The sequence below is a fragment of the Mytilus edulis genome, chromosome 3 (assembly GCF_963676685.1).
Source record: "Mytilus edulis chromosome 3, xbMytEdul2.2, whole genome shotgun sequence".
NCBI classification, from domain to species: domain Eukaryota; kingdom Metazoa; phylum Mollusca; class Bivalvia; order Mytilida; family Mytilidae; genus Mytilus; species Mytilus edulis.
This window is the reverse complement of record NC_092346.1, coordinates 68,059,258-68,131,346: the sequence shown is the minus strand read 5'-3', so window position 1 is coordinate 68,131,346 and position 72,089 is coordinate 68,059,258. Positions and strand designations below refer to the sequence as shown.

At 31.4% G+C, this 72,089-nt stretch overlaps 1 long non-coding RNA gene across 1 annotated transcript; it reads right to left on the bottom strand.

Annotated features, from left to right (window-relative positions):
- Positions 1–27,254: 27,254 nt before the first annotated feature.
- On the bottom strand, positions 27,255–70,791 carry LOC139517228 (uncharacterized). The gene is made up of 3 exons (XR_011663113.1): positions 70,474–70,791; positions 35,205–35,234; positions 27,255–29,778 (listed from the first exon to the last, which is right to left on the bottom strand). It is a non-coding gene; the product is annotated as an uncharacterized lncRNA (long non-coding RNA).
- Between the last annotated feature and the right edge of the window lie 1,298 nt (positions 70,792–72,089).

The window sequence follows — 72,089 nt, the reverse complement described above, 5'->3', positions numbered from 1 at the left end:
GAAGGATGTTAACTTTTTAGGTCATGTTTTCCTAAAAACCTTATTGCTATTTGGTTTGAGAACACAATTAATTTGTAGTGCATTTCTTTTAGAACATATATGAAAATTAAAAAAATCCCACCCGCGCTTCCTCAATGAAACTTTTACAGTGTGTTGTACTACTTTTGGGACAAATTATATCAAAATTAAAGAAAACTTCATTGTCTCTAACTCAAAATATGAACAATTTTATCTTTAGGGCGTCTTGAAATCTTTTGACAGCTTCCAAAGTCCTATATTTCAACCTTTTCCACCTGGACTAAATCACTACTTTCCTTTTAAATTCGGGACCCAAATTTCTTTACAGTGTAATTTCACCCCCCTACTTACAATTTGAGGCATTAAACATGGATAAATTAATTTGGAAGGGGTATTAAAATTAATGGCAAGTAACCCACTATTAACACTAGGGACTTTATTCGTGAACAACGAAAATCAAGGGACGACAATTGTGGTCTCGAACCATTTGTCTGTCTGGATTGTTAAAACCACAAAATCAGATAGTGATGAATATGCAAGTTTTCAACAATCCTGGAAAATACGAAAAATACACCTTATCGCTATTTAATCCAATCTGGGAAAGACAGTCAAATGTACAACTCCCTGTTTGGGTTATGTGGCTAAAAATAGAGGTTTTTTAGTAGAGAGCTGAGGGAGTAAAAACTTAAGAAAGCGATCATCAAGAAACTTTAAGGGGGTGGCGGGTCTAAATCATTAATATAGGATTTCTCTATATTTTTCTATAAATGAACTTTATATTATAGTAAACAGTGGCGGATCCAGAGGGGGGGTTCCGGGGGTCCGCACCCCCCCTTTATTTTGGCCGATCAATGCATTTGAATCGGGACATATGTTTGCACCCCCCCTGCACCCCCCCTTTGCCCTGGGCTAGCACCCCCCCTTTCGAAAATTCCTGCATCCGCCACTGGTAAATAGAAAAATAAAATAAAAAAAGTGGGGTCACCCTTCATTTGCGCTCATAATCAGTCTTCCAAAGAAGCATACATTTATGTAAAAGTGTTTTTTTTTTCTGTTGAAGTAATAGGAGAAATAAAGTTAATATCGAAATACATTGAAATAAAAAAAGAAATTTATTACAGAAATCGCTCAAATTTTCACAATAATTTAGTTTAAGTACAGCTTACATATGGAAATGATAACCAAACATGACATATAACCGACAAATCTGACAGGAAGTGCAAAAAAGCAGGAAACAGACATATATTTTTTTTGGTCTAAAAGTCATATGGGGCCAACACAAATTTATTGTTTTGAATGATTTTTGTACCATATGATAAAGTAACAACTACAAAAGGTAACAAATAAAATTTGTAATGAAAAACAAATGTTTATTTTTTTTCTGAAAATTTTGTACCCTCGAGGCTCCTTAATATAGTATGATCCACTTTTTTCGAAATTAAAATTGAAGTTTAAAGTTTTTACGGTAAGGGACGACATCAAAAGATCAATGTAAGATAAAAAAACTTAATTCAAATAGTTTGGGGGTTGAACTGCTGCAAAATTTGGTTATCTGACATTGATTTTGATACATATCCATATGGGTCAATCAGTTTTTCCCAAATTAAGTTAAGAAGGGGGTAGGGGGGTCAGTGAAAAAAATATGTGAATTAAGTTTTTTATCCTTCATTGAACTTTTGGTGTCGTCCTTAAGTTAAAACAGGTCTCATAAAAAAGTATTGTGCATCAGTGTAAATTTCATGAATTCTTAAATCACATGTATATAAATCATGGACTATAATTCTTTATAGCAATATCTGTTAGCCATTTAGGGGTCTTTTGCATTTAAAGTTCAGATTAAGTGGGTTCATTTTGCGAAAAATGACCTCAATATAAAGGACAATATATAGACTCAAAAAATGGTATATCAAACAGAAGACAAAAAAGGGAAAATATAGTGAATTTTGGAGAATTTATATTATTAAATGTACATGCATTTGAAATATTTAAGATCCATGGTGATCTAGCTACCAGTTTAGAAAACAGTGATTTAAATGCTAGTCTATTAGAGGGATATTTCATTTTCATTGGAAGTAGATATAGAATCTTATTTTATCATGAAGTCCAATTTGAAAATGACTTTGGGGGACGGTTGGGATCACGCTAACATGTTTAACCCCGCCACATTATTTATGTATGTGCCTGTCCCAAGTCAGAAGCCTGTAATTCAGTGGTTGTCGTTTGTTTATGTGTTACATATTTTTTTTTACATATATAAGGCCGTTAGTTTTCTAGCTTGAATTGTTTTACATTGTCTTATCAGGGCCTTTTATAGCTGACTATATATGTGGTATGGGTTTTGCTCATTGTTGAAGGCCGTATGGTGACCTATAATTGTTAATGTTTGTGTCATTTTGGTCTTTTGTGGATAGTTGTCTCATTGGCAATCATACCACATCTTCTTTTTTATATTTGGGAATGAAGATGTAGTAAAGGCTGAATGCCAGTTTTAGTCTTATATATGTTCTTTAGTCTTACATGTATATAATTACATATATGTATGTGTACATATATCACTGATATAGTGGCAATGATAAATAGACACTGACAAGTCTTCAATGGTGGATCCAGAACTTTTCGGGGGGGGGGGGGGGGGCAGTCATGCTTCAGTGAGTGATTCCCTATATAATCAACCAAATTTTTCCCATAAAAAAGGGGGGGGCCCTGGATCCACCTATGGTCTTACAGTAGATAACATTTTATAGTTATGAATATTTTGTCAGTTGACTAAAACTAGATGGAGGTGTGTGTTCTTATTTCCAACAGAAGGACACTAAACCTATATCAATATGTGCATGAAGCAAATTGATAGTTGCTAGATACTGAATGATTATACCACAAGAAAGTTTTAACCTGTGCATTTATATACTTAAAATACGATAAAAAAATCATGTCTTTTTCAGGACTTCTGAATCCAACCATGTAGTATGGAATGTTCTTGAGATATGGTTTTGGTCGATGGATGATCACGAAGGACCTGTAGTACAAAGTATATCACTGGATTTAGCTCTTTGTCTAAGTGTATTATTAAATTACTTTGCTTTGAGCTCAGTTCATTGTTATGCAATTCTTTCTTTGTAAAATAAAGATTTGACAGACAACTCTCATGTACAAGGATTTGTCAAAGTAGTATCACCTCTTATGTACAATGTAAGTAATAGGGAGATAAAAGCATTCTATTTTAATTTGAACCAAACATATTATGTTTGTTCAATTATGTTAAAAAAATGATAAGCTCTATCTAGGCTTTTCGATTTCTTAAACTATATTTCATTGTTCATGCTTGAAATTTTTATACAACCACAGAAATTTTTGCGGTCCTAAATAGGTATCCTGTCGTCGTCGTCCGAAGACAGATAGTTTCCATATAATAACTTAACTATAAGCAAAAAGAAATAAATAAAATTATAACACAATGTTTTTAACCACAAAAGGAAGCTTGGGATTGATTTTGGGGGTTATAGTCCATAAGGTTTAGGTTCCAAAGGTGCCCAAAACAAGCATTAATTTAGTGTCAGTACAAAAAGTTGTGTGCAACATGTACAAGTATTTCAATTGCTCTGAAATTGTATCATAATGTTTAATACCATAAGTAGAAGGTTGGGATATATTTTAAGGGTTATTGGGGCAAACAGTTGAGGAATTGAGGGCCAAAAACAAGCATGTTTGTAGAGTCGAGACCACAAATTATCCAGAATGGTTGTTGAATTACCTAAAACCAATGCTTTATGAAATCTATTTTGAAAATTAGAGTTGTCTTTCTCTGTCCAGAATAGTAGTTTAATCAACTTAAATTAATGCTTTATACAATATACAATGCAAAATTCACTTTACTACCAACTGATAAATTAAAGCAGTCTTTAATAACCATTCAGTGATTACAAGCACTTTGATTATCATTCTAGGGTTATGCCCTTTTACAAATGGAAACATTGTAGACTTATTTAGTCTTAACTTAAGTTTGTTTTAACTAAATCTAGTGAACCATACCAATAGTAAGCAAATACATATGAAAAAGATGTGGTATGCTTTCCAATGAGACAGTTCTCCACAAGAGACCAAATGACACAGAAGTTAACAACTATAGGACATAAACAATAAGCAAAGCCAATACCGCATAATCAGCTATAAAAGGCACCGAAATGACAATATAAAACAATTCAAACGAGAAAACTAATGGCCTTATTTATGTTAAAAAAAAAATGAACAAAAAACTTATATGTAACACATAAATAAACAACAATCACCGAGTTACAGGCTCCTTATATCATGTTCTCAAATCTAGATATCATCTCCCATATAGAAAAAAAACGTGTGAAAAAATAATCTATTATGTGTTGCTCTCCTAGATACAAAATGTATCCAAAATCAAAGATGTAGAACATATTCTATCATAATCATTCGGTAACTAGTGTTATTACTGTCTCCTCTATGCCTGTCTTGAACATAAAAAAAGATATTAAATAAATAACAGTTCTTAGACTAATGCTCAGGTTGGTTGTCACCGTGCAACACAGTTAATAATATAAAAAAGATGGTGTGGTATGATTGCAAATGAGACAACTATCCACAAAAGACCAAAATGACACAAACATTAACAATTATAGGTCACCGTACGGCCTTCAACAATGAGCAAAGCCCATACCGCATGAATAGTCAACTATAAAAGGCCCCGATAAGACAATGTAAAACAATTCAAGCGAGAAAACTAATGGCCTCATTTATGTAAAAAAATGAACGAAAAACAAATATGTAACACATAAACAAACGACAACCACTGAATTACAGGCTCCTGACTTGGGACAGGCACATACAAAAATAATGTGGCAGGGTTAAACATGTTAGTGGGATCCCAATCCTCCCCCTAACCTGGGGCAGTGGTATAACAGTACAACATAAGAACAAACTATAAAAATCAGTTAAAAAAGGCTTAACTCATCAGATAGACAAAAAAATAACACCATAAAGGAAAAACATAGTAGAACTCCTTTTGTCATAAGACACTGTCAAACATCCAATCATACTATCCACACTCATCTGTGTCCACACTTGTTTATATTTATAAAAAAATCACATCGTGTCCATGTTGTTAGTCAAAAAGGAGTTATTCGGCTTTGTACACAGTCATATCGATATCTAAGTTTTCAATCAAAATACCATAACACTGACATGTTACGTTAAGCCCCAGTCCCACTGGACAACGATCGCAAGTACGCTCACCGCGATCTAAAATAAATTCAGATCGTGGTGAGGTCGCGTTATGAGCGGCATGAAAAATTGAAATTTTTGCTGCTTTCACGATGCTACTACGTCCTCATTACGCTTCTACAACGATCCCGCTATGATTATACCACGTTCTCACCGCGCTTATTCTGCGACCTCACTACGCTTATCAAGATTTTTCTATGCTCATCACGTTCTCACTACGACCATACCACGAGTTATCCGATAGCAACCCGTTCTTATACCACGCTTTTACTGCGATTATAGTACGTTCTAACCACGATCTTACTAGGTTATCAGTAATAACGTCAACATCGTGTTCCATATCAATACAATTCCATTCCTTCTATGTTTGATTAAAACATAGATTTCTCAGAAACAAGATAGTCATGCCACCAAAATCTTCTAGAACACGTGGGCGTAGTGGTAGGGTTGATGTAGATCTAGAGGCAAAGGGAGCTCTGGTAGTAACGAATCCTGATCAAGCAGAGATTTCGGACCGCCAATCCAACCTAAATTACAACCTTTTGCTGGTCCATAAAACTCAAATGACGATATTTTAGTGAACGATAGCATAGATGTCACAGATGTGTCATAGATATAGGAAGATGTGGTATGAGTGCCAATGAGACAACTCTTCATCCAAGTAAAAATTTATATTAGTAAACCATTATAGGCCAAGGTACGACCTCCAACACGGAGCCTTGGCTCACACTGAACAGCAAGCTATAAAGGGCACACAAATTACTTGTGTAAAACCATTCAAAAGGGGGAAACCAACGGTCTAATCCAGATAAACGAGAAGCATGCATGGTTGAGCCTTCAGAAAAAATGGACAAGAACTACATATAGGCAAACAAAACCTGGAGATATATAATATATTTTATGTGAAAATGACAATGAGAATGATGGTCGTAGTTACGGGGCGCCGAATGGGACTCTTGTGGTTTTGTACAAAATTCAATTCTGTCATAACAAAATCATTTTTGTCTTACAAAACTATGTGATACAGACTTGTTTTATGAGACCTTCAATTTTGTGATGACAAAATTCATGATGACAAAATTCATTTTTGTCATGACAAAAGTCAATTTTGTCAAAAAGGAATGAACTTATTTGCATACAAAATTGACTTTTGTTGCCTGACATGGAAATTAAAACACAAAAGTCAATTGTGTGAGACAAGATTCAATTTTGAGAGACAAAATTGACTTTTGTGAGACATTTTGTCAATTTTGTCTCACAAAAGTCAATTTTGTCACACAAAAGTCAATTTTGTCACACAAAAGTCAATTTTGTCACACAAAAGTCCATTTTGTCTCACAAAAGTCAATTTTGTGTCACAAAAGTCCATTTTGTATGCAATTAGTTCACAGAATCCAAACTAAACGAATTTGCATACAAAATTGACTTTTGTCGCCCAATTTTCAAATTAGGTAACAAAAGTCAAGTCTGTGATACAAAAATGAATTTTGTTATGACAAAAGTAACTTTTGTCCACTGAAAGATAATTTTGTATGACAAAATTTAAATTTGTAGTATACTACAAATTTTGTTAAACTGAACTCATTTTTGTTGAACAAAACTCACTTTTGTCCGTACAAAATTGAATTTCGAGTACAAAACCACAAGAGTCACCGTTCGGCGCCTCGTGGTACGTAGTATGCACGTAATCAGGTCGTAAGAAGAGCGTGATGATGACGGCAAGAGCGTGCTAGAATCGTACTATGGTCTTGAACAGCGTGGTGTTAACGTGGTATTGTCGTAGTGGAAGCGTAGTTTGGTCGCGGTGAGAACGTGATGATCGTAGTGATGTCGTAATAACGTCGCTGTGAAATCGTAGTGCAGTCTCTCCGATTACAATCACGCTTTCGCTACGTCCTCGCTACGATGGTATAGCGACCTTTGCGAACTTACTACGACCTTAGTACGCTCTCACTACGCTTCTACTATGACCTGATTTCGCCACGACCGCGCCACGATTATTTTAAACATGTTCAAAGTTGGCCACGCTCATCACGATCTTGAAGACCTCACCACGACCGTGATATAACCTAACTGCGATATACACGAGCGTACTACGATCATCAACATTTGCATTTTTTTCACAGATCGTAGTGCGATTGTGGCATAGTGGGACTGCGGTATAATACCGCAGATTGCACTACGATCTCACAGCGACGTTATTACGATCTCACTTCGACGATCACGTTTTCACCGCGACCCGACTACGCTTCCGCTACGACTATACCACGTTTACACCACTCTTTTAAAGACCATAGTACGATTCTAGCACGCCCATGCCGTCCTCATCACGCTCTTTTTACGACCTGACTCCGTCCATACTTCGACCATCATACTCATTTCCACATAAAATATATAAATCCTCTCCAGATTGTGTTTGTCTGTATGTAATTTGGACCTCTTGTCCTTTTTCTCTAACGGCTCAACATTGCTTGACACATCTATGTCATTCCTGCTATCGTTCACTAAAACATCGTTATTTGAGCTTGATGGACCTGCAATATATTGTGATTCAGGTTGGATTGGCCGGTCCGACATCTCTGCTGGATAATTAGTTACTGTGAGAGCTCCCTTTGTCTCTTCATCTACTCCTTCCACCACGCCTACGTGTTCTGGTAGATTTTGGTGGCATAACTGTGTTGTTTCCCGAGAAATCTACGTATTAATCAGAAATAGACGGCATTCAAGAAATCCGAACAGTATTGATATGGAACAGGAACACGATGTTGACGTTATTTGCTAAGAGCCTATAAAATCGCAGTGTGAACGTGGTTTGGTCGTGGTTAGAGCGTACTATACTCTCAGAAGAAGCGTGGTAAGATCGTGTTGCAATCGGATAAATCGGGGTATTGTCGTAGCGAGGAGGACGTGGTGAGCGTAGAAAGATCTTGTTAATCGTAGTGAGGTCGCAGAATAAGCGTCGTGAGAATGTGGTATAATCGTAGAGAGATCGTTGAAGAAGCGTAATATAAGAGCTTTCTTACAAATTGACGAAAGGTACGTATGCTTGACGAATCATACGTAAGACTCGTTTTGAGGATCCTTTATTTCTACATATTTAAATAATAGTTGTAAAACTTCGAACAATTATCGTACATGCAACGACACTTATTAAATTGGATTTTTCTTGAGATATATTTAGGATTTCGAGACGTACGATAGGTTAGAATATGATTATTGATACCACCAGGTTGGAGGAGATAACGCTACAAAATATTCTAAATATAGATTAGTCATACGAAAAAAATGCCCCTTGAAGACTAAAAACCGGTCCCTCCCCCACTCTTCAATATTACATTGTTGCACTGCTTAACCTAAGAAAATGTTAAAGCAAATAAATTGCCTTCTTCCCTAACAGAAACATAAATACTTCCTTGATTCAAAATTTGAAACGCTCAAAATAATAAAATGAAAATGAAGAAAAAAAGATGATCTTCATACTATGCCATATGCTGGTGCTCGTTTCATAACTATTGAATCATCGCCTCTCCCCTGGTAAAATTCATTGCCCCCCTAAATGTGTGTATATGATACACCGGAGCAACGGAACGGTTATTTTAGCGAATAACTGCGTTTTGCCTATAGTCCTGGACATTCGTGAAATATTAGCCACTGGACGATAAATGACAACTTCGCGTCTATCTTCCAAACATCGTCATTATAAAATCCACAATATATATGGTGCAAAATTGTAGATTTATTTTCTTGATATACAAAGTCTTTTTTTTCTAGATTTATCCAACATTACTTTTTAAAAACATTGTAGCATCAGTTTTTAGCAAATCCCGATATTCCACTTTGACAACTTGCTGAAAGTGTATTGTAACAAATAAAAATAAATGTGAATCTTGTCGTTAAACTTAGACTAACGATATCCAATAATGTCATTGAAATGTTAATCGTGAAACTCGTGCTTGAAAAATTCCCGCGGAAATGTGTGTACTCGTGGTTTACGAAAGTAACGTATCGGACGTAAGTGTATTTGACACTATTTTTCGCTGTTTGATTATATTAAAATTGTGTATTATTTGCGATATTATTATTTTTTTTTAAAGAAACTTGATTTAGAAAAGAATGCTGTTTTACTGGATAAAACAAAGACTCTTTTAACTGTTATTGCAGAAATGAAATACGTGCTCCCTTTCCGTTCGTTCGTACCTTTCGTCAATTTGTAAGAAAGCTCTATTAGGACGTAGTAGCATCGTAAAAGCAACGAAAAATTACATTTTACATGCCGCTCATACCGCGATCTCACCACGATCTAAATTTATTTTAGATCGCGGTGAGCGTGTTGCGATCGTGGTCTGGTGGGACTGGGGCTTTAAGTGAGAAACATTTTGACATTTTAGGCCAAGAACAAAAACACTTAAAGCCCCAGTCCCACTGCGACCTCACTACGCTTATCAAGATTTTTCTAGGCTCATCACGTTATCACTACGACCATACCACGAGTTATCCGATTGCAACACGATCTTACCACGCTTCTTCTGCGATTATAGCACGTTTTTAGCACGATTATATTACGTTCCTACCGCGATCTTACTACGTTCTTTGCAAAAACGTCAACATCGTGTTCCATAACAATATAGTTCCATTCTTTCTATTTCTGATTAATACGTAGATTGAACGGAAACAACACAGTCATCCCACCAAAATCTACTAGAACACATGGACGTGGTGGTAGGGGGTTAACGTAGAGGCAGAGGGAGCTCTGATAGTAACGAGTCCTGATCCAGCAGAGATGCCGCACCGACCAATCCAACCTAAATTAAAACGTATCGCTGCTCATTAAAGCTCAAATGACGATATTTTAGTGAACGATAGCAGAGATGACACAGATGTGTCAATAGATATAGGAAGATGTGGTATGCGTGCCAAAGAAACAACTCTCCATCCAAGTAACAACTTATAAAAGTAAACCATTTGTGTAAAACCGTTTAAACGGGAAAACCAACATTCTAATCTATATAAAAACGAGAAGCATGGTTGAGCCGTTAGAAAAATGGACAAGAAGTCTAATTACATACAGACAAACAAAACCTGGAGAGATTTAATATATTTTATGTGAAAATGACATTGAGAATGATGGTCGTAGTATGAACGTAGTCAGGTCGTAAGAAGAGCGTGATGAGGACGACAAGTGCGTGCTAGAATCGTACTATGGTCTTGAACACCGTGGTGTAAACGTGGTATAGTCTAGTGGAAGCGTACTTGGGTCGCGGTGAGAACGTGATGATCGTAGTGAGGTCGTAATGACGTGGCTGTGAGATCGTAGCGCAGTCTCTCCGAATAGAATCCTTACTACGACCTTACTGCGCTCCCACTACGCTTCTACTACGACCTGATTTCGCCACGACCGCACCACGATTGTTTTGAACATGTTCAAAGTTTGGCCACGCTCATCACGATCTTGAAGACCTCACCACGACAGTGATACGACCTTACTGCGATATATACGAGTGTACTACGATCATCAAATTTGCATTTTTTTCACAGATCGTAGTGCGATCATGTCTTAGTGGGACTGCGGTATTAAGTGGTATAATAGTGAAACTTTTGTCGTTACCCCTTTATCACATCTATGTTTCATCGGCAACATCATCAGAATATGGACTGCATATGATTACATGAAACAGAGTTCTATGTCACTAAAGTCGTTTTACGCGAACCCTTTTATCTGAATTTATATGTTATATATCTTGGTTATGCTTATCAATTTTACTATATTGTTTGACAGTTTCGAGTAAAATATGCCAGTAACATCTATATAAGACCAATATATAATATGAATACGACGACCGCTCTTTTAACAAGCAATTCGGAACATTTTTAATTTTTTCCTCTTATGATTTTAATTCATACAAGAGGCAACTTTGTTCTCTTACTGATACTAAGCTAGATTTTTTTTTGTTTTATCTATACGAAGTTACTTTTTATCTAAGTCATTGTATACGGGTTCAGAAAGTCAGAAAGTTGACTATGGTTACTTCCAATTAAAGGTATTACCTAGGATTTAGACCAAAACTTAACATACGATTATAGTTTTATTTCAACTATTAATGAACGCGGAACGCGGAGTATTTAAATAACATTTCGTTATAAGCAGTAAATTTGGCATTAATTTGTCAAAAGAAACTCGTTGATGTAATATTGACTTGCAAATGATTAATTTGACCTCATGTGAATCCGTACTTCATTAACCTTAACTGAAAATGGGTTACGCATGTACTATGCGTATTCAACAAGTAAAGGAAAATAATGTATTGATTGAAAGTGAAACAAGAATGAACCGTCTGATTGACTGATTTGATTCGGAAAAATCATAGACCAAGGAAAACTGAAGTGCACGTAGTCGATATAGTATGAAATTCAAAACAGTGTAGCTGTGGCCGTTGATTGACCCATCAAAATCATCCATTGACTGGGACAATTTACGTGAACGTTTGTCTGTAACAACCACTGTTCATGACGTACCTACGATAGACATTTAAACTGTGGGGTCAACAAAGGTTTCTTAACGCCTTTAATTATAAAATAATTCGAAAAATTAATCAGGAATAACCTTTGTGTTTTGATTTATATAATTGATATAAATCAAAATATCGTGTTATTTCTGATTAATTTTTCGAATTACTTTATTTAGGTGTTGAGAACCTTTGGTGACCCCATAGTTTAAGTGTCTTTAAAAAGTACATAGTGAGCATTGGTCGTTACATACAAACGTTCACCTAAATTGTCCCAGTCAATGAATGATTTTAATGTGTCAATCAATGGCCACAGCTACACTGTTTTGAATTTCATACTATATTTACATTTATATATTTATGTTTATATCGGATTAAAGGACCGTCGGTAGTCTTTGTATGTCATCTCCATGATTGATTAGATGGTGCCTAAACCAAATTCCAAAACATTTGTGATTAAAATCTGACTTATTCTAAATTGCCTTATTTTCATAACCATTAAAAGTAAAATAAAAAAAATACCGAACTCCGAGGAAAATTCAAAACGGAAAGTCTGTAATCACATAGCAAAATCAAAAGCTTAAACACATCAAACGAATGGATGACATATTCCTGCTTTGGTACAGACATTTTCTTATGTTGGAAATGGTAGAATAAAACTGGTTTTATAGCTAGCTTAACCTCTTACTTGTAAGACAGTTTCATACAATTCCATTATATTATCAATGATATGTGAACAAAACAAACAGACATGATAGGTGCAAATGGTAAAATTGGGTACATCAGTCAACATTGTGTTCTAATCTTAATCATTATAATTTAAAAAAAATGTGAAACAAAGAAACACAAAAAGGCATATAGCCAAAGCACATTAGTAAAAATGAAAGACAAGAATACACAAATTTACCATTACACAATAACGGGATGTATAAGTACAGAGCCATGATATATGTAACACAGAAACACAAAAGGCATATAGACAAAGCACATTACCAATAACGAAAGACTAGAATACAAAAAAAAAACCAACACAATAACACAATGACGGGATTTATGTGTACAGAACCACGTCATATGTAACAAAGAAACACAAAAAGGCATATAGACAAAGCATATTAGCAAAATTGAAAGACAAAAATACAAAAATTTACCATAGCACAATAACACAATGACGGGATGTATAAGAACAGAGCCACGCCAAATTGATATCACAAAAGAAACCAGACTAAACAATTATAGTAATATTCATAAAGACGAATAAAAGAATACTATAACACGTTATTTAGATGAAAATTTACTTCATCGTGTATTATTTGTGAAGTTGATATGGAATATCTCGTATGAACTTGGTTCATCAACTTTCTACTCAGACACTGGTGACGTTTTACAGAGTCTGAGTAATAGATGCAAACTTTTGAATACGAAATAAGTTGGGAAATGTGTATCCTATATGCAGGTGATGATGGTATATTGCTCCTAAGGTGGTGGAAATTGGTAATTTCAAAATTAAAGTCTAAGATTTTTGTACTGAGATGGCCGTGTATGTCAAATTTAAGTTATAAATCTAACAATGAGACATAGAAAGCCGTGTCTGTTCCATCTTTAATTTCTATTTCTGTTGGGATATTTCAATGAGTCCAATCAGTAAAGTTTGGACTGTTTATGGAAAGAACATCATTAATATAACTGAATGTGAAATTATAATCATCTGGCTTCTTTGATATTCTTGTTTTTGACAAGTGTCTGAATGTCTCCAACTTAAAATAAAAAGAGGTCTGTAAGGAGAGGCACACAGTTCGTTCCCACAGGAATGCCGACAACTTGATGAAACAGTCTCCTAATTCTACAAATATGTTGTCAATAAGAAAATCCAGCAAACTGATCACTTGTTCCTCTGTGCAGCATGTTTTATCTTTTTGTTTACTATTAACAAAACATGCCGTATGGTATCCCAGAGTAATAAATTTATAACGTATGGCACCAATTTTATGATGAACAGCATTGTTGATTATTTCTCTGAGACGACTTTTCAATTTCACAAGGGGAATGGGGGTAAACAGGGTTAAAAAATCAAAAGTTTGAATAGAGATTTGAAATTAGTTTAAGATAAATGCTATTCGACCGCAGGAAATTTAAAAAGTGATAGGACACAGTGTCTGTAAATTGTGTTTTTTAAGGATAATTTAGTTTGTATCAAGTCGATACATTGATAGGACACAGTGTCTGTATTTTATCTGAGACAACGTGGGGCCAAATGACATTCAAATATAAAGTAAGAAATATTTTATTTGGCAAAAGTACAAAATTGTACGGCCACGGCTTGACAAAGAATGGGACTGCCGAGAAACATAATTGGCAAGTCCCTAGTATATATAATTAGACCTTATAGTCCATTCCTTATTCCTTATTTCCACATTATTGTTCATTCCTTATTCCTTATTTCCACATTATTGTCCATTCCTTATTCCTTATTTCCACATTATTCTTATTCCTTATTTCCACCTTATTGTTATTCCTTATAATGTCATTTCCTTATATATCAATATAATATCCTTATAAACATTATTGCTTCCAAAATATATCGGATGCTGGCCCTGGGAAACAGAAGCTCAGCGGATACATAATTCCATTATAAGAAGCATAATATATTTGTAGATGTTGTGTCGCTATTTTCGCCACATGGTCGAATTCAGTGGCTATGCCAAGTGTTATTGGACACTGAGTTCGACCACCTCCACAAATGCGGTAGCGACACAACACACCCGCCGTGACCGTACTTTTAAATGTCCACACATATATTTATATTCAAATAACCCTGTAATGAAATAAGAAAAAAAAAACAATTGCCCATATGAGATAAAGTAACGCCGTCAGATGTGAATATACCGGCTTGTTATATATTTCAGGCTATTTTATGTAACAACCTCCCAATTGTATACATAGCTAAGCGGCAAAGGTGTACATTCTTGTGGCTGCTTTATTAATGCTTATTGGTTTTTATCATATCTCCGATTCAAAATGAAACTGAATCCGTTATTCCTACATGTATTCAAACCTTTAAAACTTAATAGAACACATGAACACTGGTACTTGTCACCAAAGTCAGAGAATATGGGGACTTTAACCTTTATTTCTATACATGTACCATGACAATATTGATCAGTTTTTAAGAATGAGATAACAATATTAGCAAAATTTTGCAACGTGATCTTTCTTTACGGATAACAGTAAGCTGTCCTATAAACCCTTTTAATTTGTTTCAAGTGATAATAAGCAATAAATATAGTTACATGCAATAAAAGTGCCTTAAGTGATTCTAAAAGTGGTGGCCAAATGATATCATAATTATACAATTGACGGAACGCTTCGAAAGCCACTAGACCTGAACACTATGTTTCTGATCATAAATACTAAAAAGGAACAATTTACAGACACTGTGTCCTATCGATGTATCTACTTGGTCGAATCAAAATATACTTAATTAAAAGACACAATTTACAGACACTGTGTCCTATCAATGTATCTACTTTGACAAGTGTCTGAATGTCTCCAACTTAAAATAAAAAGAGGTCTGTAAGGAGAGGCACACAGTTCGTTCCCACAGGAATGCCGACAACTTGATGAAACAGTCTCCTAATTCTACAAATATGTTGTCAATAAGAAAATCCAGCAAACTGATCACTTGTTCCTCTGTGCAGCATGTTTTATCTTTTTGTTTACTATTAACAAAACATGCCGTATGGTATCCCAGAGTAATAAATTTATAACGTATGGCACCAATTTTATGATGAACAGCATTGTTGATTATTTCTCTGAGACGACTTTTCAATTTCACAAGGGGAATTGGGGTAAACAGGGTTAAAAAATCAAAAGTTTGAATAGAGGTTTGAAATTAGTTTAAGATAAATGCTATTCGACCGCAGGAAATTTAAAAAGTGATAGGACACAGTGTCTGTAAATTGTGTTTTTTAAGGATAATTTAGTTTGTATCAAGTAGATACATTGATAGGACACAGTGTCTGTATTTTATCTGAGACAACGTGGGGCCAAATGACATACAAATATAAAGTAAGAAATATTTTATTTGGCAAAAGTACAAAATTGTACGGCCACGGCTTGACAAAGAATGGGACTGCCGAGAAACATAATTGGCAAGTCCCTAGTATATATAATTAGACCTTATAGTCCATTCCTTATTCCTTATTTCCACATTATTGTCCATTCCTTATTTCCACATTATTGTCCATTCCTTATTCCTTATTTCCACATTATTCTTATTCCTTATTTCCACCTTATTGTTATTCCTTATAATGTCATTTCCTTATATATCAATATAATATCCTTATAAACATTATTGCTTCAAAAATATATCGGATGCTGGCCCTGGGAAACAGAAGCTCAGCGGATACATAATTCCATTATAAGAAGCATAATATATTTGTAGATGTTGTGTCGCTATTTTCGCCATTAAATGGTCGGAGTCTTTTTCTGAAGCCGTGACGAAGGATTGGGATTACCATCGGAATAAACTACCATGGGATTACAATCGGAATAAACTACCAGTCATTTCAACCTGAAAAATAGAACAAAAACAGCAGAAAAACGAACAACATGATATAACATAATATACAACATTTAACACGTGCATATTAACTACATTTTAGGAGTATATATCTTTAATCTAAGTGTTGGGTGGGTGGGTAACTTTTGAAACAAACATTAGTTAATTCATACGGAACCCAATTTTTTACGTCTTCCCTCTGCTGTATCGTACGTGGTAAAGAAAGAATGATGACGTCACAGTTATCAAGGTTAAAATAATTAACGTGATTCATAATACATCACAAGTTCCACCACGTGTGCAAAGCGGGACAACTCCCAAAACGTAAGCCCACTTTCCTCCGATAACCAGATTTATTCTTCATAGGAATAAATCTTATTATAAGTATGTAAGTGAAAGGAAAGTTTGAATGGAATCGCATTCTCTAAACGGAGAGGAACTGTGTGCGTCAACCATGTTAGCATCTGCTGTAACACACATAACACTGCAGTGGGAATTATATAACTGACATGAAAGGAAAACACGTAAAATAAGACTAAATATGTTCTCAATACTGTACGAAAGAATTCTCGCAATTCCTAAAACAAACTGAATTACTCAACCCGTTGATTATAACATGCTATATTTATATCTCCGGAAATTTGAACAAAAAACACAAATATCTTTGGGACTGAAACCATGAACACACTGGATTTTTTATTGACATTTCATTTGGAACGTTTAGAGGACGTGTTTTTCAGCAACCAATCGGTATTCTTATAAGAATCATATGAGCATCTTCTTGGCGACTTGTTTCTTTATTCATACAAGAACTTGTCAGGAGGAATGGCAATAAGTTAGCATTACTAGTATGCGTTAACTTCACGTTCCACGATCTGGTGATGATGTTTGTTTCTCTAAATACATTTGGTGATTATGTTGAACTCACCTACATTTTTGTGTGAAATCGAAACTTAGAATACTCTAGATACGGTTCACTTAAATCTAGAAAATAACAATGAGAGTCTGTTGAGATCAAAACTTCACGACAAAAAGATGATTTCAACTTTCCAATTGATAAGTTTTCATCTCTTTGTTATACCATAGCAGTGCTTGCAGGCCCAGTTGATACGACATTTCAAAGCTTACGATTGACTTATTATGTCTGTATGGGTTGCTTACCCATTTGTTTTTTTAATATAACAGAAACATAAACAACTGCCATACAATTGGCAGGTTTATCTAGCTATTAGACCAAATATAAACTAGATTTCTAAGAAAATTGCCTGCACTAAGTTAGGAATATGACAGTTGTTTTTCATTCCTACCGTTGGTATTTTTGTTCAAATTTTTAATACAGCAACTTAGGTCTACGAAGACACAAACTATCTCATTAAATCAAAATGTATGAATATCACATTTGGTAAATATTGATATCATACACTTTTCTGGTATCTACAGACGTGACCGCAAAAATATTATTACTCTTGTAATGAGAGACACAGTTACATCATTTGGTCAACCAATGTGTGACCGTACAGTGAATTGTCAGACATTTCTGTGGTAGGAGCCCTGTTGATAAAGTCCATATATTGCGACCATCAATGTGTTTAAGCAATCAAATAAGATACTAGTATAAAACGCAGTACGATTGGACAGTGGGTATGTTACTGTTGAAATATGGGTTGTTGACAACAATATTTTAGTCTTGTTTCAAAACGGTAAATAAGTTAAGTGATGAAAATCTTTTTAAATACTAGACACAAGTTTTTTTTTTTTTAATTTGATGAATGCATTTAAACAAAATTGCTAAAGACATAAATATGTTTAACGACTATAGATAATTTCAAAAAAATTCAATGCAGAAGAAGTGATGTTAATTTTCATTACACTCTTGGACGAAAAGGTCTGTACAGGACAATTAGAACCACACTAAGCACAATCGTTTTATGCGACCGTAATTCAAGTGATAGGTTTAGCTAGCTACAAAACCAGGTTTAATCCACCATTTTCTACATAAGAAAATGCCTGTACCAATACCGGAATATGACAGTTGTTATCCATTCGTTCGGTGTGTTTGAACTTTTAGCATTGCTATTTGTTAAGGAACTTTCCATTTTGAATTTCCCTCGGAGTAAGGTATTTTTGTGATTTTACTTTTTTAGAGAGTAACTTAATGTATTACACATTATCAGTAAAACGAGTTCTAAGAACATCTTAATCATCAGTTGTCTCCTTTCAGGAGTGTTTCCCGACTAGCGTATGATTCGTTTCACGATAAGAAATGAACACATTCATGTGAACTTTCTTTTAGGACGATTGTATTTAATTTCATAGGGCGCAACAACACAAATGTCCCTTGTGATATATGTAATTGTTCAAAATACAACTCACGTTGCAATTTCAATTTGTTTCGTCAATCACGTACAGCCCATGTTCTTTTGTAATAAGAACATGGCTTTGTTTCACAATCAAAATAAGAATATCATATAAGAATAACCATATTGCACTCTGGAACGAGAAATATAAAATATATAAAACCCCAAACATTCATACACATTGGTCATCAAAGCCAATATTGTCAACTAATTCTTTGTAGTTTTTGTTCTTTAATATGAATTTTATGATTTTTGACATTTGGGGCTAAAATTTGGTATATCAAAATAACTTGTAGCAAAAATGACCGTACTGTAATGCAAGATGTACACATGATTTATAATAATTTGTAAACTTCTTATGCATGTGGTTATATGAGTTATTGTTCTTTTCTGGCTTTCTCCACAGTGATTGGTGGAATGTGGTTTTTTTTTCATCCTTTTTTGTCTGTTGTTGTGAATTTTGACTTCCCAATGAGTACCTTCGTAGTTGTATGTACAAACCCTTTAGTACCATTCTATAGGTTGTTGGATAGAAACATACACCGGGAGAAGTTTACACCACTGGGTCGATGTCAATGCTGCTGGACGTTTTGTCCCCGAGGGTATCACCAGCCCAGTAGTCAGCACTTCGGTGTTGACATGAATATCAATTATGTGGTTATTTTTGTAAATTTCCTGTTTACAACACTCTGATTTTTTCGAAAAACTAAGGATTTTCTTATCCCAGGCATAGATTACCTCAACCATATTTGGCACAACTTTTTCCAGTTTTGGATCCTCAATGCTCTTCAACTTTGTATTTGTTTCGCTTTATAACTTTTTTTATATGAGCGTCACTGATAAGTCTTATGTAGACGAAACGTGCGCCTGGCGTACTAAATTATAATCCTGGTACCTTTGGATAACACGTTTTTTCAATTAACCCAGTAATAATGACACTGGCAAGTGCGTTGTCATTCATGATTCGCTTCTTTAATACAAAAATTCATCTGATGATTACTGCTGATAAAATACGAATGACCTTGTAAATAAAATTAGTTGAACAGAATTTATATGATATTGTGTACAATTAAGTCAATGATGTTTTTTGTATTGGAGGAAGTTGGCAGTAAAAAGTATTATTTACCAATAAGATACTTTGGAATAATTTTCTCAATTCAAATTAGAAAATAACATTTAAATAAATGATGACTTTTTGTATTTAAGTATTTTTCATACATTTCCAGGAGTATAACCTTAAACTTAAGAGTAGCTTCAATAATCATTAGAACAATGACCAAGTCTGTAATACTGTTCCCGAAGTTTATCCCTGGATAACTTCCTTCCTTCCTTCGATCGATTGACACACTGAACTCCGCATGATCCATGCTGGTAATGCGTGGGAGTTTGTTTACATCCAAATCGATAGCCAAAGGAATTAAGACGAGAATTTCCAAGGACTAATAAAACCGCCATGGATTTCATTGATAAAAAATACTTGATTATCGTTGGGAATATGTCCTTGACTACGATTAACACATTTGTCTATTGTAATTTTTTTTTACACAACAACTAAATTGACGAATTTAACTATGAAGCCAACACTCTGTATCTGAAACAACTCTATCGTAATGAAAGTTTTGTTAGAAAAAAAAAACTAAGTAAATTATTTGATTATGAAATAGTGAAATAAAACAATAATTGTTTTGAAAGATTTATATAAAAAGAATATAAAAAGAGTACATCAGATCACATTTAAACTATGTAAAATTGAGATGATTACATTGTTAGTTCAAATGGGTATTTTTAACAAAATCATGATGTGTTGTTTTGTAAGTATAAATCTATCAATGGGCCTTATTTGGAACAATGAATATTCTCATTCTCATTCTAAGAGTGTTTTATTTTTATTGTAACAGCAATTTCATGTACCAAGTTATACGACATGCTGTTAAAATCACAATTATATTCATACTTGTTTATACATAATAAATTATTCCAATTCCAGGAGCGCCTAATTCTTACAGTATTTTGAACAAACAGCCATTTTTAGATATACTACTGGCTTTATCTAACAGAATAGTTTGATTACTTTGTACTAATTGTAACGATTTTACGCGATTTTCTATATTTTATCAGCTTGGAATGCTACGTAAAATTAAAAACAAAACCGACTGAAGCAAATACAGCCTTTAACTTAACATATACGAAGAATGATCAAAGTAGAAACACATTTTTTAAATAACATAAATTGACACGAAGGGCCAAAATGAAAAAAAAAGAAGGCAACAAATGTTTTAATATAATCAAACGAATGTGAAAACATCTGTGTTAGATTGGTATTAATGTATATATTTAGTCATCGTCTTTTTACTATTATCCTTGAAACATTTATCATCGACCTTATTTATTTATAAATTCTCAGAACAGGGAGGAGTTATTTAAATGTCTTTCTTTTTACAATCCTTCGGTTCTTTTTCTTTCACTTTTATAAATTAAAATTAGCATTTCAGAATGTACATTTATCTTTAGTATATGTATGTGACGTTTTATTAATACATTTCATAGTAATTAAGCGACATTTATGTTTAGTTTGACAACCCTCATTTTTTATACTTGTGGCACATACAGACATATGCTTTTTGTAGCTTTGAAATGATTTGTAAGATTTTGCATTTATTAATCTTTTTTCGAAAACTTTCTTTGAATTCGATGTAACCAGAAATGATATGTGTCGCAATAGTAGATGTAACGGATATTGAGTTAGTGTACACTATATTGATCAGTTTTCATTAACTTAGTCATAATTTATGAATGGAGAGAGGTTTTTCCAGTGGACGTTCTCGATCGATTTCAGGGAAATTGAGTTGCCATTGACAATGGTATTCAATCAATGAATTGCTACTTTAGAAAAAAAAAGTTTCATTCATTACAGAAAATGAATGAAGAAATTTTATGAATGAAAAAGACATAGATTTCCATTCATGAAAATTACAGACAAAAGGTTGGTTTTATTAGGCTACCTTTATGTACTGATTATTTCTGTTGCATTTATTTGTCGAATTTCAAATATCAGTAATTTTTTTCCCACGAGATCCTCTTAATTATCACCTTTTATTGGAAAACCCGCAGTTAGTATCATGAATCAGACAAAAGGATAAATATGGCCATGAACTTTAGGTCAGGCCAAAGGAAATCTGCGTAAATACAGAGTTAATCAATATAAATTCATTTTTGAAATTGAGTATATTTTTGGAGTCTTAATTGCAATATAAAGATAGCATTTATCATTAGATTTTGAAGTAGAAAGCTTGAATTAAAAAAGTCAACGAAATAAGATACGATTTGTGTTTCGTGCAATTGATCTAAAGACAAAAAAAGCTATTTGAATTTGCTAAGCAAAACAATCTTCAAAAAGTGTGTGTAGTGTTAAGCTTTTACTTCTGTTACATCTGAGTTTATGTTTATATATATATATAATATATGTGTTACACCCATCCCTCAAATCTTGTATAGATTAAGCTACAAAAATATTTTTCTGTCATGCATCCGATTTCACCTTGAGAGATGCACACGCCTGATGAAGCTAATTTGTTTAGCAAAATATTGCGTATTTCTATTTAACATCTAATAGAACTTTTTAATGTATCAATTAGTGTGTTTTAGTTATATTCTTAGACATTTATATAATTTTAATTCAGTAACTGTATCAGTTTATTTTCACAAACTGATCCACGCTTAATTAGATTGAATGTTGATTGTTGCTATTTTTAGACATTATATATATATATATATATATATATATATATATATATATACCTTGAAATATATAGTATCTTGAATCTTATATATACTTTGTTATTTCATTTTTTTTCAATTTTTAATCTGCATGAAGATCATTGTTCATCACTTCATATGGTTATACCGTCAAATATTTTCTTGATTGCATTGTAATATTCCTCGGCATTTACAAAGGGAATGGTAGCATACGCTAAATAATTGGTTATAATGAGAAGGTTGACATTTTATTTTATGATATATATATATATATCAGCGTTTTTATTTAATTTCAGTAACAAACTGTTTCATTTTTACCGAAATTGGCATTATCTGCTAAGAAATCTATATATATATATTCAGGATTAAAAAAATAGCAATCATTTTCGAACTTGTTAGTATGCTATGTGTATAAGTCATAAGAGTGTCTTCTTCTCTATGTTATTTTGTTAGAATATACCATTGGAGGGACTATAGAGTACATTTTTTTTTTTAATAAATGTTCTATTTATCGAAGGTTGATGCAAATCGTGTCTTAAGGTTTAGCTATGTATTATTTTTTGGTGACAGTTCCCATACCTTATGAGAGAAAATTGTTCGTGAAGAGAACATTAAGTTAAATACATTGAACCTCATATACAACCTACCTTAGTTTGACAAGTACCTAATGCATTAATGTGTGTACTTGAAAATGATACTTGAGTGCAAACGATAGGTGAAATACCATTTATACTATCAAGACTTTTAATTCACTTGTTCCCAACATTTTATGTATATATAATTAACTTTTATAACTTTTAGCTGTACACTGTACGCATATATACCTCTGAAAAAAAACCAGTTATTTGTGCAAAAGGACTCCTGCCGATGAAATCTAACAAAAGAAAGAACAATATATTCGGTGATTTTGTTATATAGTTTTATTTATTTCGATTTCAATCAATTTTGTATTTTTTATTTGTTTAATTTATTCAGAGGTATAAAAAAAACTCCAATCTTAATTCAACAATGAGGAAGTCTAAAAAATGATAAAATGAAACGTAAGACCTGATCAATCAAAGGAACACATGAAAAACAACCGTCATATTATTGGCATTTATCGAAGTACAATTACAACCTGAAACATGATAAATTGCAATCCAAACAACAACTTAAATTAGTTGTTCATAGACAATTATCGACTTTGTTATATTAGTACTTTTAATGATTATCATTAGAACTACCATTCTTTAATTTTAAGAATTGAAAAATTGTGCTAATTGTTGTTTATGTATGGCACGAATCTTGATAAACAAAATAAAATGTCAACCTTCTCATTATAACCAATTATTTAGCGTATGCTACCATTCCCTTTGTAAATGCCGAGGAATATTACAATGCAATCAAGAAAATATTTGACGGCATAACCATATGAAGTGATGAACAATGATCTTCATGCAGATTAAAAATTGAAAAAAAAAATGAAATAACAAAGTATATATAAGATTCAAGATACTATATATTTCAACATAATTTCTCTTGCTGTTCTATGCCAATTAACCGTTCAGCAATATTATGCGTAGGTGTAGCAAAGAGTCTGTTATGCCTCTTTGTATATGTCTTCTACCTGCGACAGCCTTGCTTTGTCATAACTTATGATTATCACTAAGGTTTAGCTATATTCACTGGCTTTCTTTTTCCTATAACAAAATCCTCGGTAAATAGTGTTTTAAATATTAACACTATTTATAAAATGTATTTAAAACTCTTAAGCATGAATTAAATATTTAAAACCAAGTTATGATTTACTGGTATTGCATCTGTTGAAAAAAATATAAAACAACACATTTGAGGTTACTTAGGTGACATGTAGCAAGATTATTGTTTTACACCGATTAAACATACTTATTTTTTTTTTAATTTACAGTCCAAATTGCTCGCCCGGCATCGAAGTCGATGCACTTTGTAGAACCTACCTTTTACATTTATAATTCATGACTTGTTGTCCTCAATAAGTAAAAAACAAATGTTCTTGAATATCAGCAAGCAGCATTTAGTTTATCAATTTTCCATACATATACACGTTTGCTGTATTACTTTTTTCTTTTTCTTCCTAACTTCTAAAACATCAACTGAAAGGATGGTTTCAAGTTTGGAATTTTTTTCTTGTTCAAGTAAAGTGCTCTCTAAAAGATAGATGTCAAGTTTAAAGAAATAGCTTTAGAATCTTTTCTATTCATCTACGGCTACGGGGCGCCGAATGGGACTCTTGTGGTTTTTTACAAAATTCAATTCTGTCATAACAAAATCATTTTTGTCTTACAAAACTATGTGCTTCAGACTTGTTTTGTGAGAACTTCAATTTTGTGATGACAAAATTCATTTGTGATGACAAAATTCATTTGTGATGACAAAATTCATTTTTGTCATGACAAAATTCATATTTGTCATGACAAAAGTCAATTTTGTCTAAAAGGTATGCAAATATAAACACATTTGCATACAAAATTGACTTTTGTTACCTGATATGGAAATTAAATCACAAAAGTCAATTGTGTGAGGTAAGATTCAATTTTGTGAGACAAAATTGACTTTTGTGAGACAAAATTCAATTTTGTGAGACAAAATTCAATTTTGTGAGACAAAATTCAATTTTGTGAGACAAAATTCAATTTTGTGAGACAAAAGTCAATTTTGTCAATTTTGTTGAGACAAAAGTCAATTTTGTCAATTTTGTTGAGACAAAAGTCAATTTTGTCAATTTTGTTGAGACAAAAGTCTATTTTGTGACGACAAAATTCATTTTTGTGACGACAAAATTCAATTTTGTAACAACAAAATTGACTTTTATGAGACAAAATTGACTTTCGTGAGACAAAATTGACTTTTGTGGGACAAAAATCAATTTTGTTGAGACAAAATTCAATTTTGTCAATTTTGTTGAGACAAAATTCAATTTTGTCAATTTTGTTGAGACAAAAGTCAATTTTGTCTCACATTGGTCAATTTTGTCTCACAAAAGTCAATTTTGTCAATTTTGTTCATCACATTGGTCAATTTTGTCAATTTTGTCTCAAAAAGTCAATTTTGTCTCACAAAAGTCAATTTTGTCTCACAAAAGTCAATTTTGTCTCACAAAAGTCAATTTTGTCTCACAAAAGTCAATTTTGTCTCACAAAAGTCAATTTTGTCTCACAAAAGTCAATTTTGTCTCACAAAAGTCGATTTTGTATGCAAATTAGTTCACAGAAACCAAACTAAACTAATTTGAATACAAAATTGACTTTTGTCGCCCAATTTTCAAATTAGGTAACAAAAGTCAAGTCTGTGTAACAAAAATGAATTTTGTCATGACAAAAGTGACTTTTGTCCGCTGATAGATAATTTTGTATGACAAAATTTTAAATTTGTAGTATGATACAAATTTTGTTAAACTGAACTCATTTTTGTTGAACAAAAGTCACTTTTGTCCGTACAAAATTGAATTTTGAGTACAAAACCACAAGAGTCCCATTCGGCGCCCCGTAACGGCAATATTAAATTTATTGTCGTCAAATGTAGTAAATCAAAATTAATTGCCCCCTCACTTTGTTTTAGTTTAGAGATTTGTATTTTTTTTAAATCCAGCTTTATGTTTGTCATAACAAGGTAGACATAAAGTACTAATATGACACACAAAGGAAATAAAAATATAAGAGAGCATCCTTATTATTATCGTACACTTTAATTTCAGATCATTGTGTTAAATGTCTCTTGACTCTTGGGTTTGAACGGTTGTCTATTAATGCTCACTACTATTTCATTTCTCTACAACTCTAGTGGATAGTTGTCTCAATGGCAAACATACCACATTTCCTTATTTTTATACCCAGCAGAACCTATATTGTCTTAATAGTTAACTTGTTTACAAGAAATACTTGTCTCCTTTTAAAGCAAAAAACAATCTATTAAACGTCTCTTGATTTTTGTTTTTAAATGATTATAGAATATGAGATAGTTGAATATGAATAAGGGTTCAATTTAAAATTTGGTGGCGATACTCGGATAAAGTTTCTGTGAAATGAGGAAAAAATGCAAAGAATGACTGGTTTTTTATATCTAATTATCTTTCAATAGAAACAACAACATCATGTATTAATATCAAAAGCTCAAACACATCAAACGAATGGATAACAACCGTCATATTCCTGACTTGGTACAGGATACCATCATTCGATCATTTTCGTAATTTTCAAGAAAAGATCACGTAATTCAATAAAAAAAAAACATCTTCGGAAAGTTTCATATTATGTCTGTGCTCTTCTGAAATTATGATATAAGCAGTGCAAATTTAGAACTGAGGCTTGCAGTGCAATTCTAAAGCCATTACCTATAGCACATGTCTACACCCATGACATGCAATAAAATTCCTAAACTATGGCATACACTGCAAGTTTTAAACCATTATATGCAATGTAAGTCTCGAACCATCACTTGCAATGCAGTCCTTGCGGAGCAACTGAGATTACCCCTAGTTTTTGGTTGGGTTCGTGTTGCTGATTTTTATTATTCTCTGTTATGTCATGTTCTATTGTTTGTCTGTTTGTCTTCTTTCATTTTTAGGCAGGCGTTGTCCGTTTATTTTCGATTTATGAGTTTGACTGTCCCTCTGGTATCTTTCGTCCCTCTTTTAAACAATAATGTGCAGTATTATAAGAATACCAACCGAATAGGAAGCTATCAAATGAAATGGCAATGCAACATCAATCTCCTTTTCTGATTGTCCTCTACACCATATGAGTGGGTGCATGTGATTGTGTTACAAATAAAATGTAAAGGAAAATAATTCGTTCTCTTGTTTTAATGTTTTCTTTATTAACGTATGTTTAAGCTTCCAATATTAACCGTCTTCGTCAGGTATATAAATGCATATTTTCGTAGATGTTAGGTCTTCTACTTGATGTGAAACAGTTACTAAATATGAAAAATCATAGGGCCATATTTATAATCAACCTCTGGTGTAGTTACTGTAACAGTTTGCTTTATGTCATTCGTCTCTGTTCCTTTATTCGTATTCCTAAAAAAGATAATACATTCGAATTAGCATAAACATGTTTTATACATAATTTAAAGGCTAGGAAGTACAAGTAATACGTACAAATACTGTATTGAAAATCCATTGGTGGAAGTCGGCTGTTTTCTGCACTTTGGGGAGGTTGTTATCTTGTTGACACAATCCCCATTTCCCTTCTCAATTTTAACTTGGTTTTTGTATGCTTTTAAGTATTATTACAATACTAATAGCGATAGAGATGAATGTAGCATAACCATTCCAATTGTAGTAGCGCATATTAATAAGCTTTTGATTTTGCCATTTGATAAGGGACATTCCGTTTTGAATTTTCCTCGGAGTTCAGTATTTTTGTGATTTTACTATTTATCTATCAGAGACACAGAAGGAAAAAACAGGCAGAAGAACAACCAGGACCTTCAAAGCTTTTAGTTGTCTTTTTCTAGTTATATTGCGATGAAATACATCGGTGTTTATTTTTCAGACATATGATAGAAGGCATACTATGATACACAACCGTCAAATATAGCCTTCTTGTCATAATATTCAAACATTCTAAGGACAAGATTTTTTAAACAAGTACACAATCCGCCAAATACTGGGCTTTACTGCTGAAATTTAATTGTGAAATGTTAGCATGGTATACACTATTTTTATGTAATTAGTCTTATAATAATACTTGATAAAAGGTCAAGTAAACTATCAAAGCATTGGTGCAATAAGAAGAAAAAAATAATTATCGAAAATACCGAAGTCCACGGTTATTTAAAAAATGGAAAAGTCCATGAAAACTGACAACATTAAATGTCAGACTGTATCAACCAAACCAACGATACTTTTGAAAAGCAGCTGTCGTATTTCTGACTTGGAATAACAAAAAAATATGTGATCCTGCTAAAAGTTGATAACTTTGACTTGTTCTCAGTAAATGAATCAACTAATTTAAAGGAAAGGTTGTACCAATATGGTTAAATTGATCGAGGACATTTGGTTTTATTGCTTACTAAAATCATTAGCTATCAAAGGTACCAGGCTTATAATTTGATACGTCAGACGCGCGTTTCTATATAAGACTCATCGGTGTTGCTTAGTTCAAAACAGTTAGCCAGTCAAACAATTATAAAGCTGAAGAGGATTGAGTGCCAAAAAAATCCAAAAAGTTGTGCCAAATACGGCTTAGGTAATCTATGACCCGGATAAGAAAATACTTAGTATTTCGAATAAGCTGCGCTTATTGTCCCACAGACTTTTAGACCTCTGATTAAGATTATCCCGTAAGTATCTTACTTCTATATGCATACACATCACATATCAAACATTGAGGTATGACACTGTAAAGGATTTTGTAGAAGTCTTTTAAAAATTGAACAAAGCCATGCTATTCAAAGCAGACATACTGTGAGTTGTATAATCAAACTTTTCTATAGAGAAATCTAACGAGTATGTACTTATACCGTTAACGGTAACACTTAAGCTGCGCCTGTTGCATATTTCGACAATAAATGTCTCTTCAGTGATACTTGATGCCCTTACCTGTATCATATGTGTTGGTGTAAATGTTAATAGCAAAAGATATGAATGAACTGTATATATTGAGATAAAAATGCATTTTATAAACCAATCAACACAACAAATAATAAAAAAAATAGTACTATTGAAGTAATAATTATAAAAAGCAAATATTACTCATACTTGTTAGTTATATTTTAATGTACATTTCACTTTTTGTGTATCACAATAAACAAAGAATTAAATAAATTAAATTAGTATATCAGCAACTGAGTAATTTCATCAGTAAATATATATGTATATAAATGTAAGAAGTACTTAAACTATTTAAAACCGCCAAAAAGATACTAGTGAATAAATGCAAAGAAGGAATTCATCTTTTCAGATGTTCAGCAACCTTCCCTATAATGCAACCAGTAGTGCTTTAACGAGAGGATTTTATTAAATAAAAAAAGAAACCGCTGAAAAGTCTTTTGCCTTTTCATTATACGGTAGAATAAATAGTTGTTTAAGTGTTTGTAACAATATGTATAAAAAGAAAGATCTGTTTCATGTACTTCTTACAAGAAGCAATACATGAGCGAAGCCAATGTTTAATCCCCGACTAAAAACCAATTTAATTTGTGATTAAAACAGCATCCTTTCACAAATTATCGGAAACTTTCAAATGCATATTGACTTTATATAATTAAGATAAAAACCATACGTAACTCTGAAGCTCTGCTTTTCCACCCACGCTAAATGTTGATGACTTTCCTGATCAATGGAATCAGTCGCTTGTATTTGCTGATAGAATATCTAAACAAATCAATATCGTTATAAAAATTACATTTGCTGTGACGTGTTCCTATAATAAAGTATCGTTATTGGGACCATTAAAGATGATGAATGATTTAGTAATTTATCCGCGTAGTTTCATAAATGGAAGTTTTCAAATTTGAAATTTTCAAATGTGTCGAAGTTAAAAAAAAAAATTAAATTGCCTTCTGATACTGTTTTTATAACAAATTTATTTGATTCAGATAACAATGTTAACATGGGAAACTGATTATAGAGTAAATATTCACATTCTGTGTTATCAATTTTTAAAGAAATAATGCAGGTTTATAATTCAAGATGCTCAACAATGTTTAAGTTAAACATCTGAAAAATATAAGTTTAAAATAAAATATGTTTTAGTCAGATTGAATAACAGGAAATGTATGATGATTTTCAAAAGTATACACTGAGACTGAAATAAAACTTATTGTGCTTTTAGTTCGGTAAATAGAAACTAAAATTGAAGATGAATATGTTATTGTCATATCCCGTTTTATGTAGATTTAATTCGGAGTCATTTTTTGTTTTGAAGTTTCACCTACTGTTTGTGTTCTGTTTGTTAAAAAATAATTATGCATTGCAATTTATACTGTAAAATATAACTTCGATATTATTTAGACCAAAAATTCTCATTTAATAAAATATTTCACTGTATAGTTACTGACAAAATTATGAACTATGTTTAATTTTCTATTTCCAAAATTAAGGGAAAAAGGGAAAACGTTCGAATACAATTTCTCTTTATTAAATTAATATCAATTATCTACTGTAACGAATTAGGCAACGATTTTTTCAAATAAATACAGTTTTAGTAAGATATTATGTAATAAGGTTTCTTTTGTGTCAAAGGTTTTTTTAAATAAAAAAAATATATGATACTACCTAATAAATTTACCAATAAAAATTCCTTAATTGAGAGTCTTTTTCATTCTCACATATTGTCTATCTGCTTTCATACCAATTAAATAGAATTTAGTTTATTTGTCTTCAAAGTGTCACTTATTTTGCAGATGAATTTTTTCAAACACTTTGTTCGATTTTAAAGTTTATAACATTTCCGGTTATTATGAAAAAAAGAAGATGCGATATGATTACCAATGAGACAACTGTCTACAAGAGATCAAAATGACACAGACATTAACAACTATAGGTCACCGTACGGCCTTCAACAATAAGCAAAGCGCACACCGCATAGTCAGCTAAAAAAGGCCCGATATGACAATGTAAAACAATTCAAACGAGAAAACTAACGGCCTTATTTATATAAAAAAAATGAACGAAAATATGTTTGCCCAATAATTACAAAGAAAAGAACATTAAAATTGGTGACAAGGATCAGTAGATTAACATCATGGGATTTATTTTGACAATCTGTCTCTTCATTGAAAACTCAAAATATAAATGGGAAGATGTGGTATGAATGCCAATGATACAATCTTCCATTCAACTCACAATATGTAAAAAGTGAACGAGTTTAAAATGTCAAAATTCGGCCTTTTAGCTTAATTCCTTATTGTTATATTCTACTAGATAGTTTCATTGTATTTCAGTTTCTTATGACTGTCAATCCATATCAATACTGTCAAGGACTGTAAAATGCTTAGCCTTGACTTAATGAGACCTACAAATGTGCTAAGTTTTCTCCTCAACTTAGTCACACCCTCTGTTTACATGTGATTACAAAATCATGTCAGGTATAAAAAAAAAATGACATCATATCTTTTGACATATTTAGTGTAAATTAATTATCATTTTATTCTTTTATCATAAAAAAAAAACAATATAAAATATATTCAAAATTCGTGATAGAAAAAAGATTTCATTTATAGCAACATACCAAATAAAATAAAAGGTCATGAGAAAAAAAAACCAAAAAACATTATATAATTGTCATAATTTTTTTTAATCCAACAGAGGTAGTGTTTATATTCGGTTATTTTGTTTTCGACGAAAAACAAAACACGAAAAAAATATGTAAAGACGTATCTTCAGTTAAAATTATAAGCCTTTAATGCGTAGCATCTTGTTAAATTCGTTTAAACCTTATTCGTCATTTTCTTGCCATAACATTTTTTTTAATAACATTACCAATACGGAATTAACCATAAACATATTGACATGTGAAACATATGTTTCTCAATTTGATAACATCTTTGTGGTGTTGTAAAGAGAAGAGACTCATGTTTATATATTATCGCTCGTATGGTCCTTAAATTATTAAATGAAGTTTACACGGTTTAAAACTAAGATGAGGTTTGATGTTCTGGTACACATCTAGTATCAGTATAAGTTATGCAAGTAATCACTAAAGTAGGCGATGCTTCGTAAAGTTCTGCAAGTCATCCCTAAAGTAGGCGATGCTTCGTAAAATGTCATAGTAGGAGTGTTGTTAGGAAAAAGCGAGACTGTCTATAATTGAAAAGATTAGTGGTGTGAACAGCAATCCTAAATAAACTACCATAGAAACATATGTACCTAAGTTCTTTGTTTTTTGCAAATGGCAATCCTATATAAGAAAATTCGGTTTGACAACAAAAGATAGATCACAAAACTATTGATAGAAACAAGCCACATTCATAAAACAAAATATTACCACAAACACTAGAGAAACTTAAGCAATAACAATATCAAAAAGTATAACAAAAATGGCCACCTCACAGGTAAGTTCAAAAAGGTGGAAGTCCAAAAAAAACCTGATAAAATCAAACGTTAGACTTTACTAACCAACATAACGAATGAAAACAACAGCCAGTTTTCTTGTAGAATCTTACCCAAAGTTCCCAGGAAGTAGTTCCTAATAAACAAATGGTGATCGTTGTGTTGCATTTGACAAGAACAACTTTTTGAAGGCGGGGATAACTTTCTTTCAGTGATTAAAATAAAGTGGAACAGATTATACAGCCAACTACAAAATTCGTAGTTATAAAAGAATCTGAGAGGTTTATTTGGCTATAAAACCAGGTTTAATGAATTATCTACTTAAGAAAATTCTATTCAATAATGAGTAATCTCGTAGATATTTATGATATAATTTAGCATGTTTGGGAATTTCTTGTCACTAGCTTTTATTTCATTTTCAAAATTACCTTAACCCTTTGGTATAATACCAGCACGAGCTGCTATCATATATCTAAAACTTGTGAAGGAAAGTAAACCCCACAATAAGTTATCTGGTTTATAGTCGCCAAAAAACTTAACAATTTACATTAATATTAATGTTTTCTTATACCATTTCCTGTCGTGTATTTACATTTCATAAATTTTTAATTTTTATATTTATGGTATATGTATTCATACCAAAAGGTTAATTGTATTGGAACAGTTTCAAAACTTGTTATAAATTTCTTTAAACTTTTCTGTTGAAACAACTAAAGCAGTAGCTATAAGAATAAGTTAATCAATTATCACATATAAATAATATTCTGAATTATGCTACAATATATAATTTTAAATGAAAAAATAAACTTTGTCATAACAATTATCATTGTTTAATTGCTAAAAACATATTGTTAACCGTCTTTCGAAATAAAACCAGAAGTCCTTTTCACAATTTATTAGGTACCAGGATTATAATTTAGTACGCCAGACGCGCGTTTCGTCTACATAAGACTCATCAGTGACGCTCATATCAAAATATTTGTAAAGCCAAACAAGTACAAAGTTGAAGAGCAATGAGAATCCAAAATCTATGCCTATTTAAATTATGAATCAAATATACTATAATTGTCCAACAACAGCATCACTACTTCCATATATATGTATGGTAACATTTCCTTTAGAGGCATTTTGAAACATTGAAAATTTGGAAGAGTGTTATGATCATTATTTCTCCATGTTTGTTGTACTATAGAATTATTCATAATTGTCAATGGCATTTGTTAGCAAGTACTAAACTATCCCCACCAAAGTTCCCGTAAATTTTGACGTCGTCATAAAATATATCTGACGTCACAATGGAAAAGCAAACAACCGATACCGGAAACACCGGAAGTAACTTGCACGAGAGGCACTATTATGGGTTTTGTGCACGAGATGCACCTGATATGGGTTATCAGCCCGGGAGGGAAATTATGGCTTGTGTACTTCCGCTCATTACACATATGCAAAAGCTATCATATCAATGCTAAGTATATGATAAATACAATTAATTGTTTTCGCACAGCCAATACTGTTTATAGTCATTTCTAAACTTTCAAACAAAACATTGGATGATACATTTGTTTTGTAACTTGGTCTCCGAAGCAAATGTATTTATGATCTTTCCTTCTTTTTTATTAGCTTAAAAACAGCAGTGCATAGTTTTCATTACGTATGTCAAAGACATAAGGTTATCTGTATTATAATAAAAATAAATAATTGTAAGTAATTATTGTTATTTTTTGCGGAGTTAATGAATGTATAATTTTCGTTCACTCACTCCCTTATCATTAATTTTTTTAGTTTGCAAGTGAAAGTGAAAGGGTTTATCACTACGATAAATTCAAATGAAAAATACACTGAGAGAAAAATATTACCACTGATCATCCCAAAGACGAAACAAATAGTATTTGACATAGAAAGAATAGCCAAATTATTAACTTTGCCTCAGGTAGTTTGAACCTACGTTTTGAGTAATTTACCAATGGAATATTTAGGGGGAAATGTTAAAATCATGTCAATACGAAAGCGCATTAGTATTGACCACGTGCTTGTTAATGTAATATACAATGTGTCTGAAGCCGGTTTTTTTTAATTTTAACCTTCATTAAGAACGCTCATAAACCTAAACAATTAAAAGCTAAGGATGTATGAGACCTCGAAACGTGACTAGCTATATGACCAAAACAGATTTAAAAAGAAAAGCAAGATTCATAAAAAGTCAACTTTGCCTGAGAGAGTTGGAACTGTTTTTCATGAATCACCAGAAGCCATTACAAACTCGTGTCATAAAGGATGTTTCAAAATCCGGAATTTGTAAAAACTGTTTGTAAAATCAAAATGGACGATAATGCGCATATTAGAAAATATGACAGAATACACGTGTAATTTTAAATCAGATGAACTACTGTGAAATAAAGAATTTAACGTTTTGAGGATAAGGAACAACTGAAAACAGTCAAAATTATCATAACTGTTTTGTTATTTAAGATCGCTGTTTTGAGGAGTCTATCTTTGTCAGTTTTGATAAACCCTAATTTAGTGACTGCTATATTCATAAACGTTTTTTTTATTTTAGCAATAACGTACAATTATGTCCATACTAATGAAAATTTATATATTTAACAAAAATATTGTTTCAATCTGGGATGACATTATGGTTGCGTTTTTATACACACAACAACATATGATTGTTGCTATATTTATGAAGAACAAAATTTTAAAAAGAGCTAAATATTGAAGAAGACATTTTTTACAGCGTGACTTACCTCAAATATCACTGGACATCGTCAATTTATCTGAAAGTGAAATTAAAAAGATTTATAAACGTTTTGTAAAGAAATTATACTTCTTATGAGTATAAAACAATTTAAACGTTAGATGTCGATACTATTTTATGACCGATATATATATATATATATATATATATATATATATATAAGGACATCGTCAATTTATCTGAAAATGAATTTAAAAAGGTTTACAAACTTTTTGTAAAGAAATTATACTTCATATGTGTATAAAACAAGTTGAACGTTAGATGTCGATACTATTTTATTACCGATATGTATATATAACCAGTCTAAAAGAGTACAACATCACACAAAAAAAACCCCAATAAAATGAATAACTGTAACTATAGATATTTCGGATAACAGATATCCTTCATTAGTATGACCACGATGTAATATGAATCATGTCAATCTATTCTAATTATAACACTATCACAATCTTGAATTTATACCCCAAAAAAAAACACAACAGTTTAAGCGAACATCAGAGACGCTAGTACAATTTTAAAATTTCCAAACACGACGCAAAGACTGCACAGATATGCAAACATAAAAATAGTTATTTACGATAAGAACTGGCACAACTCTAAAATTCCAAAGGTGAAGACAGTCAGGATGTTACAACTACTGCGTGGGAAAACGGTCCTAATAAACAGCCCTGACCGATCTAAGTTTGTGTAATATTTCAAATTTAACAAAGGTAGAGCAATTGCAACAGAGACTGCGTACTTAAACATCCAAAATAAAAAGCAGTTTGATTATGATTTAAAAAATTAGTATTTTGACTAATGTTAAACAATTGAACGTGCCTGCGTACTTATACATTTCTGCCAATCCTGTAATTAAAACTAGTATAATTCAAAAATTCTTGAAATGTGTAAGAGTCCAGTACGGCAGCCGGAGTTACTGGAAACAAGTGATGGCAGGAAAGGGTAATGGTACGGAAAATAAGTGACTCGTTCTATGTTTTTTCATTGATGCCGTCTCAGTCTGGGGAAACTGTCCTGAGTTTTCTTAACCAAGATCTTTCCATAGAAAGTCTGTCGGTTCTTGACCAACTCTCTTTGTAATCTATAATGATGATGGTAAGGTTTTTGAAATCAGATTGGCTGTGCCCAGGTGATCTCAAATAACGACTTACGGGGAAATCGGGCTTGCAGGTGTAGTCACTACGATGACCATTTATGCGTTTGTTGAATGACTGTTCTGTCTCGCCAACGTACTGCATGCCACATCAACACTGAACAAGGTATACAACATTGTGGGTTTTGCAAGTTACATTACAAAATATAGTGTATACAGACCCTGTGGAGTGGCAAGGAAATTTTTGAGTATTCAGTATTTGTTGGCAAGTCAGACATCGTTTGTTACCACACGACAGTTGAACAGCTTTTATAAGGGGAGAAGTGAGCTTTCACAAATAAGTCTTTCAGAATTCCTGGTCTCCGAAAAACTAAGACAGGAGGATTGGGAAAGATTTTTGATAATTTGGGGTGATAAGCAATAATTTGTCAATTGGCACGGATCAAACGTGAAAGGTTAGTAAAGGCGGGATTTGCGTCGTGTTTGGAAATTTTAAAAATTGTACCAGCGTCTCTAATGTTCGCTAAAACTGTTTTCTTTTGTAAAAACTCAAGATTGTTGTAGTGTTATAATTAGAAAAGAGTGACATGATTCATTTTACATCGTGGTCATACTGAAGAAGGATATCTGTTATCCGAAATATCTATAGTTACATTTGTTCATTTTATTGTTATTTTTTTTGTAATGTTGCACCCTTTTAGACTGGTTATATATTATATTTTGTAGTGTACTGTATCATATTTATATGATCCATCGCCCCGTAAGATTTATCGTTGGACATTTATTCAGTCATTATATATATATTTATCTGAGTCAGTGACAACTCTACAACAGATTTATCCATCGGATCACCAGATCTAACATTGTTGGGTTGATGTTTAGAAGAGTTGTATATATAACAACAACCCGACGATAGAAAAGACAACAGCAGAATGTCACCAATATATATATATATATACAACTCGTCTAAACATCAACCCAACAATGTTAGATCTGTAAATTTGCTTTCGCAAATGTTTGGTTCTTCCCTCGCCGAGATTCGAACCCATGCTACTCGTCTAAACATCCACCCAACAATGTTAGATCTGTAAATTTGCTTTCGCGGATTCGAACCCATACTACTGTGATATCGTGACACCAAATCGCCTGCACTGCAGCCGTCCCGCTTTTTTCTTATCTTTATGCAGCCGTCCCGCTAGACCACACGACCACCTGGGCTCTCAATAAAAGAGCTTTCGCTGGCCGTGTGTTACCTTTCCTCGTCAGTTTTAATCTAGCGGCGTACTACAGTACATGATATATAAGACATGAAGATGATATTGTATATATATATATATATATGTGTGTATGTGTGTGTGATTCTGATAATGTATGCCTGGTAAAAAAATTTCGTAATTAGGGCTGTAATTAAAAACGCTATATTTTTTAGCTGAGATTTCTCTACGGGTTTTTTGAAAAAGATTGACTTCACATTAGGGTTGAGATTCAAATAAAAAAAGATGTGTTAACTGCTGTCTCAACTTGCCGTTCAATCTTGGATTTTACAGTCACTACTACCAGTTAAATCAACGATTCAGTTTGGCAAGGGTTAAAAGGGTTATTTCGATTTGAGCGTCACTGATGAGTCTTATGTAGACGAAACGCGCGTCTGGCGTACTACATTAAAATCCTGGTACTTTTGATAACTATTTAAACCACTGGGTCGATGCCACTGCTGGTGGACGTTTCATCCCCGAGTGTATCACCAGCCCAGTAGTCAACATTTCGGTGTTGACATGAATATCAATCATGTGGTCATTGGAATTTCGGATCCTCATATCTTCAACTTTGTACTTGTTTGGCTTTATAATTATTTCGATTTGAGCGTCACTGATGAGTCTTATGTAGACGAAACGCGCGTCTGGCGTACTAAATTAAAATCCTGGTACTTTTGAAACAGTGCGTTTTCAAGGCTCACTATGATTTATTATATTTTGTTTGCTGAAAGACCTATGATAATTGAATTAGTTGAAATTAATATACTCTCTCTCTATCTCCTTTTATTTTTGTTCTTTTTTACATTACTTATTCACGTACAAAGTTAGTTATAAAACATGTTTTTCCACCATATTTCTACACAAGGAAATGTTTGTATCAATAAATTATAATGACAGTTTATTTCGATCCCTTTTTGAATTTTTTTGGCGTCCGGTATTTTGATTATTTCACTTTTTTCTATGTAAAATCTGACATGTTGTATTTCACCTTGTTTATTTAAAAAGGCCGTATGTTAAATTTTTGGATTGATGTATTTTTGGCCATCTGTCTCATTGCCTTTGTTATAAAAATTCAACATATTTAGTTCGTTAAATAAACAAACCAATTACTAATACGTGTATAAAAAAATTATATTATTTAAAACTAATCTGTAAACTAGTTTTCTGATTAAAGATACAAAGTTAATATTATAAAATGATAATGTGACTGTCATACATGACAGATGTTTAGCTAGCTATACATTCACCATTTGCTATATTTGAAATGCCTATCAGGAATATAACAGTAGTTTTCCATTCGTTTGATTTGTGAAAGCTTTTGATTTTACCATTTGATATAGGACATTCCGTTTTGAATTTTCCTTGAATTCGGTTTTTATGTTATATTACTTCGTATTTATACTCCTTTCTCATTTCATGTTCTGTTCTGCAAAAATGCTTTCATTAAAATTTTCTTATAAGATATTCAAGACCAGAAGAGAACCACAAATAAAAATTACGAATGGGAATATATAAATAAAATTTAAAAAATACAAATATGTTTTTCCCAAATTCTTTTTACTGCATAAAGACACAAAAGTTTAAATAGTTACGTTTCTCGTACCAAGAAGAGATAGATTATGGATAATATCATTTACAATTAAATATCAATATCATGTTTACAAAATTAATCACTGTCTATACAGTAAATTTAAAAGTTGCATATTTGTGTGTGACAAAAAAATAAACCTTAAGTTTGTGGTTGGTGTTTTTTTTTGTTTTTTTTTTGGTAAATCTGATTTTCTATTTATCACATCAAACCTAATGCTGCCATTCAATCAATAAAGATAATCAAATTCATCTGTAAAACACAAGGTTTCCAAAATTTAAATGTAAACAATTCAATACATATAGATATTGAAAACAAAATAAAACGCCTGCACAAAGATACAACATTAAGTCAAAACATGAAAGTAGCCTTTAAGCTTATAGGAAACATGATTGTTTTTATGTCGCCATGATTAGATAATATGTGTTAATTTACGTGCCTTCGTATTCATTAATTTATTTTGTTTTCAAAAAAAGTTGCAATAATTTAAAACGTATAAACGTTTTTTTTTTTTATCACATTTAGGTTTTTGGAAAGATGGTTCCGACTATAGTTTTCTCGAGAGCATAGCCATAACTGCTGCAATTAAATAATAAAAAATAAATTTACTTAAATGTACGACAGATTGTGTTCTAGAATATAAACCATAATACCGTTCCCTTGTGAAGCCAACAAAGTTTCATATTACAAATACATTTGTTTTATCAACATTGTTTGTGCGAGACATTTCTACAGCCTGGTTTCATCGACGAAGTAAAAATCCATCTTGTCATTGTGAAGAGAATATCGAATTATCTTTGCTAGCTCCATCATCCAATATCACTCAAACCGAGTGTTTTACGCCTACGCAAGCCTGGCATCAGGCCTCAATCAATAGTTGATTCATCAAAATAGTCGAGGTTTTGGTGTGAAACAAATGAAAATAGATGCAATTGTCATTTCATTTCCTTGATCGGCTAGCCTCAGATTATTATTGTATTTACACTTTATATTGATAAACCATGAAATGTAACAACCCAATTCTATCAAGGATTACCAAAAGATCCGTAGTTATAATGGTTAATTAACTTAAATAAGAATGGTTTATTAAGGACATTGTTTACATTTTATGAATGGAATTAGTGCATCCGACATTTTAAATTGTTTAGGATGCAACTATGTGTAATTTTAGTTGACGTTTCGGGTGACTGTGTATACATTTGGATCTTATTATATGACATAAAATCTATCTTTATTAATATTGTTATTGTAAAATAAAAGCTTTTTTTTTATTTATTGAACATGATTACATTATCATAAAAAAATCAAATTCTGCGAAAAATAAAAATCGACTTCGAGTAAATATTTCAAACTGAAATTATTCTTATTTCAAGTAAGTGTAAAAAAAAGCCTGAAACAGACTCAATTTAGAACAAAACTACTAAAAACCTTTATCTTACTCCCCTGATTTACTCTCAAATATTGCAATGTGAACACAGTTACATATATTGCATTTATATTGTTGGTATATAATATTTTGTCATCTTTCCCGGTATCAACTTTTACGTTTTCAAGCATAAACAATTCATCAAAACTACAAGGTTTATAAAATTGTACACCAGATATGCGTTTCGTCTTCAAAAGACTCGTCATTGACGCTATAAAGGTAAGAAGCCAAACCAGGAATAATATTTCTGACAATGATTTGAATATCTTTTTAAAAGAACAAAACCTTTGACAGGTTAAATCTAAGCTTTTTCAACAACCTGATTAGCGACTTCTGTACCGAAAAAATGTTGCAATTGTGCCACATAAAAAGTGATGATTCTTTTTGCATTCATTGAATATGCTCGTTAAATTCAATATATCTAATAAACGTATTATCTTGTTGATTCAAATTGCAATCAATTTTACTTATAACAAGAAAATATTTGAACGTTAAAAAATAAATATATATTTTAGAAATCGTGAAATTTCTTTTATAAAACAAAATAAGTTTTTATCCACGTGTTATTCATACTAACATCTTTAACTTCACAGTTTTGCAAAAAAAACATTTGGGTATAAGCATTGACGTGTGCGCGATCTACTATTGTTACATTTTTGCATAATTAATGTGCTTTGTGGACCGTTGGTATGAAATATATGTCGTATGTGTGATCTTCTATCGTTACTTTTGTATATTCCACTGTTCTTTGTGTAACATTAGTATGAACTGTGGTCGGTGTGCGATTTGCTTATTTAAATGATGTTACATTTCAATATATTGAGCTGTTCTTTGTGGACCACCATTTTTCAACTATGTGTTGGGTATGCAATATATTAAAGGAACATTTCTGTATATTACACTGTGATTTTGTACCTTTAGTATGCAATGTGTCGTATGTGCACTCTTCTACTGTTTCATATCAAACTCTATATTGTGTACAGTTGGTAATCTTCAACTGTTATATTACTGTAAATTGCAGTTTTTGTATAAACTGTGACACGTGTGCAATCTACTACTGACACTTTTATATATATTGAACCTTATTTTGTGTGATGTGTATTGTAGTGAATGTATTGGTGATTTGTCAACTTTATTACTCTTTATTTAATAGTTTTGGTGTGTTTTTTCTAGAGCTGTTTCAATGCATAGTTTAATGTATTTATATCTAGATAATAAAGTTATATATCTTTTCTATTTTTTTCTGTTGAAATAAAATATATCAATTATCATATTCAATTATATTAAAACAAAACAACCATTCATATAAAAAGGCATACTTTAAAAAACGTAGAAGTAGGCAAATTCAGGTCACTTTACTGACTTCAACTGTATAGTCAGCATTTAAAGGTCCCGACTACAAAATTAGGTTTCCACTTAAACTTTAAAGGGGCACTAACTGTCAAATTCATGGCCACCGATTTGACTCAAATTTTCATATTTGATTTATAACAATGTAAAACATTTATCCAAACTATCAAAAGTCTAAAATAAACAGTTTACAGAGCATGTGATAGATAATATATAGGTTCGTTTCGTGTGGATTTTAGTCCAGACGCCATCTAATTAACTATCGATGACCATATAAGCGATGTTAACATAAATAAAGATATGAATAGATTAAACCAACACGTGCAATTGGATTTTTATAGGTCTGTTCGATTTTATTTTATAAATTAAAAATAGATGTTTCTAATTGTTTTTAACCGTATAAGAATGATTTTTTTGGCATCGAATTAGTAATCAAACGATTTACCGTAGTTTCACTTTCATTGTTGACATTCTTTTTCTTTAAATAACCAGTACACGTACAATGCATGTGTTGTCAATTTCTAGCTAGGGGTTAAATTGAAGTTGACATGAATACGGATTTAAAGAGGTCGACTCTTTCACTTGCAAGTGAATGACTAATTATCAATGTTTCTTAGCGTAATTTGACAAAATTGAACCTTTTTTGCTGCAAAAAGCGAATTGTTATTTCCCTATTTCACTTTCATTATTGATTGAACAGAAAAAAAATTTTAGATTTTTTGTATATCTCGTAGCTAGTGCCCCTTTAAAACTAATGATTCAATTTACCAAAAGCAAATACGATAGACAATAATCAGTGACAACCACTGTATTTCAGACTCCTTACTTGGAGCAGATACTTAAAGAATGTTCTTGTGTGCTCTCAACCCTGCCGTAAAGTGGACCAGTAATGTAACATCAGCACATCAAAATAAAACTGTAAAAACCAATTGCAAAATTCAATAGAACGATACCTGACAAAGCAAAGAATTAAAATCAAAACAATATCCAAAACAAACACGATATTAAAGCATTCGAAGTTATTGGCTGCTTTGTCAAAGCTAATAACAACAAAAAGATAAATCAAGTTCCTCTGGACTAAAGTATCAATCAGTATCCATCCAGCATATTGAGTGTAAAGACGTCATAAACAGTCTCAAAAACACATGACCTAGTACAATGACAAACAATGTAATAGTATGAACTGGATGTAAGATCATAAGTATATATACATAGTTATGTTTTAATTTTTCAAAACGAACTGTTACATTACTTATCCTTAATATAGTGTTTTGTCATCAAATTAAGGCAACTGAAGTATACCGCTGTTCGAAAGTCATAAATCGATTGAGAGAAAACAAATCCGGGTTACACACTAAAACTGAGGTAAACACATCAACTATAAGAGTAAAACAACCAAACAACAGAAACACTGATTTGCAACAGCAAAAAAACACGACAACGCAAAACACACAGAAACGAACTATAAGAGAGCAACTGCCATTTTCTTGACTTGGTACAGGACATTTTAAGAAATAAATGGTGGTTTGAACCTGGTTTTGTGGCTAGCCACACCTCGCTCTTTTATTGCAATGTTTAATATAACACACAAATGACAACATTACATGACAGGACTACAGTACAAATAAATGCAAGAACATTCAGGACAGAGAAAGATATAACAACATGTTAAACAGAAAAAGGAATACTGAATTACAAAATGTATGACGAAATGATTTTTTTTTAGTCCAGATGCACCGAAGAGATTGTAATCCTATATCATTTTTTTTTGCCTATCATTGGTATCTTTATCACACCATTTGAAAAAATGGTGTGATACATATTTTAAAATCATATTTAGTTTGTAAAACTCAAAATATTTTAAATCATATTCAGTTTGTAAAAGTCAATTTGGCATGTTATATTTAGTGGAAGATGGTCAAACCGTGGCACGTAAGATTCAAAGGTTGAAAGGTCAAACAGTTATTACTGGTATATGAACCAAAATAAAAAATGTTCTGACAAAGAAAGCAAGACTCCCAGGTATGATTGATAACAAAACATGTTCGGAATTATCATAAGATTAAACCAATTCAGATGGAAATAAATAGTGTAAACAAAATAATAAAGTAGTTTTCATATAATTACAACAGCTTTTTTTTCTAAATAAAGTAAAACACATAAAATGATAAGTTCATCTCATTTAAAAAAAAATTATTATTGTTATTATCGTTATCATCAGTTTTACCCTTATTATAATTAGTATTATGATTATAACTATTATCACAAAGAAGCACTGATCTTGATTTAAAAAATGAAATACAGATATTAAATAGTTTGTAGCCATCATAACGAAATGATGAAACAAAATTAGTTACTAGATTTGAAAAGGAATAACATTTAACAGTAACAAATAAACTGCAAAAATAAGTAAAAATATCTTCAAGTAGAATAATACATCCCACATAAAACATCTGCAAGTAATGTTGTGATTTACTTGCCATTCAGCTTTATATTTATAGAAAATACACTTTGCTTGTGCATGTGATCTTTCGCCAAAAACATTCTCTTCCAAAATTACAAAATTCCTTTGTTCTGAGTGTACGAACAAGGCACTAGTTACCTAATTAAAATCTCATTATAATTACCCAGACAGAAACAGCAGAATTATCTTAAGATGTGCAGCCATTGGCAAAAATTTTGGAGACTGCTTTTAAACTTGGCAATATTGAGAGGTATATATTATATATACTATGAGGATCAATTGTAGAAGTTATATTTCCTAGTACGTCACTGCTTCGATGATACAAGAAAAAGAAATTGTTTGAATAATCATGATAACAAAATTTTGCCTTTTTATTAAACATAATAGAGTAAAATGTACGAAAGTAAGAAAATATAGTTTACGAAAGAAAAACACGTTGCGTTTTTTTATAGTGCTATTTTATTTACCATGTCATTTTTTACTTATTTGTTTTTGTTTTTTGTGTTTAATGATTTTGTTGTTTTAAAAGGTTCGTAAATTAAGGTACCACCATGTGTACATACTGGATTATGAATAACCGTTTTAAAGCAAGTAAAAATTGTGAATATGTTGTTTTCCCATAATAACTTCACATAACGATCATTTCATATAAAAGAAAAAAAGTCAATTTAATTATTTATTTTCAGGTTCTACATAATAGAAACGACTGTAAGATTGGTTAAACAACATTAGAATGAGGTTCTATAATATTTTAAGGTGTCTTCATCTTTCCCAATTTTTTTTTATCAAATTGTCTGGTGCATTAAAAAGTAAAAACACAAAAATACTGAACTCCGAGGAAAATTCAAAAAGGAAAATCCAAAATCAAAAGGCAAAATCAAAAGTCCAAACACATCAAACGAATGGATAACAACTGTCATATTCCTGACTTGGTACAGGCATTTTCTAATGTAGAAAATGGTGGATTGAACCTGGTTAAATTGTTATTGATTTTCCTTGTGTGTGTTCTTTCTATATATTAGCCAAGGGTTAACTTTTAAGCGCTACTGTAACAAAATCGCTGTGTTGCGAAACTGCGTTGGTCTTCACAAGTACATTAAAGGTGATACATACTAGAGAGGAATGAGTTACAAATACCGCAGTTAGGACTTCTTCAACCTTAAAAAGTGGATGACGGAGAACTGCGTTGGCCTTAAAGTTTATAAAAACAGAAAGAATATAATATCAAATACAGTCAAACCTGTATATATAACTGTCACTCTCATATCCCGCAGAAGAAAAAAAATTATGAGAAAGGGGACTTTAAATTGAGGTTCAAAAACGCATAGGTTTAACTTCAGCAGGACAAGTAAAGGGTGATCAGAAGAGATAAGATATCTCTTAAAAGAGGTGACATGTATTACGGAATTAATTGTACTGAAATAACAATTCCCTTCATCCTTTATAGGATTGAAAAATAAACTCATCATAGGTACCAGGATTAAAATTTTGTATTTGCACCAGACGCGCGTTTCATCTACAAAAGACTCATCAGTGACGCTCGAATGAAAAATAGTTTAAAAGGCCAAGTAAAGTACTAAGTTGGAGAGCATTTAGGAATTCATATTTTCATAACCACCGATATGTTTTATTTGTTGCTGGATTATTGTGTACGAACATTTCCTAGAACATGATGACATTAAGTTATTAGTTTTGTTAACGGAAAGAATCTACATATTGTCATTTACGTAAAACTTCATCTGATTTCCGATTGATATTGTTATGAACATGCACTCATGAAATATTAATAATTAACAACTAAATATGGCCAATATATCATTTTTACGGTTTTTGCTATTAATCGACTAATTAGTCAGTTAATTTAGACAATTGCAAAATCAAAATGGTTAGAAAATTGTATTATCCCATCAATTAAATAGCATACAAAATAGAATTGTCATTACAAATACATTCAAATCATATACTGATCTAATATAAAGCATTTACAAAAAAAGGGGAAAAAAACAAATAGGTACTACAATCTTAGATCAAGTCATACAAAATAAGAGATGCTTTTTTTTTTCCAGTAGAATGTCTTTGATCTAATACGCAATATTGAGACTAGCTTCTTCTTCCCTTATAATTTGTAACTCAGGTTTTTTTTTTAATTATTGATTGTTGCAACCTGTGATAATTTGTTTCTCTGATAATAAATGTACTAAAGTAATGACCTTTTGACAACACTTATTGTGTATAGGCCAATGACGATTTTTTTTCCCCACATATGCATGAAGAACGCATTTAAATCGGAAACAAACATTTTAATTTATACCAAAAGATCGGAGTGAGTTAAAATCTTTTCTTAAAATCCATATTTCAATACCTTCCTGATTTAATGATATTTTTATAAAAGATGCGATTGTACTTCAACTTATAAATAGTCAGCGTCCTTTAGGAAAAAAAACTGTGCTGCTCTTTGAAAAATCGTTTCTATGTTTTGGTCTAAAGGGTACCTGGTGATGAGTTTGTCCTCGGATTATTTTGTGACACTCGTGTTACTCGATTCTTACTTTTCTCTGAAGTGACTCGTAGACTTGTTTGCATTTTTTTTTTTGCCCATGGTGTTAGCAGTTGTTTTTAATTTTTTAACTTGCCTTGCCTTGCAGTTCTGTATTTTTGTTATACTTTTTTTCTATCGATTTATAGATTTCTCTGTCCATTTGAGTCCTCTTCCTGCTATAAGTATATCACAAGTTTGATTTCATGCAATCAAATGAGTGTACTTTGAAATGGTATAGGTATGACAAAAAATATTTAGTTTAAACTCATTCCCTTTTGGCGCATCATTTATATTTTACATTCAATTAATAAAGACATATACAAAAAGCAGTTCTTAGAAAGCATGAATTTTAGATTTGTTCATAAAAAACAAAAATCATAATGCTGACAATATGAAGATATTAAGATAACTGAACATGTCTAATATAGTTCTCAATCTTTTTTCACCCGATGTCCAAAATCAAATGATTGATAAAATCCAGGGTCATTCAAATATTTTAAAAAGAGACATTGTACTCATTAAAGATAATTTTAAATTCTTCATATATTCATTAAAAAAAATGTGTTTTAGTTTTTTTTGCATTGCTGATGATGGAAATTTTGCAATATTGCAAATTTAAATTTTTGGATAAATTTCCATAAAGAGAGATCTACAAACAAATTGATTAATTTACACTAATAAAAAAAAATATGAGATATTACATAGCTCTTATTCCGATACGATTTTAAGATGCACTTATTTGTGATTTTTATACTCCAAAAAAATACAAAATCACAAAAATACTGAACTCCGAGGAAAATTCAAAACGGAAAGTCACTCATCAAATGGCAAAATCAAAAGCTCAAACCCATTAAACGAATGGACAACAACTGTCATATTTCTGACTTGGTACAGGCATTTTCTTATGTAGAAAATGATGGGTCAAAGCGTGTTTTATAGCTACTAGCTAAACGAATAATAGTTATCAAAGGTACCAGGATTATAATTTAGTACGTCAGACGCGCGTTTCGTCTACATAAGACTCATCAGTGACGCTCATATCAAAATATTTATAAAGCCAAACAAGTACAAAGTTGAAGAGCATTAAGGATCCAAAATTCCAAAAAGTTGTGCCAAATACGGCTAAGGTAATCTATGCCTGGGATAAGAAAATCCTCAGTTTTTCGAAAAATTCAAAGTTTTGTAAACAGAAAATTTATAAAAATGACCACATTGTTGATATTCATGTCAGCACCGAAGTGTTGACTACTAGGCTCATAAACTCATCATAGATACCAGGACTAAATTTTGTATATACGCCAGACGCGCGTTTCGTCTACAAAAGACTCATTAGTGACGTTCGAATCCAAAAAAGTTTAAAAGGCCAAAATAAAGTACGAAGTTGAAGAGCATTGAGGATCAAAATTCCTAAACGCGTGTTTGGCATAAAAAATTGTAATCCTGTTTTTTACTGAGTCGGAATTCGCATGACGGTTAAAGCTTCCAAAGCAGACAACGATGAATTTTCGACGCATCAGGTATCGCTCCTTTTAAAGTCCATGCAATCACTTCGGATTGTATAAGTTGTGTTGATATGTCTCTTATAAATCAATTACGAGATTGAGCACCGGTAAAATGTTGGGAAATTTCATACTATAAGTTGTGGCCAAAGGAGCCCATCTATATACAAAGGGGCAAATGTTGATTTTTTTAAAAGTATGTTTCCTTGGGTAATTTTGCTTAGTTTTTTGTCTTCTTTCATGTTTAGATTCAAGAGACGATACAGTTAAAATACATGAGATCAGCAATTTTTTTTGGCATTGTATAAGGTATTGTTCATTTAAGCTATATAAATGCTTCAAAATTAGGAGCAAAATATTGAGAGAAAAAAATCAAAACATGACCAATGATGTATCTAATGATTATCTGGAATTATTAAAAATGGGACAATCGAGACACCCTCTTTGGTTAGACTTGCGATACGTTCGAACTGTATGACAAAACATTTTGGGTTAGACTTACGATGCCTTCAAACTTCTAAGAATATCCTTTTCGGTTAGATACATTTGTACTCCAGGAAGCAGAATGTAAAATGCTTAGAGATTAACTTTTTCTATAAAGTATACGTACTCAGAAATTTAATTTAAAGTTTTTTTTTCATAATGATATAATTATTATATGAAAGAGTTATCTTCAAGTGTTTATTTTGTTTTTTTTTTTAATTATCCATCATCATGACTATTGAATAGCTGCTATGATCATAAAGTAAACCCTTCTGACCAAGATGGATTGTGAAATGAACATTACTGTAGATATGTCATGTACAAGTTCGTTTATAACCGACAAAACAAAACAGGTAAACATTAACCGGGTAAGTATAAAATAAAACAAAGGTGGGATACACAATTAGAGGCTACAAAGGAAATTAAAAAAAGCAATAAGGATTTATTTTTTGAATTCATTGAAAGTATGCGGACTAAAGTATATATAAAGGTATTTTTTTTACACCTTCAATTGTTAATTGTTATTTCAAAAATAAGAAAAAACATGTGCTACATCATAAATTTATTTTAAAAAGCACAGCCATCTTGACATTTCAAAAAAGTACTAAATCATTAAAAGGAGAATGGTGTTAATTTGACCATACACAATTATGAAAAGAAAGAAACGTGAAAACTTGACAATACAATAGGATGAAACAGTCTATATTTAAACACATTTTCTTTAGCTAATATCATGTTAAGAATCAACAGACAACATAATTCATAAATTCAAAAGACAAGCCATTTTTGATATTGCATAAGGTTCTAAATTATGACAAGAAAGAAACGTTAAAACTTCATACAACGCAGATTTCTAAACACGTGGTTGCTCATTATTTTTTTCTGAAATAGTGTTTTACAGATGAAATTCAGTGAAATTATTTTAAAAAATAGTACTCGAACCCGTCTTTCATATGTTACTTGGATTTTACCATTGAGTTTGAATTTTCGAAAAAAAATTCTTCAAAACAAACAAAGAGGATATGAAAGAAGAATCAGATTGCAGGTATGTGTTTTAGCATTTATTCAAAAAATCTATACTTAAATAAAGGCAACAGAATTATACCGCTGTTCGAAAGTCATAAATCGATTGAGAGAAAACAAATCCGGGTAACAAACTAAAACTGAGGAAAACACATCAACTATAAGAGGAAACAACGAAACCACAGAAACACCGAAGTGCAAGAAAAAAAAACATCAATGCAACACACACAGCAACGAACTATAAGATAACAACTGCCATTTTCCTGACTTTGTACAGGACATTTGAAGAAAAAATGTTGGGTTAAATCTGGTTTTAAAGCAAGATGAACCTCTCACTTGTATGACAGTTTCATCATTAAACCAGGTCGTATCCTAACTATAGGTGAAACAATTATATAGAGTAAGGTTTTTTTCACAATGTTTTATGTATTAATTGTACTAGAAAATTCTACCAGAATTTCATTTTGGAACTTCATGTTACACTTATATTCACTTGAAGGATAAAAAAAAAATACCACTAAATTATAAATGAAATATAAACTCCAATAAAAAGTGTATGTTGTATGTTCTCAATGATAAACTGAAGACAAAAAGTTAGGATCTACACACCTATTTATTGTTGCTTAAAAATATTTTTTACAATATATGTGTTACGTTGAGTACCTGTTTTTGAACACACAATAATCATTCTTATAGGAACCAACTGTGCTGTTCGTATCTCCCTTTATTCGTTTGATGCAGATTTTATATAAGAGATTCGAAAGAAGACTGTAAAAATTGATGACATCACCTTTAATTTTCACCAATATAGATAATGTCTTCTCTTTGAATGATTAAAAGATTGGTGACTATGACCGCATATATACCATTTAACTTCAAATAACGGATGCCACCGACATAGTTATGCCTGTTTCATATTCTGACTTCCTTTTACAATTGGAAATAATTATCAATTTCTGATAGAAGAGATGATTTCAATGTTCCCAATATTAAGTTTCCATGGCTTGTGTTTTGTTTAATACAATTAATTTATTACGATTAAGATTGTAGCACAATTTTTGACATTTTTACCTATAATATCTGTTTACACATCGTTATACATAATCCAATTGTATGCGACTGTTATACAAGTGAGAGGTTAAGCTAGCTTCAAAACCAGATTTAATCCACCATTTTCTATATAAGAAAATGCTGTACCAATTCAGGAATGTGACAGTGGTTAACCATTCGTTTGATGTGTTTGAGCTTTTGATTTTGCAATTTTGATTAGGCACTTTCCGTTTTGAATTTTCTTCGGAGCTCGGTATTTTTGCTGTTTTACTTTTTTCTGCAAGTATAAAAGACGCCATCATGATTTGGTTGACCATTGTTAAATCCCAGTCTCATAGATTACCAAGGATATGTTCCACATGTCGTGTCTTAAATTCCGTTATCTTTTCATCTGTACGTCGGTTATTGGGGTTGGAGGTATGATTGAAAATGTAAGCACTGTCTGTTTTATGTTAGTTTATGGTTTTTACAGTTATTGATATCTTCTGCTTCTCTTAATTAACACTTCTGAAGAAAAACGAATTTTGACAAAAATCGAGCAAATAAAATACAATGTTACAACTTAACAATCAAATGATAGACAAATGTGTATACAGTTGTCAATAACTAAACAAAAACTCTCCAAACAAGACAAAACGTTAAGATATGACACAAGACAATGCCTAATGAGGTTTTCACTACAGATAGGTACATTTCATTTGTATGTGGAGGGTTAAACTTGATTTTTGTTTTGGTCATTGCCATTTCCTTTGGCAATCGCGTTCAATGGAAAAACCTAACGTGCACAAAAGAGAACAAAAAAAAAGGAACAAGAAAAGCACATAACTCTTAAATCACAATTTGAAAGAGAAAAAAACACACAAAATGATTTACAACATTATTCCGTATTTAAGATTTTCGCAGCTTTTGAAAGCAATCCCAAAGAATTAAAAAGGATTTGTTTATGAAATGATAGTTTGTTTTATTAAGCAGTGTGAATGAAAATGACGTAGTACAGTATTTAACAAATGGCAAGACATTCAATTCTTTCATTTATAGAAGAAGAAAAAATTAATGATACATTTAGTATATATGCTATTATAAAAAGATAATAAATAAACAATAATGTATTTAAATTTTACAGTCATCAGTGGTTGCATGTTCTTCAAAATGATAACCATGTGACCAATGTTGAGTCAATAATAAACCCAGATCGTATAAAACGATGACGGATTGTAAATATCTACCATTTATTCCGCAACAAATAAATATAAATGAAATTTATTAAATACCAGTATATGTGTTGGTTGACACTGAACTTCGATTGATATAACAAAGTAGGTTAGGGGTTCTGTAAGTTAAAAATGAAAATAAAACGTTATATATTTCATGCATCCGGTGGTGTTTTCTGGATTAAACTTAGTAAGGAACGCTCATATTTGAAAGTCAATGATGTTTAAGAACCGAAAGTGCTATATGACTGAAAAGAAGCTAAAAACAAAAATAGCCGAATTCATCTAAACTTTGCCTGAGGGAGATGAAATCTTAGTTTCTTTTCAATTTAATAGAAAGGTTTCTTTTAAATCATGTCAGATCAAACAGTAACACCCCACCCCCAATATAGGAATGGCGAACTTCTTCGGTGCGCCACAAGAAAAGCTAAATATATTACCGCTCAAAAAACAAAAAATGAAATTGAGAATGGGAATGGAAATGGGAAATGTGTCAAAGGGACAACAACACGACCAAAGTGCAGAATACATTATTGATCAAATTTTAACAAAGTATCATGAAATTTTCAAAAGGGATTTAGGTGTAAAAGTGGATTCAAATGTGTACTGTATTCTGTAGATATGAATATGTCTGTCATACAAAAGTAAACCCAAAATTCATTCGGATGAAGATCTGAAAAAAATAGAATACGAAAAATGTGTCAGTAAAGTTCTGTGAAAGTTAAAAAAATTCTGTATGCAGTTTAGGAGTAGCTGATACAAAAGTGGGTAAGACGAACGGACAAATGAAGGAAAAGGCTCAAACATAACTATATGTGTGCCTCCTATAATTTCTGAAGGAAACTTGAAATTGTATTCTTTCTCCATTTATAAAAATTTACTGGTAAAATGTTTTAAAAGAATGCTGTCATTTTTTGGGAAACATAGATAAAAATGGAAACATGAACAAAAATCCATTATTACGAGAAACTAACGGAAATGTCAATTTAGGGGTTTTGCTCATCTCTATTTACTAGTTGCTTATAGATACGTTATTGAAAGTTTGTCCACTGCAACGTTTTGTAATCTTTATTGTCCTGGTTCTTCTTTGGTGGATTGACGTTACTGCGTGTGCCAACTTAACATTACCATGAGGTAAATTTCGTACAGTGATAGTGATATTTTTCTACAGAATTAAAGGTCCTGTTGTTGATAAAGGATAATGGAGGAATCTATAATTGTACGAAATTTGAGACAATATTCATTGAAAATATTAGAATGACTTCTTAATTTAAAAATTGAAGGCACAAATTATTCAAATAAATCTGACTATGCAATTGGTCAAACATATATTATCGTTGAAATTAACAAGCGATGTTCATATGTGAAAATTCCACATGTTTGCTTATATCAAATCCCATTATATGTTATAGAGAAAAGGTCGTCTCTGTGATGACTGAGCCAATGTGTATACCTGGATGGCATAATTTAATCTAGGTACTACTTTCACAATTAACATTTGTCTGTAATTTCGTTTGTTTAGAAAAAGTCAAATGTTCAAATAAAGGCAACAGTAGTATACCGCTGTTCAAACTCATAAATCCATGGACAAAAACAAAATCGGGGTAACAAACTAAAACTGAGGGAAACGCATAAATATAACAGGAGAACAACGACACAACACTACAATGTAACTAACACACACAGAAACGGACCAAGCATCAGACAAAATCCCAAGAGAATAACAAATATAACATCAAAACCAAATACATGAATTTGGGATAGACAAGTACCGTGGCACGTCTTATCGCAATGTCAATTTACACTCAAAAATAAGAGAAAACAAACGACGCAACGTTAAATTGAAACACACACAGAAACGAACTATAATATAACAATGGCCATATTCCTGACTTGATACAGGACATTTTTAACGGAAAAAATTGTGGGTTGAACCTGGTTTTGTGGCATGCCAAACCTCGCACTTTAATGGCAATGTTAAATATAACATAGAAATGACAACATAATATTACAGGACTACAATACAAATAAAAAGGACAACGTATTAGACAAAGAAACACATGATTAATGAATAACAAAAAGCATCAAGTTTAAAATTTAATACGCCAAAAACGCGCCTCGTCCACACAAGACTCACCAGTGACGCCCAAATATAAAAGATCGAAAGCGAAAAAAAGTACAAAGTTGTACATTACTGAAGATCAAAAGTTGAAAAAGGTTGTGTCAAATATGGCTAAGTTTTTATGCTTGGGATAAGAACATCCTTATTATTTAGAACAATAAATGATATTGCAAACAGTAAATTTTATCAAATGAATATAACAGATATACATAATGAAAAATTCTGTACCAGAATAAATGCACACAGCCATGAACGACAATATACAGTTTCACACCATTTATAACACTGAAATCATTGAAGTTAATTTCTAAACAAATGACGATGTATGCATCTGGTTTAAAAATCCAATTTAAAAAAAAAAAATTTCGTTTCCAAATATTTTCTTAAATGTTTTCGTGTTTGTTTATCTCAAAACACCAAACGCATACAAACAAGCGGATGCAAACCAGAAAAACACACAAATTTTGACTTTCTCAAACAGATCCAATGACCGACCTATAACCAGGATAACGTCGACATAACAAATAAAATATTGGTTAAAAATCACATTTATGTTGCCACATTGATAATTGTTGAGTTTTCACAAGAACCCTTTTAATTGACACTTTTCCTGAAAATGTAACATAAAGTGCAACCCGAATGAGCAAAACTCATACCGCAGCATTAGCTATAAAAGGCCTCGAAATGACAAATACCAAATTAATCAAACGAATAAACTAACAGCCGAGTTTAGGTACAAGACAATCGACGAAAAAACATATATGATACACTAACCCCGTCACATGTCCTGTAGACGGCAAATCTTTGAATGACACTGTTATATTTATTTACAACATTACCAGATTCGAGACGATTATAGCAAAAATGCCCTGAGTGTGTAGGTAAAAGAAATATATTTGGACAGCTTGATTGTTAGCTGAACCGTGAAATCATAATAAGGTTAACTATACTACCCTTATTTTAGAGTAGTCTAGTTCTACAGACAGATAGAACGGTTATCTGTCGGACTAGTCTACTCTTAAAAGAGAGTAGTTTACCTGACCTAATAACGACTTCGCGGTGCAGCTAGCAAGCAAGCTAACCAACCTACACACTGAAGCTGATATACTATGGACTTACTTACTATGAGTATTTATCTATGTAGTTTTTGCTAATAAACACAATACAAAAAAAAAACCTACACACTGAAGGCATTTTGCTGTAGGGGCTTCCATTTTAATAGACACATGTCTGTTGTTTAATACATTATGTTCCTCTGTATACTTCGTTTTTTATAATGGTCCTGTTAGTCGTCACTTTTGCAAATGATTTCTCTACCACTTCTATAAACAAGGTTGTCGTTGCTGGATGAAATTATTTATTAAAATGCTGGATCAAAATCTTGCAATAATAAAAGGATTATGTTGAAATAACTGTAAACAGCTTGTGGCAAGAAGAATTAAAATATGATTCTTTGCCCACTTACATTAAAAAAAGACAGTCACCACTAACGAGTGTTATTTAATTGATATCAACTCATTACAACACCCTACTTTTTTGTTTTAACTTTTCTGATATTCAATTATTCTCTTAAAAATTTACATACCGACACATTCAAAAGCCAATGAGGGAGAGCCTACCAGGATAAAAAAAGTTTTAAAAATAACAAAATTTCCTAACTCCAGAGCAAATACAAAACGAAAAGTCCATAAGCAAACGCTCAAACAGATCAACTGTCATATTCCTGACTTGGTACAGGCAGTTTGTAATTAAAATTTTGTTTTTTAAATTTTGAATGTATGAATTCTAAATTATTTAATTTGACCCTGACTAACAGGAATCCGTAAATAATAATAAATAAATTACTCACTGTTTCATTTCAAATGAACAATAGCTATAGAGAACATATGGTGGAAAAATGATCTGATGATTGTCACCTGGTTCAATATTGTACATATAAACCAAGGCATCAATAGTCATTGTTTATTGTGGTATTAAGGAGTTTGAAACGCTATACTATAGCACATTATATGCTACCCTATGTAAGGACAATATCAGTACCCTAAACAGTTATGTTGTTATGCTGTCATACCCATCTTTTATCTTATTATAATAGTATTTAATGTTGGCAATTGTGTATTTTAATATATATAGCCATGATTGTATCAGTCGGTTTCATTTTACTCTATCTTGTATATTGCTTGTTGGTCGAATACAACCATTATGATTTTTTCTTAATTGTTTACCCAGTATAACAATACCTTTGTTTTGTGACTTTGAGCTGAGTTAACCTGAAGCAAAACATGTGCATAGCGTAATAGTATGCTTGTTTCTTGGTCAAACTGATTATTTAAGGAAGAGCACACAGAAAATTAGTAGCTAAGTTTTTACGTGTCATGTGAGCATACATCATGGCAAATTAGAAAAATCCAGACGAAAAAGGGATAGGTTGCAAGAATCCAGCCACAAGCTTTATTAGATTTTGATAAATCTGCCTGAAATTAAAAATTATGTATGATATATTTTTCAATGTTTAATGTGCCGATCGAGCAATAATTGGGTTAAGTTGAGTAATATCGAATGTCACCTGTTAACAATTGGTCCAACTTTTTAATGCAATTATCATGACCTTCTTAAACAATTGTTATATTTACTCATATTTATGCTTTCGTTATCATTATTAATTGACATAAAACATAATCGCTGCACCGTTATATACTGGTATATACATACGTGTCGACAGCGTATATATGGAAGTATGCTGTAAAATGGCGGAGACGAATAGATTAACCTACCGAGAAAATGGCTTGCAAAAATGAAAGGTAGGAAAGTTTGATAATTTTCTGTTAATATCGATTAATGCATAAGTTAGAGTGATCTATATTAGCAATATCTGTTCAATTATCTGTAACAGACGGCTGGCAATAATCTCTAGGTTAATTTAACCTGTAACAAAATGGCGAAAGGACCTTATTTAGCTATCGAGTTCAAAAACAGATGGCGTAAGCATATTTGTTTCTATCAAATGCTGTTGTGTATGTTTTGCAGGAAATAAACAATACTTTAGCAACAATAAAATATTGGTAATGTATAAAAGAAAAAACTAAAGAAAACATTGAAAAAAAAATTGAAAACAACACGTGAAACTTATACACTACAAAAACAAGTGGAGAATATTTCTTCATATATTCAGTTTATTCAAATTTGAAATTTATTTATTTCTATCTATTAGTTGCGTTTAATGCGAATATGTGTAAAACAGAAATCATGAGAGTTACTTTGAGATTACAAATGATCGAGAAGCAATTTCATGGAGATTACAAATATACACTACTAATTTAGGAACTTTCTTTGTTTCAAATTAAGTTGCTAAGTTTTAAAACACGTTGTTTAGAAAGACAATCAACTGAGGAAATGGACAGTCTTTTTATTCTTTTTTTTCATTTTTACCTTAGTTATGACTTGGCTTAAATCTTTCAGAGAACGTTCGGAAAGGCTTTCACTTTATATATATATATATATCTTATCTCCTGCTCTAATCTACCTTTTTTACGTATTTTTTTTTATATCAACTATGCAATCTCAAAACTGTTTTCTAGAGACTGACCTTCAATATAAATGATGGGCTTATCATTGTTAAAATCATACTTAACTGAGTTTGTTTACACTAACACAGCACACCACACCAAACCAGACCTACCCCAACACACCCGCCCCAAATCGGCTTAGATTGCTTCGTTAGATTTTTAAAAATATTTTTCAACATTGGCATCGATTTAGTCGTCCATTTTCGATTCAAACGCCACTGACGTTGACAAAACACGGGTCTAGAAAACTAAATTTTAAGCCTGCAATTTTTTAAATGATTTCCTTTGAAAAATGTTGATTAAAGGTAGATCATAAGTAAATGTTTTTTGAGACAGAATTTTCTTATATTTTGCTGAAATGAAGATTTTACTATGCTTTTTTTTTTTTTTAAATATGATAAAAAGTGTGGGTCACCGTGCTATTTTTCAAGCTATGAGTCGTTTAAAATTGCCTAAATTTGGTTAGTTTGTTCATGAAAAAGCACACAAGAGTGCATAAAAAAAAATGAAATCAGATACAATTTTGAAATAAATTGTGAGAAGAAAGGTTTCATAATATGTTTTAAGAAAATAAAAAGAAAAGATGGTGTCACCGAACTTGTTTTCTTGCCACAAGTAAAATTTAAAAATTTCCCTATAAGCCCAGTATTATTTTTGTACTTAAAGAGTCATCTCCCCTAAAATGGCTCATTTGAAAACATAGTTTTTAAAAAAAACAAAATATTTGATATTTGTTAAAATATTATGAATAATATAATAAATTAACAATTTTTCTATATATTAATAAACAGTCTAACCATTAAATTGCAAATTTGTTTCCAAATTTGCTGATTTGGGCAAATAACTAGACCGATTTTTTACTGTGATTGTAAAATCCAAGATTGCGGTATACCATGAATCTACCTTAAGTGTTTCGAAAGTATTAAATGTCCGATAGCATTTCACATAATATTTTTAAATTTAAATTTTATAAGGTTTGTTTTCAATATTTTATATCACAATTTGATTTTCTGGTGAATGGTATTATTTTTACGAATCTCGATCAGTATAATCTGCTTTCTGTTACACTTCTGGTATGGATTTTACAAAGGTTTCCTACGAATAAACACCTGTTTCATGTAATAAAATATACCCTTGTCTTTTGATATTCTTTTTGAAGATTCCGTTACATGCATCATATTCTTTAGATACTTTTTTTCCGTTATCTAAGGATTTTATGATTACAAAAATGGTGCATAACGACCATTCCCGGAACAAAAACATAAATGTATACGAAATTTAATTACAACTTTTTTTAAGACGAGTTTCATTGAAGAGCATTCTATCATCATACAACTTTGATTTTGTTTGTAATTTATTTAAGGTCATGGTACAGTAAATGGACAATGTCACAGATTTTGGTAAAATTTTGCATAAAACCTTGTTTGTTAAAATATAACTGAACATAGATAAAATAATTGAATTCTTTCAAAATAAGCATTTGCATAGAAAGCACACATTATATATGTCTTTAAATCATTAAATCTCCTATTTCAAATCCATAGATTTTTCTTTTAAAAAAAATCTGTTTCAAAAATATATAACTCTGTTTTGGTTTTTTGTCCTTATTTCCTTATTACTTTTTTTTAATTTCAAAATAAACAAAATCGAAACAAGGTTATATAAATAAATGAAACCGTTTGAACTCAGACTCTTACACCCAATTTATACCGCTACAATAAGTAAAATATTTATATTTTCCTAATGAATCTTCATTAATATTGTATTTGAATTCCGTTAAGTATCATCCAATAATTAATTTCTAATTGTCCTTGGACATAATTATTGTTCAAGTTTAAAAAGATATAAAGAATTTTTTGTTGCCAGCATCGAGATTACAATATTTTTTACAATACTTCAACACACACATTCATTCGGCGAAACGACACTAGTACCCTTTAAAATTATTAGGGAGCATTGATAATATTCGAGCCTAATCTGGCAGGGAATTCTTATGATAATGCTGTGGAAATGAATGACAAAAGACAATAATATCAATAAGATGCAACACTTTGAACATATGTCGCGGAATGAGTTGGTAATACTGGACCAGAAAACACAATATGAAAAGACCATCGAGTGACAGTATAAAATGACAACAAATTATCTAAGGAAGATTGCAATGTATCTATAAATGTGAAACAAAATCGAGAACATCAGTAACATAAAACTAAATATTTACAAAAAGAATTCATAGAAATTAAGAGAGGACTTTACACGTACAAAAAAAGTCAAGGAAAGAAGTGAAAATAATCTTTTAGTTACAATACTGAGGTTAACGATACATCTCATTAGTCTAAATTTGTAAAACTTAATTTGAAAACCATTCAAGGAGATACAATAGACTGCATCATGAAAAATATAGAAACTTAAAATCTTAGAAGACGTATCCCTAACAGAACCATAGACGAAAGTCAGAAGTGTGTAACAAAGCAGATGTCAAGTTAGAAGTGTATAACAAAACACGTGTGAGGTCAGAAGTATGTAACAAAGCAGATGTCAAGTTAGAAGTCTGTAACAAAACATGTGCGAGGTCAGAAGTGTGTTACAAAACATGTACCAAGTGAGAAGTGTGTATCAAAGGATGGACAAAGGCAGAAGTGTGTCAAAAATTATATACCAAGTCAGAAGTGTGTATCAAAGTATGGACCAAGTCAGAAGTGTGTCAAAAATTATGTACCAAGTCAGAAGTGTGTAACAAAGTATGTACCAAGTCAGAAAAGTGTAACAATAAAAGTATGTGTCAAGGCAGAAGTGAATAACAATGTGCACACCAAGTCAGAAGTGTGCACCAAAGCAATTAATTGGACAGAAGTATGCGACTAAGTATGCACCAAAAAGGGAGAGGTGTGGAACAAAGTTTACATCATGAAGTCAGAGAATTGTAAAACAAAAAGGAGGAACCACAAAGTCAGAAGTGTGTAACAAAAGTATGCACAAAATGCATGCACCAAAACAAAAGTATGGGACAATGCATGCACCAAGTCAAAGGTATGAGACAACACATGTAGCAATTCAGAAGAATGTGACAAAGCGTGAAAAAAGTCAAAGATATATTACAATTCATTCAAGAACCCTCGCAGAAGTATGTGGCAATGTATTAACTACGTCAAAGGTATGTGACAACATATGTACAAAGTCAGAAGTGCGCGACAATGCATGAACCAAGTCACAGGTTAGGACAGCACATATACAAAGTCAGATGAATGTGACAATGCATGAACTAGTCATAAATAAAGGACAATGAGTTTATCATGTCATAAATAAAGGACAATGCGTTTATTATGTCGTACATAAAGGACAATGTGTGTACTCTGTCATACATAAAGGACAATGTGTGTACTGCTATGTCATATATAAAGGACAGTGCGTGCACTTTGTCATACATAAAGGACACTGCGTGTACTAAGTCAGAAGTATGTAACAATACATGAACCAAGTCACAAATAAAGGACAATGCATATACCAAGTCATAAGTAAGTGCTAATGCGTGAACCAAGACAATGATATACTGATAAATGAAGCAAAGCAGATGTATGTGACAATAAATGAACCAAGTTGAAGTTATATGACAATGCATGAACCAAGTCGAAGGTATATGACAACACATTTACGATATTAGAGGTATATGACAATGCATGAACAAAATCAAAGGTATGTGGCAATACATGTACCAAATAGGAATATGTGACAATGCATGCACCGAGTCATTATTAAAGGACAATGCGTATTCCAAGTCAAAAGTTTTTCACAATGAATGCACCAAGTCAATGGTATGTAACAAGTCACAAATAAAGGCATTACCAAGTCAGAAGTACATTGGTATGACAATGCATAAACCAGATCACAGTTAAAGGACAAGGCATGTACAAAATCATTAGTAAGTGATAATGCATGAACCAAGATAAAAGTATATCAATTCATGAACCAAATTAGATATATTTGACAATGCATGAACTAAGTAAAAGGTATGTACATGACAACACATGTATCAAATCAGCAGTATGTGACAAAATATGAACCAAGTCGAAAGTATGTGACATCACATGTACCAAATAGGAATATGTGACAATGCATGATCCGAGTCATAAATAAAAAATAGTGCATATTCCAAGTCAGAAGTTTGTGACAATGAATGCACCAAGTCAAAGGAATGTGACGTCAATAAAGGACAATGCGTGTACTAAATCATAGAAAAGGACAACGAGTTTTACTGATTCGTCAATAAAGGACAATGAGTGTACAAAGTCATAAATAAAGGACAACGAGTTTACTGCGTCGTCAATAAAGGACAATACATGTACTACGTCGTAAATAAAGGACAACGAGTTTACTGAGTCGTCAATAAATGCGTGTATTAAGTCAGAAGAATATGACTATTCATGAATTGAGTCAAAGGTATTTGACACAGTGAACCAAGTCAAAAGTATGTGGCAATGCATGAACCAAGTCATAAATAAAGAACAATTAGGGTACCAAGACCGAAATATATGACAATTCATGTACTACGCCAGAAATATAGAACAAATAAATTTTATAATTCATATAAGCCAATGAATTAGTAAACAAGAAATATGGATCAATGCATATAATAAGTCTGAAATATAGGAAAACCACGTAAGTCGGAAGTATTTGATAATAAATGTACCAAGACATATGTATGACAATGTCACAATACATGCAATAAATGTATCAATTCAGAACTATTGGAAAGTACATGCATAGTATAAACGTGTATGAAAATGTTATTGCGCATGATCCATGTTACTGGAATGATCCTAATCAAACATACAAAAGCAATCGCGTAGAAAGCTAAATATAAAAGAAAAAGCAAAGGAACCACCACAATCCCTTCGAAGTTATCTAAATTACCTAAATCTTTAAATATACAATGTACACAATGCATCCTGAACCAAGTCAAAAATTAAGGTTAACATGTTATAACTAGTCATGCATATAGGATAATGCTAGGACCAAGTGAGACTGATAGACGTTTGTTGGATTCTTGAAGGACTATTAAAATTAATAGTATCTGTATATGTATATTTCAGTGTTAAACAGGGATCGTTGTTGTTCCAGATAAATTTGGTAGTTACCAGTAAGAATATCAAATTGTACCACTTTTAAAAACTTTAGTTTGATAGCATTCTAATATAAATAACATATACTCAGGGTTATGTGTCATAAAATAGAAACCAAATAAGATAAAAACAGAAAATACATATAATGTACAACATACATTATTACGAATAAGCGGCAATACAGAGACACTAACGTATGCAAGTTTGTACATCATATATAAGTATGTTTAAAAAAAGAGACTTTGAACTTGTTGTTTTGTATATCATTTAGCAATTAAAAGAAGCAAAAAATAAGAGTGAATGTCAATTTCTTGTCAAAAAGCGTTGTAAAATTGTAAAATTGTTTTTAGATCCGATGATAATTTAAAAGTACAAGGTCCTGTTTTACCGATAAAATCACTTTTAAAATATACAGGAGTGCAGCATACAGTAAGTGGGCCATAGGTTAATAAGTATCATACAAGTATAAATAATTACAATTCAAGTAATGTTGAATAAATAATTACAATTCAAGAAATGTCGAATGAATAATTACAAAGCATATAATGTCGAATAAATAATTACAATTCAAGTCATGTTGAATAAATGATTACAATTCAAGTAATGTCGAATAAATAATTACAATTAAAAAAATGTTGAATAAATACTAAAAGTAAAAAAAAATACCGCAACACGGATAAAAACGCCTCTCGTTTGAGATTTTTGTATATCAATTTGTAAAAATTCAATAGTCATTTCCATCTACAAAAGATCGAAGAAATTTTTAGATATCTTATAAACAGTTGGAAGTGACATAGTTTTATATCAGTACTTTCATTAAATATGCTTTGACTTATTGTTTATGTTTTAAATATATGTGCAATGCACTTAAAATTTGTTTTCTTAATACTGCAGATAGTTTTCTTCCAAGAAAAAAATAATAATAATAACATCTTAAAGATTTTAACACCGACAGGATTTATAAGAAGCGTAACAACTTGCCGCCATGGAAGAAGTATATACTTGCTTCCCGCCCACACGTATCACCAGCTGTAAAATCAATAGCTGCAAAACAGTGGTTTCGTCCATTACTCTGTTGAATAATGCACTGATATTGATATTTTGCCTTTTCTGATACTTTGTTGAATGCATGCATTTTTTAATGCAAACCTGTTCGCACAAATCATTGTGTTACTGTTTTTGGAAACTGACATATCAGCAAGATTCAATCCCATTAATTTGCATTTACTGTTTACAATTATAAAATTTACACTACATTCAAATATGAAAGTGTATTATTTAGCTTGAAATTAAGGAATAAGTAAGTTGTCTCTCTTGATATTTTGAAAGAATTCACACTATTTTTTTCTAAAAAAAAAATTCACCCAAACCGCGTATTCTATTTTAACATATTGTCATCAATGCTTTGGATGAGAAAATCATATCGTTGACCATTTCAGACTATATAAATACACTATTAAAACAATTTTTACGAATATGTGTGTAATGTGTATGAAAATTATTTTGAAAAACACATTGTAAAGAGAACATTCCCATATGACTCTTCAAGTGTGATATTGTATGTAAATTGAAAGTTAAAATAAAGGCAATTAATGTAAATATAAAAAAAAATATAATAATCTAATTTCGACTGGATACAAGATTTCACTCATGGAAAAAATAATGAATAAAATACATTATTTTCAGTGTTTATATGTTTTAGTTTGCATCTATAAACGTTGTTATTTACAAAAATTACCTGGCTGTTGCTTCATATTAACTACAGATACAAAATTATTCCGAATACAGCTGCATTTTCTGTTTATTACTGTTAATATCGTTTGATTTTGATCAGTTTATGTTTGTTGACGTCTTTTACTTAACTTCTTCCATTTGTCCGCCCACATACAGCGAAAACTCAATACAACAATGCAGTTCTTTATTTTATAAAATTGTTCGGTTTATCCATTCTTAACATCTCCTCAAAATATAGAGAGAGAAAAAAAATAAAATTCGAGAATTTAAAGTATAATGATATTCATTTCCAAAAACTAAAGATAACGTTACCAGAAATTGTAATGAAGTCAGGAATTTAATATTTTTTATCAAATAGTTCGTATCTATGTGTGTTTGCTTTTGTTTTTGTTGCACTTCGGTGTTCCTGTTATTCCTTTATTTTCCTCGAATAGTTGGTGTGTTTCTATCAGTTTTTGGTTTGTAACCTGGATTTGAAAACCGGTATACTACTGTTATCTTTATTTGTGTAATTTGAGTCAAATTCACACACACACACACAAAACAAAGGGAAAAGATTCTGTATTGCAAAGTATGTCACAATATGTACATCTAAACTCAAGACTTTATTTAGATATATTCTTCATAATTTATGCTCTTGAAAAAAAAGATTTTTAAACAAAAATTCATGTTTTAGTGAGCAGTCCACCGTCAATTTTCTTTTACAATAAAGCTTACTCAATATAACTATAAAAATTCCCATGTATGTTATTCATTAAATAATATTCAACAAGACAAAATTCTGTACTAGATTCAAACAAATGTGTGCTACATACTTTTATAATCTTAATCCTGGTATCTATGATGAGTTTATCATGAAGATTTCAAGGAACTTGTTTTCCTGTGTGTGCTTATCTTTTTTTTTCCATCACGGTAAAAAGCTCACTAAATAAATATATAAAAAACTTAAAATAGAAACCGTAAATTTTATTTAAATAAATACGACATTGGCATTGCACTTTTTTTTTAACAAAATTCGTTTTATTTAATATTATCTTCAAATGAATTTGTTTTGCTTAACTGTGATTTTATTTTAAAAGTATTTAAAAAAGAAAAACTTCGCAAAATACCACTTGAGTTAAAAGTCCAGTATACTACTGCTTCAGATCTATTTTGGTATTAAAAACTGGTGTTATATGATAATGAAAAATGTATACGCGCCCGCAAGTTTCCTTGTTTGTTTGAATGACTATTGTACCATTGGTATGGTTGACAAAGTATGAATCTAGCCTTGACTGGTAGCATGCCTTAGGCAAAAAAACATGTACGTACAATCTTATTTTAGCTTTTATTTGTCTCTTTTACATTGACCTTCCCATGTTTATGTCATAAATTATCAAAATGTGCACATGTCTTTCAACAAATAAACGTGTTAAAATAAAAATCCGAATGAAATAATGAATGACTTTATACATGTGAAAGTGATTTAAAACAAACAAGAAGTGGTTATTATACATGTAACAGTAATTTCACATCTTAATTGTTTTATATAATATCAAAATCGTCTTGAACAAATTAAAATTTTGAAATTCAATCAACCAAATGACGGAGAAAACAATAAATAGTTATATATATATATATATAACAACCGTTGTCAAAATAAGTTGGTAAAAAATAGATTGGTAAAAACAAAAATACATATTTTTAAATTATTTTGTTGTTAATGCAAATCTTTTTTCAACTCTATTGAATAAACGTAATTATTAATAAAATTATAAACCCGAATGTGAAGATATGGAACAAATAAGTATGGGCAAAATAATATGATATATTGATTCATCATTCTCTAACATATCAGAATTTATTTTAACCAAAATATAAGCAGCAGCGAATGAACAATTAAAATCGTGAGGGTATGTGAATTGCCTTTATGCTGTTGATAAAACAAAATGCCTTTCTGTACATATTTGCTTTGCAAACAATAATGAAATAACAAGAGGACTGTGAAAAAATAATTAAACCATTAAAAACTAAAAACCACATGGTCAAACAGAATTACGAATAGACAAACAACAATAACAAAACACCATCCAAGAAACTAATTAATGGTCAGCACCAACGACCACTTAACAAATATAGATGGGCTCCGGAATTGGAAACTGATCCTACTCCATAATTGGTACTCCTCGTGCTCGCATGGCAAGTAAAGAAATCGGTGATAAGAATGTCGGGAAATTTAAGAAAGCGGAGTTATGAAAATATTTATAAAATTACACACGAAATTTAGTAAGTGTTACTTTCTTCGTATGAGCATGTTTATAATTTCACATATTATGTACCCTCCTAATATTAAACTCTAAAAAAAAAATTGAAAACCGTGGTAACTTGGCAAGTAGCAAAATTAAATGTCTTTGAAGAGTACGTTGTATATTTCGTTTGCAAAGTTAACTGTTTTGTGTCGCCGAATATCCTCATACATTGTAAATTTCCATGTTTTTTTATTACTGAAAACATCACAGAAGTTGTGTAATATTATTTGTTGTATGGATATATAGTAAAATAAATCTTTGAAATGAAGTTCAAGTTCACCATAAACATGACCACAGAATCACAACTATATAATCCGCGGGAAAACGTTCTTCATTCGTGATGATGATTAAGTTAACATGGATAAACTTTTTTTTCTTGATTGCTTCGAGGTTTTGAATATTCAATCTGAATTTCAAATCCAGTTTTGTCTCGTCTGTAGACGGAATATTTTTAATTCATGAAAGTCGACACTCAATGAATTATTGACTATTCTAAAGCTATTATTAACTGTATTGATTGATCTTTGAGTGTTACTATACTATCCAGCTCCATAATCCATATCAGTATAATTGGTCATTGGATTTTCCGTGTGGGAGTATGGGTATTTTTTTCTTGGCATCAGGGTTTTTCCATGGAGGTGTTTGATTAATTATTTAATTTTTTAAAGTTAAATAATTAATGAAAGTCTAAAGGTATAAAGTTTGCTAACCAATAACAGACGCGCCCTTTTGACATCCAAACATCTGAAGGCTAAAGTTATTTCAGAATAAACCACTTTCACGTTGCAGAAATTTTGATTGCTTGATTACCATTGTTTTCATAAAATCTTGATAATAGTATGATTACTGGACGATCAAATAGTACAAATTTGGTTAGAATCATGAATGAGTTACTTCCTTATATTATGTTAAGATGATACCCTACCATGGTTTGTAATTTAAATACCACAAGGTAAGAGAAAGGGTGATGTGAAAGTATTGCCAATTACACAGCTATCCACCAAAGACCACAGTGCAATGATTTGAATAAAAACAGGGTACGACTTTATCACTATTGCATTTAATGCAATTGAAATTAATTTTTCTAATAAGCGTACTTCAAAGTCTGAAAGAGTTAATAGTTAATAGACCGAGTTACCGAAAGTCACTAAGGACTTAGATGGAAGGGTGTATGGTATTGTCCTATATATGTTATGAGTTAATCAAGCGGTTTATATTTTTGCGACATCCTATATAAGATCTAAACACAACCTACCAATTAATGAATAAAAGTTTTCCTTACTGAAATTGTGTAGTGACATTTATTCGGGTAATGTTTGCTAAAAATGAAGTAAAACATTTCAATGGCATAGGTTATGCATGCAAGTTCGTTATTTGTGAATACCATGAATAACTAGTGACTTTCACTTTTACAAACAAATCACGAAATAATTTGGTATAAAAAAAATATTTATTTTACCTTTGATTAACACGTTCCAGAATTATCTGTAAATTTCTGAGAGAATATTATTTTTTTTCTTCATTTTTCGAGTTAAGCTTATTTTTCAGAGCGTGGACATTTTCTTTTACTTTTGTACACATATATTTCCTGCTTTTTGTTGTGCAAAATATTCATTTTCGTGCTGTTTTGGAAATGGTTATTTTTTTCAATTCTAACTAGTCCAGAATATTCATTTCCAAAATCTTTGCGTCTCCCTTCCCTTCCAAACCTCATGAGTGTCTTCAAGAGAGAGTAGCTATATCATTAAACTGTACTCCACTTAAAACCAATCAACTAGTTTCTGAAATTTTTCAATGTTTCTTTATTTCCCAAAAGTGACTGTTCTGACTAATGGGTTTCAAATACATTATGTGTTATAAGTTTTTGTTTTATTATATGAAGAATGGTTCTAAAATATATAACATAAAGAAATGAAGAACCGATTATTTTTCTTAAATAAATACGGATATTTTTTACAGTTTTTAACATTTTTTTAAAAACTGTATGTTAAGTTCACCGTAATTGATACCTACGTTTCAATTTTAAATTATCGTTTCAAAATTATGTAATTTGTACCGAAGCTAATGTTATGACATTTTTGGTTGTTTTGTTATTCTGAAGGTTAGGCAAGTCACACGTGGTGTTTGGTATTTGATAAGTTTCAAACGTTTATAATAAAAATGTCAATAGAAAACATTTAGGCAAAATTTGTCATGTAGTTAGTTCATAACAACTAGCATCTGTTTTAACTGCTGTCTTGATATAGTCTTTATGTTCCAATCACATTCATTTTTTTAAGTTAGGTCAAATATCATTCATTATTCATTGTTTATCTTGTATCTTTCTCAACACCAACACCCCCCCCCCCCCCCAACTTTTCTCTCATTATAACTAAAAAATAGTGAAATATCTTTATAAATTTACAAATGTGAGATATCAATTGTTTGACCATATATCTATGAGTATTATATCTATGGTTAGAGCTATCCATCAATCTAACATTCAGTTACACAATGCGGTTATCCATAAGTTATGTATTTCGCTCAAATCTCATTATTGCGATTTAATTCAATTTCTTTTTTTTTGTATTAAGTTCTCTCAACCTTAAGATAATGACCATTAAATCTATCATTGTCTGTTAATGCAGCAAAGTTAAACCAATAAATAGTTAAATACTCATTAGATTTAACATCCTATGTAAATATTAGCAATACGTTCTGCAGATCCATATAGAATATCATATTGCGTAGAAGTCTACGTCAGTCTGTTATGACGTATCAATTTGTCGGCAGTATTTCTGGTTAACCACTACTTATAATATTATGCATTTATTTATATTCCATTTATAGCATGCAATGTTTAACCTGTTCATAGCAACTGAATGCTGCAGATATCCCTCAACAACGTGAATAGAAACATTATTTACTATGTACATAATAACTATATAGTTCGGTTTACAATGCTATATGACTACATGTCATGAAATTTTTTGTTAATATCGAAAACGGAGAGGTTCACAAATATTTCAATACGTAATTTAAGATATGAATAACTTGTATACATTTTAAAGATTTGAAATGCCATTCAAAGGTTTGCAACTGACTACTGAACATATTTTTAAAACAAACATATCTCTAAAACAAGAGATAAGTTAAAAAGTTAAGGCTAATTGCCGATTAACAATCTATCAACTAATACAGAATACAATTAAAATAGAAAATTCTTTTCCAAATTGAGTTAGAACCCATTTCAATTTTTATTGCAACATCATGACGAAAAAAAACCGACGTAATGGCTAAAGGCAAGTTTTGTGACGTCACATTGACCCTTTGCATCGGTAAATGCCAAATTAAGAAGTTGATAATAAAGCGTGTCGTGTGTCGTTTTGTGTTTGTAATTTTTGTAATTTATTTTGAATCAGTCGCACAACAACTTCTTTAAATTAAAAGAAAAAAGTCCTTACCTTCATTTAACTTTCCCGTTGTAAACACAAACTCACAATATACACAAAGCATGGACAACTTATTGATCTAACACCCACGCAATCCCATTATCAACAGCCGAAGAAAATTACATTCATTTTTCCTTTTTATCAGTAGCAAATTTCCAATATAAATCAAAAAATTTATAAATTGTTATTCCCAAGTTTTCTGTGTTCACTGAATACATACTTTATATTCGTAAGTAAGTTAAATGCTTGAATTTCGCCTTATTCCTTACTATGACTAAACTTCCAGTGTTAATGATAGTAGAAGATTCTTTTATCTATCGACAGATATTGTACTACAAGCTCTTCCACGCTTTATTTTTACAATTTGTTTCTATTTTGAGATTATAACTCATCATTTTGTTACTATTATTAGTATCTATAATCACGAAAATATGTTTTATGTTTTAAACACCTATTTCTCGTTTAATTATATTCTAAAGTAGATATTCTAGTCTTTCGTGCATTCACTTCGTTCTGTTTATAGCATTGCCTGAAGTTATGGATACTTTTATTTGTAAACTTTCTTTACATGTTCAGCTGTACTGATGAGGTAAGCTCATATACAAAAAAAGACTAAACTGTGTAAATGGTGTATTTGTTATATATAAAAGAAGGACGAAAATTCCTCAGGAGTTTTGGTCCTATATGCTCTTCAACTTCGTACTTTATTTGACCTTTTTGAAATTTTTGGATTCGAGCGTCACTCATGATGAGTCTTGTGGAGACGAAACGCGCGAATACAAAATTTAATCGTGGTATATATGATGAGTTTGATCACGCCTTTCAAAACAGTGACTTTGATGTTTGAAACAAAAAATTTAAAAAATTTTTAAAAAAAGTTGGCGGTAAACCTGCTATGCAACTTTCGATACCTGCACTTCGGTGTTCTTCGTGTTTTTGCTTTGGAGAAGGGTTATCCGATGTGGACAGAATACATCAGTTCCCCGGTTGAAAGAAAATAGATGGTCTGATTTGGATATATTTATGTGTAAAATAGAATTGTAACTTGAAAATATTTTGTATCGTGGATTCGTGATAATGACAGGTTAATTTTAAATAGTCCTAGAAATTCAAATAAAAATAAATAAATAATTTTCGTTGTGTTTGTACAATGATACACAAGTTTGAACACCCAAGTTATCTTAAAGTACGATAAATATGAAAAACTGTTCATACAGTTTCTTAAAAAAAACATTTATTTACAAAGCGAAGGCAGAAGTCTCAGAAAATCTTACCAAGATTGATAGTGAGAAAACACCGTGTTTTTGTACAAAGGAATCGAGATTATTTTTTCAGTAATGGTAACAAAAACGGCACTATGGGTAAGCAATCAATTAATTCGAATAAAACATTACAAGAATTTTTATAAACTTTTGACTAATTTGGTCATTTGTTTAGCCTGATACCGGGTATATAAAATTTCATTTTATACGAAAAATGAATTGCATTGTAACGTTTCCGTTGTTGACTATAGAATAATTCATTTCGGAAAAAGTGAAATGCAATACATATATTTTAAATGTCATGCAATTATTTTATTTTTAAAATTGTAACATCAAAAGTAAATCACAAAAGTACTTAACGCCAAG